The sequence below is a fragment of the Copadichromis virginalis genome, linkage group LG20 (assembly GCF_057382275.1).
Source record: "Copadichromis virginalis isolate Kocher_CV1m ecotype Utaka linkage group LG20, C_Virginalis_male_GT1.1, whole genome shotgun sequence".
Taxonomy (NCBI): Eukaryota; Metazoa; Chordata; class Actinopteri; order Cichliformes; family Cichlidae; genus Copadichromis; species Copadichromis virginalis.
Genome location: NC_140637.1, coordinates 12,292,033 through 12,352,980, shown reverse-complemented (window position 1 = coordinate 12,352,980; position 60,948 = coordinate 12,292,033). Strand labels below are relative to the sequence as shown.

The 60,948-nt window shown below is 40.2% G+C and overlaps 1 protein-coding gene across 2 annotated transcripts; it reads left to right on the top strand.

Moving 5' to 3' along the window:
• Positions 1 to 267: 267 nt before the first annotated feature.
• Positions 268 to 47,532, top strand: LOC146684432 (V-set and transmembrane domain-containing protein 2-like protein). Of its 2 annotated transcripts, none has more exons than XM_085443872.1 (4): positions 268 to 611; positions 40,620 to 40,789; positions 41,591 to 41,635; positions 44,951 to 47,532. In XM_085443872.1, exons 1-4 carry the CDS (start codon positions 494 to 496, stop codon positions 45,419 to 45,421), a joined length of 804 nt encoding a protein of 267 aa, XP_085299998.1. In that variant the 5' UTR covers positions 268 to 493; the 3' UTR covers positions 45,422 to 47,532. The 2 variants fall into 2 exon arrangements, with proteins under 2 accessions (XP_085299998.1, XP_085299999.1); XM_085443873.1 differs by lacking the exon at positions 268 to 611 and adding an exon at positions 7,714 to 7,824.
• Positions 47,533 to 60,948: the final 13,416 nt, after the last annotated feature.

The window sequence follows — 60,948 nt, the reverse complement described above, 5'->3', positions numbered from 1 at the left end:
TGAAAAAACACGTCCGCGACGACATTAACTCGTAAACATTATAATACTAAAATACTAATTAGTTTGAATACTAGCTTAATAAGGGTTTTCAGCTTTTAGTGGCCTCGCGCCGCTTCATAAAAGCGGATTCGTTAATGACAAATTCAGCGTCATTAAGTTTGCTGAGTGCTTGTAATATCACTCCTCTCATAATTGATATTCCCCACTGCAAGCCGCGGCACTTTCTAATGGGGGAAAAGTCTCCCTCCGCCGCATGTAGGACCGAGTGAGCGGAAGCAGAGCCACATTCACTCAGTCAGTCAGTCAGTCAGCTGGCACAGGAGGAGGCTGCGGCGACTTCCTCGTTATTTCTCGCAGGTATCCCACTCCCTTCGTCGCCAGAACAAGCCTTCCGGATTAAACAACAACAAAAGAAAAAAAAAAAAGAAAAATTTTGTTTTCGACGTGCACTCCACTCGATGTGAAAAAGAGCGCGAGACAAAACATAAGCGAAATGGGAGCGTTCAGGGTGCTGTTGGGGAGTTTACATTACATGGGACTCTACATGCAACTTAGTGTCTCCACGAGGCAAGCTGGACACGGCGAGATAGAGAACCACATCTCTGGGAACGGTAGGTGTGAGCTCCGCTTCGGACTTCTTTTCTTTCATGGAAAAGGAGGCTGTGGAGAGGGTGGCACAGGTGATGCCATCTGCTCATATGCAGAGGTGGAATTAAACAAAAGAGCATCGCATGGGCTTGAGGCTGGTGCCGATGATGATGCCAACTAGTGCAAATGTGTGTTTTCTTTGTGTGTGTGTTTAGGTCACTAAAAGTGCTTCTGTTTGTTGTTGTTGTTTTTGTTTTGCGTTCATGCATAAAATTGGAAATACAAAAAGTGTTCATCAACCAGTCAGAGAGCAAGCTTTATCATTTAAATTTAGACCATTTCCAGTGAAATCTGATTCATGTGATCACCATTTTAATGAGTTGTGATCTTGTGATGCATGGCGAGCCAGCCAGCCCTCATGACTGGCATGATTTTGTTTTCTCTGAGTGCTGCGGCTTTCCACCAGTTCTGCTCATCCTCCTGCCTCCTGATCAGTGCGTGATTCATCCCGCCAGAGGAGAGGTGATGCCAGCTGACAGGTGGATGTTAATATTCTCTTGTCATATCCGAGTAAAATCTTTACTGAGGAACCTTTGATCTGGCTTGGATCAGCCCCCCTTCTTTCTCAGCAGGAGCTTTCCTAAATGGCCTCCAGGGTTTACGCTCGGCTATGTCATAAAGTCAAACACACAGTGAATGCCACAGCTCCCCAGTTTGTCCTGGCAACTTTGGCTGAGCCTGCCAATCTCCACAGGTGTCATGCTGCCAGCTTGGCAGATGTGCTTGGCAGGGTTGTGTTTGTCTGGGTCGAAAAAAGAAGAAGTACACTTTTCTTTCAGTGGTAAATGTGCACTCAGACTCTAAGGCACGCCATTTGTAATGTAAAAATGCACCTTAAAACATGATTACATCAAAAATGAGATGCAAGGTCTCTCAAACAAAGGCATAAATATAAAATAATGGAGAAGTGGCTGAAACCAGAGCTGTGAAAATGTTGATATTTTTGACAAAACAAAAAAACAAAAACAGAAAATAATCCTAAATATCTATAATACTCCTACAAATTTCACATTTGAAAGGTGTAATATGTAGGATTATTAGTTTAAAATGTTAAAAAGGAAGTGCCAGTTTCAACTAAATGTAAAAATACCCAAAACAATCAAAGACTTATTGTGAAAAGGATTTTATACTTCCTGTGTCTAGGGTCCAATTGGGTCCCTGTGGCATAAACATCACCAAACAGTAAGTGCGAGGAACTAGTCTGCAGAGAATTCACATCACGGTGCACCAAATACGCATTTGCTCAGGCAGTGGACTTCAAAGAAGTATAACAGGAATGACTATTCAGCCTTCAGGTCTCTAGCTGTCCGTGCGCGCAACCAATCCAGGCTTCAGTCTGTAAGCACACTAACTAGCTAGTGCTGGTCCATTTTATAATGCTGCTGTGAACCTAGCATAATCTAATTCTTCTGTCCAACATGAGAAGAAATAAGCAGCAGAGATCACATTCTTTTCCTTTACAGAGTCAATAATTCTGGCTACTTGTCAATCATATTGGAGGGCAGATCAATGATGAATGAAGTAGAAAAGCAGCAGATGCTGTATCTTCTGGTGAGGAGCCACTGGAGAGATTTTTTTTAACCTAGCACTAATGGCTGCAGGTATGTCTCCTTACACTCTGCTTACAGCACTTGCCACCCCTCACTGACACCCCGGCCATCAGCATCAGTCCGTGCAGAGGTCTGGAGGCTTACTTCCAGTAGCAAAAATAATTTGTGTAGCTCCACCAGCAGATCACCATGCAGGTTTACTGTTGGATGATTTGTTGCTAGACATAAACATTGGTTGCAGATGTCCACGTCCAGTGGAGATGAAACTAAGTTGGGCTAAGACATAAAAGTTGCACTTCTTTGGGTCTGGAACAGCCACTGCATGCTTTTTTTTTTGCTTTTTTTTTTTTTTTTTTTTTTGAAGCAACAGCACCCCCTTCTAGATTAACGTGTTCAACATACTGTACCTTTAAAAGTCATCAAATTCAAAATTTTTTAAATTGAATTTGATGAATGTGGTTCTGTAACAAGCTGAGCTGAACTCCTTAATGTGGTTTTATATATAGATCGTAGTCACATGTTAACAGGTGCTCATTTATGGAGGAAAAACCTTTGACCCCTCAACAGTTAACCATGTCACATGTTTTTGTTTAACGTTTACAGATGGATGAGGCTGTCCGTATCCACATATCATTAAGACGTTTGTCTGGGATCATCACTATCTCACTATATATTTGTTAAGGGGCTGCCTTAAGGTTGTGCCTGCAGGGATCCAAATATATTGGATGCTCTGTGGTCACCACAGGGACTCCCTCTGGCAACATGATTTAGCAGCATCCAACCTGGTGTAAAGTCTGAGCTGGATTCTCATTATATACACCATTCATTAGATCCTTCACCCCCTTTGTAGTCACATCCTAGCGAAACACTAGCATTTCAGCTTAAAATATTTATCATTTTGTTCCATATGGACCAACATGAAAAATATTTCATGACAGGTCACGGTGCATCTGTAAAATAAGGACTCTGACTCCTTACTTCAAGCTGAATAACGTGCTTGTGGGAAGACATATTTTAGGACAGTGGATGTGCAGGATTTTTATGGAAATGAGTGTGTGCAGATACACTTGTTTTTGTTTTATCCTGGGGGTAAAAATGAGAGAAAAGAGGAGGGCAACAAGAGATTTAAAACTCCTGCAGAACCAAGTGTATTACCAGATTCATGTAGTCTAGTTCCTAATTGAAATACTAAATGGCCTTGCAATGTAATAATTAGTAAAGCACGGTGCATAATACTGTGGTATGGAGTTAAGTCTAATAGGATTTTCAAATGGATTGTTTTTCATAATGAGTGAGGAGGGTAGGAGCGATGAAGGTTCAGCGATTTTGATGGGGATAAACCCACCTTTACTCAGTTAACACCTTTGTATTTGCAGAAGACAATTTTGCCATGACATCCATAGTTATGAGGTGTATTCACAGCATGAGCTGCACCACCGTGAGTCATGTTCAACAAATGGCACGACAGGGTCAACTGAGGGAAATCAAGAGACCTTCATTTTCTTTCCCATTTGGATCGTATTTGTGGTTTCTGAGCCTCTGGGGGTCATAATTCATCCTCGCTTTTCCTTTCCTGCATGAGCTGTATACAAAAGAGTGGGAACGAAGAGAAGCAAATAAAAGTGTCGAAAGAAAAACAGCCTTGAACTTTATGAAAATCGAGCAAGGATTTCCTGTCTGCATCTGCCCAGACGCTGTTTTAGTCTTTGATACTTTTCAATTAACTCCTAATTAGGAGGATGTGAAGCCATTATTCCAACCAATCAATTGGCTTCCAATCAGTGAGGGTAAATGAGCCATTGGGGGAAAATAACAATGTCAAACAAAAAAAAAAGAAAAGAAAGAAAGTAATAAGAAAACAGCTCAAGTTTGAATAACATTACCAGAGCTGTCTATGTCTCATCTTTAACCCCTTTTATTCAGCATGAAACCATTTTCCGAGGTAAAACAGATCATGTTAAAGAATAGATGTTTGTGAGCCTTCACTTAACACCATTCATTTATCTTCACAAAAGTTGACCTTTGCCACCAGAGAAACCAGCACCACATTCCCATTAATAGATTGGATTAACTATTTTTCTCTGTTCAACAAGTGAATCACGCTCCATCATGTTTTGTGGCTGCTGCACTGTCTTAAAAGGCTTCAGACATGGCTGCCCCTCCACAAAGTGACAGTTATTTGAGAAGAATATAGTAAATGGGTGCACGAGCATATCCCCCCACCCCAAACAATCTGGCACACATGCAGCCACAGACTGTGATGGTTACACCTCCTTTACAACTGTTCTTACCGACTGAAACGCCCTTTTTGAGGATTTGTTGCATTATAAATATAGGAGGTGCAGATGGGACTTTCACTGAAGGCAAACTGGAGCACCAATTAATGACATCACAATACTGTTAGAATATTAAAAATTTAACAGCAGCCAACACAGTATCACTGGCAAACACTGCGCAGCAGCTTGCAGGGTTTACTCCTGTCTTCTATGGAATCGCACACCAAATGTCGATGTCTGCTCATCGCCGCACTCGCGGTTCACATGTGATGGTGGTGACTCAGTACATGATACTGGGGCTCCATACATCATCACTGCAGTGACTACAAAGAAGAATGGCTGTCGTAAAAAAAAAAAAAAAAAAAAAAAGCCAGTCAGGTGCACTGAATTACTGTTACTTATATAGAAGACTGAACTGGGTCAGCTAATATGGGCACCTATCCCAGTAGCACTGAGTAAACAATGCATCGTCTTTGCTTTTTCGGGAATAATTACCAAAACAGCTGCTTCATCTCAGTGAGATTTTGTAACAATATTCAGTTAAATAAAAGGTAATGAAGAAAATGAGCGCAGTGTTTCAGTTTTCACATCTGCTCCTCAGTCTGTTAGTGAGTCATACTTCAACTTTGGCCTCGTGACCGTGGACCATGCATTTACTAGCCTTTCCAAGAGAACACAGGATAAATTCTTTAGACGCAAAATAAATGCACTGCACGTGTTACTGTTTAGTGCTAAATTTTACGGCTTATTAAGCCAGCCCCATGATTATAATAACGTACTTTAATGGGAAAGCATTGATAAAGCATTTGGAAACTTAATGTGATTCTCGACATCATCCCCTGAATTAGTAGCCATATCCTTCCTTTGAGTGGGTGGAGAATAGATCAGTAGCTGAGCGCATTGAATCCTGTTTCCAGTCAATCAGCCAGAGCTTTGTAGCTGGGATTAGGAACATCGGTAAAATGTAGCCACCATAACTAACTGCCATGAGGAAATGGCAACATTGGGGATGAGTTGTACACAGCTGCACGTCATCTTACAGAAATAACCACTCTTAACAGAGCAACAAACTTGAGGTGATTGCATCAATGTTGGGTTTTTTTTTTTATGTCTCAGGCTGCTTTGTTAACACCGGGGAAAAGATGGTTTCCTGGGTTAATACATAGAAGGTGAATATTGGCTTCAAGAGCAAGGCATATCTTCATTTTTACAATATTCAACAAAAACTGTGATCTACAGTTTAAAGATCTGTTAAAGTTTTGTGTTATGAGTTAAAGAGGATAATAAATAGGATTCAGGACACAGGGTGTAGTGCGCTGTACACCCAACCCAACACTGCATATGGGGGTTTACAACATTGTTGATCAATGTGATTGATTTGGCAATTAACAGATGAATTGAGTGCAGGTTTGATAAACATTTGTTTGAATTATTTATTTAAAAAATGCTAAGTATTTGAGGTTGCTGGATTTTTCTCTTTGGTGCCATCATAAATAAGATATGGTTGTTTTTTGTTAGTGTTGATGGGGAAAAACAATAGCTTTTGAAAAACTGTGAAAATTTCAGTTTTCTCATAGACAACAATTAATCACTAAAAATCTAATTATTTGGAAATGAAACTATCAGCATTCCTTTGATGCACCACCATATACAAGCCTCTGTTTATTCTGCCTCTCAAATGATTAGACTGTCAATAAGATGGCTAATTTGACAATATGTGTTGGGTTGTTGTTTTTCTTCCTTATAGGTTTTGTAGCCTGAATTTCCTTCAGGCGTATACTCTCTCTGTCTCTCTGCTACTGTCAGTGAATGTGCTGCACAGAAAGTGATTCAAAAATAGAAAAAGAAGGCCTGTGTCAGAACAAACAGGAAGGACGGGTGAGGGAGAGGGACAGGCTGACAGTTTTAAAGCTTGTTGGTACTCAGCAGTAGGTAGAGCCAATGCATTTAGGTCCTGACCTTAGTATATACTCCTCACTGAGGAGACAAGTGCCGGAGGGCAGCCTAGGATAAACTACACAAAGAAGAGAACTTACCACTGTAGCTGCACCTTCCCTCTGCAAAATACACAGCTTAGTTTTCTCAGGAGTTAAAAATCAATCTTTTTCATGTCTTCCCGACTTTGCCTGCACATCTTTTCGTGAGCAAAGTGTACTCAGAATGGTAATTTGTGATATTTTCACATTAAGAGGCGCTGGTTCTTCCTGCTCTTCGCAATTCGCGGATAGCTACGTCTTCATGATAGCTGTTTCATTTCAAGCACTGCCACAAAGTAGTGGAAACTCTAGATTATTATTTATTATTTTGAAGTAATAAAATAAAATGTGAAATCTCTTAGTTGTAGTCATAGACGTAATCAGTTTGATGGGTCATGCTTCTTCCTAGGGGTGGCATAATTAACCCAAAGGCTCCTTCAGTTACCAAAAGCAAATAAACACCTAGGCACTGCTGAGAGTGAACATATTTAGCATTTCTGAAAACAAACTCTCAAAACCTTGAGAGCTGCTTTAATTAACACAATTAAAGACTAGCTGAAAGTGGTGTTTTGGAGGGTCTGGGTTGGTAATGATCAGCAACTTGGTGGGTAGCTACTTTGGTATTGTTAGTCTCAGCACAGCACGACTGCTCAAGTTTTTGATTTGTTTCACAGTCAGATTTAAATTGCTTTCCTTAAAGTATCCTGAGCTTAAACCAAGCCAGCAAAGAATCTTAGATGGGACCATCCATAATAACGTTACTTCAATATAGTTTTGGACACTAATGCGATTTTTGTTACTTTAGCTGTTTATCTAAGCATAGTCAAGTTATAGCTACATGATGACTGTGTGGTGATTTAGATTTTATTTATGCTCAATTCAGTTCAGAAGTGAAGAAGCTTCTCAGATGAGAGGTGAAACGTCTTCAAGAGACGCTTTTCTTTTCAAGCTCCTTAGACTACGATGACCTGGATGACTGAGAACCATCACAGACAACAGAACAGATCCATACGCTTCTGCCTCTCAGATATCTGCAGCTGGTAAAAGTAGTCCCTGTTCTTTGTAGCCTTGGTGTGCATAGTGACCAGTGTTGGGACTAACGCGTTATTAAGTAACGCGTTACAGTAACTACGTTATTATTGTGGTAACGAGCACGGTAACTAGTTATTATGCCAAAACCGGGAACGCGTTACTCGTTACTGGGATTTAGGTAGGCTTATTCGTTACTTCGTGTGGTGGCTATCGCGGAGCTTCCACAAATTCAATAACATTAGCAAGTGGTGGAAGCCAGCAGGTGGATGAAGGAAAAGGGAGGCAAGAGGAGAGACCCGAAGCGGCCGCCGGTCCGAGAGTGTCAGGTGAACTGAACTTCAGGTAAGAAGTTATAACCTGCAGTCCATCTGGGTCAGATATGAACCAAGTTTAGGTGGAGTTTATTTTCGTTATGCTGACTTTTTCGTACTGCGTGCTAGCTAGCATGACGGAGTTTCTATACAGCTGGGTGGGTGCTATGTTACTGATGTTGAACTTTATTTTGTTCATAAGGTTAATTATTAGAGTTGCCAACCGTCCAGTAAAAAACGGAATCGTCTCGTATTCAAAGAAAATATCACGCGTTTCGTATTGAGGTGAAAAGGAACACAGTTTATGTTTCAGCTACAATGAAAAAGACACAAAGCTGGAGTTACTCTGTGTCTTTGCTGCACAGTTGCCTCTTCTTCTCTCATCCTCTCACCATCTCTCTCCTGTTTCTACTTCAATCATGAAACTGATCAATGATCAGCTGATCGGCTTTTCTCTCTTGTTTGTTTATCGCCCACTTTGCGCCAGAAAGAGGAAACCAGCGGATGTCGCGCTAAACAACAGCAGCACCTTTAAGCTTGATCAGCTGTTGTTAGAAGTTATTTAATATTAGTTTCTAGTATCAGCTGATGTTGGCTGGAGCCACAGCTGTAAAGCTGCTGGTCATGATATGGTTTGGTTTTGTGATGAGAGGGAAACATGAAGATGAAACCAGGAGATGTCCTTACTGGATCATCAGAGCTGAACAGGTGATGGAGAAACAGGTTTACCTTTTAGATGACATGAATGAGTTGAAGGGAAGTTATGAACTGTTTCTGAGAGACAAATAACACCAGGATCCTTTTCTAAGTAGCTGACAGCTGGTAACTGTGCAGGGGCGGGTCTAGCAAAGTGTTGCCAGGGGGGCATGTAGGGCATTAAAAGGGAAAGGGGGGCACAAAGAAATACTTTCTTATTCTCATTTAAAATGTCACTTTTAAAAAAATAATTATCTGAGTCTTGCAACAAACAATTGATAGATTGATACATATATACCATCAAAACAGTGAACATCACTGTCACAACAGTGCTTATTTTCATTCAAAGGCTTTATGATTTTTCCTATAATGGTGGGCCGGTCTCTAGTCAAAATGCCCGGGACGAATTTTTTGTCCCAGTCCAGCCCTGTATGCAGCTCATCTGCAGTCTGGTGTTGCCTACATCTTCCTATTCAGAAGGCAGAATTTCCGAGTTCTGAGTACAATCGAAAGCACCACGACTGCAGTTTTTGTGTTGGATGTAAAAAGCAGGCTAGGATAGAATCAGGCGTGGGATTTCTCTCGTGGAAATGTGCACATTATTTTTTCCTTTCTATTGGTAGGTGGCACAGTGCACTTGTGGCACGTAAGCAAGCTAGAAGAATGGCAATCTTGCTGGATATCCAGTTACGGAAGCAACACATTAACAAGAGAATTCTGAGTAAAACAAAAGTTACTTTCCCTAGTAACTAGTTACTCTGAAAGTAACGAGTAACTTGAAGTAACTGAGTTACTTTTGATAGAAGTAACTAGTAATGTAACTAAGTTACTAATTTAAAGTAACTTACCCAACACTGATAGTGACACATGAACCAGTTCTCCACCTACTACAGGTTGCTTGCTAAGAGAAACAGAGCCAAACAAAAGTTACAGCCACCAGCGGCAGTGCAAGTCAATGGGGTAAAGAGTGCTTTTATGCTCACCGATTACTCCCTGTCGCACAGTGGCATGCGCCAAAAATGATGTCACATCCGGTGGCATTCACTGTCGTTTCACAGCAACGCTGATAGCGACACAGATATACAGAGGGATGTGTTGGAGCAGTCTGAAAACTAGAACCTCTTTGGAAAAAACACTGCAATGTCATTGCTTCCAGTTTTGACCCTTCCTTTATCAGAGTTGATGTGAGTGTATTGTCTTAGTGGTGACGCCTGTTCTTCAGGAGAATACTGCAGTGGCCTTAACAGCAAGCATAAATGGAAATGATTCTGTGAGGATATTGCGGTGGCGTGTGAAGCGACCAGGATGACTGGCCAGAGCACTCTCTTAACCTGAGTAGCCAGCCACAATTTATCTGGGTAGCCTTTTAAAACAGAGCCAATGTATGGCGAACAGAGGTGGGCTGTGATAGTATTGTAATTATTTAACAGTGTCTTAGAAACTCATATGATTAGTCACAGACATTGTCACTTATTTCCTGACAGTAACAGGTGCATGAGCACCGCAGGCGGTCTTTGTGTGGTGAAAATTAAATGCTCATAGTGTTTTTGAATACATTTTTCAGTGAGTTGCTCTTTAAGGATTTTATCAGTTTAGTCAATTAACTCTAACAAAATTGCAGTTAATGAAATTATAACACAATGACTGACTATAGGGACAGTCTGGCTTATGCAGTCTTGCCACTGTAATAGGCCATTACTGTACTTGGACTGATGTGAATAAGCACAAGGTTAACCCTGCAGGTTTTGAAGTGAAGCTGCTGTTCTGTGGCTCCACCCAGTTTGTTTTATATTCATGTAGAAAGTGAATTAAATAAATAATGGATTTTAAGAAAAAATGACCAGTTAAAAAAAAAAAAAAAAAGAAAATGGCCAGAACATTTAAATGTCACTCCTGCTATTTTATAGTTGTTCTGCGACCAGAAAAGATATTATTTGACAAAACAACACGGAGTCACTGAAGACGATAAACGTGGCTAACCTGTATGGAAGCATGGCACCGGTTCAGGTGTTTTGCTCGTTGCTAGACAATGTGGTCTTAGACCTTCTGTGTCCTCCATCACCTCTTCCTCCCTTTCCTCGGCTGTCACTGCTCGCCGTGTTGTGTGTACTACACTACGAGACCTCTCCTCTCCCTCGATCGGAACTCTCTTCAAAATCGGCACAAACAAGCTGCGGGGGTCACCCGGCAGTCAAGGACTCTCACTCTGTCTTTCTGTGCAAGTACCTTCTGCCGCGCTCACTTACAAAGACTTTATGGTTTTGTGTGTGCGTGGGTGGAGGTGGGGGTGGACACTTTGGGAGGGGAAATGATTGCAGACAGCTACCAAAACTACACTTTCTCTGAGGTGTCCCTCTATAACAGAAACTCATCTCTGGGAACTCATCATCTGACCCGTGGATGTGTGCTGCGCGTGCAGGCGTGCGAAGCCCTGTGGACACTGTGTGAGAAATGATAAAGCCAGCTTTGACAGAGATGATCCAAACCCTCTGTGTTCTGTGTCTCAGTGTGTGCGCTTTGCATGGATGTACACTACTGAATTGTGTGTGTGTGTGTATACGTGCCAAGTGATGGAGAGGGGGGGATAGAGTATTCCCTCTATTCCCTCTCAGCATGATGATGTTGAGCGAAGTGCTAGGCTGTGAAGTCTTGTCTGAGAGAGTGTTGCTTATCTTCCATTAGACACATTACTGCCAACGTTGCCATCAAAGTAGAGACATACACACATAAACAAAGACTCTCAGACTCAGAGAGAGTGACACACAAACACACACACACACTTCTCCTGGGGAGGCACTTGGCAGGATTCATCTGTTGGCAGTCTCACTGAAGCAGGAAGAGGAGGAGGAGGAAGGAGGCAGGCGAAGAGGGGAACGTTATGTATCCATGGTCCAGGATCAGTCATTTGCAGCCTGAAAGAGCTCCTCAGCCTTCAGCGGGGTGCCACATAATTTAGTGAAGTACCATTGTTCTCTGAAGAGTCCCTCTGATTTCTGCTGCTTTTTTTCCCAGAGTAGGCAGCTGTATTACAAGTTAGCTCAATGTTGATTCCTTATGACTCATTTACGGAAAACTGAACTGATTTTAGTCTTTTAGGCCAAGCTGTACATTATGCACCGAAAAAGAAAGAATGAAATCCTGGTGCTGTATGGCACTGTGGCATCACACAAAGCTTTATGTGCAAAGAAGAAAAGAAAATAATTGTGAAGGAATAAATAAAATGAAAAGCTGGGTTTTCATTTTTGTTGAGCTTGGAATGAATCAACCACACCACCTTTGGGTGTGGTTGCAAGGCTGTCGCGTCACTCATTTGCAGTGAACTCATCATTTAGCGCTACGGTTTAGACTTATGAAAACAATCATCCAAGTCCATTGAGCTACCATGTAATATTCATTACATGAGCTGCTCTGCTGAAGGCCAGAAAAGGCTGCTCGTGATGTCCTCAGTTGCAGCAGGTATGTGCGGTAGATACATATTCTAACTCTGTAGTTTTGGCTGCTACAACAAGAAGCACAATGTCAGTCACATTGACAACCTGTCTGACTTCTGCAATAACAAAACTACTTCATGTAAATAATCTTTTGATGAATAATTCAACTAAGATGCATCAATATGCTGTGTCATGGGATTTATTATCCTACAGTCCTGAGGAGCTCACATAAAAGTCCAGTCTTTGTGAATTTTACAGACCTTTCAGTCACATGCCACAGATCTTTGTAAGGGGAAGTATCACATCCATATTAAATTCCTATTTAAGTTGGCTTTTTTGGAGGAGTCTCTTTTAGAAAACCAATCAGCTGGATATGTAAAAACACCTGGTGTAGCTGATAAAACCTGTCAGCAGCAGTCAGCTTTGGTCTCCTTGCTTATGCAGGCTGCAGTTATCCTTCAGCATGTGAGCTTCATTAGCTCCTACTTCTCAAATGCAAGTTACTTTGATTGTTTCACACACCCATTCCTCACCATGGCAACTGCCTCTTAAGGACTTGAGGCTCTCAAGAAAGTACAGTGACTCCTGCTGTTCTATATGCTGTGATGTTATGGGGCCCCGTGTCAGTCCTTTGAAATCAACCCATGACATAATCAGCAGGCAGCTTCCCATGACTTCAATCATATGGGGGGAGCTGACTTTGAAGATTGCTTTAATGTGTTTGCTTCTTTCATGTGGCTGATATCAAACCAAGCATTTACAGTACATTCTGATGATTTTCTGAATCACTGTTTCAATAGCGGCATGGAAAGGTTACATTATTCAGTCAGCATTGCCTTTAATATGAAACCCTTTCAGGCCCAACAATGAGCTTTGCCCTGCCCTGCTGAGGTGTCAGAGGTAATTTGGGAAATTGGAAAATTGCACGATGAAGAAGTCACCAAATGCTTCTGCTTGATAAAATTAAAATCATTGCTGGATTTAAATACTGTATGTTGCTCTTGATATAAGCGTCCTGTAGCTTCTGTGAAAGTAACTACTACCCAAAAGTTGCTAGTGAAAGTTTGTCCATTGGCTAATAATCAGAAATTAGTTGGTTTTCACAGGAATCTTTGCAGTTCTGCGATTCCAGGTCTTACTACTCAGCAGCTTCCTAGTCATCTCAGACTCTACAGACCAAAGTTAGCAAGTTCAAATTCAATTAAAGAACTGAACTAAAGACTGAAACAGACTAAAGACTGTGGCTGTTTTGGAAGGGTTGCCAGGAGAAACCCTCTTCTCAGTGAAAAGAACATGAAAGCATAGATTAGGTTTGCACAGTTGCATCTGAACAAACCGCAAGACTTCTGGAACAATGTCCCAACAGACGAGACCAAAGTGTAGATGTTTGGCTATAAAGCACAGAGCCATGTTTGGCAAAATCCAAAGTATTCTAGAATCAAATGCCAGACCATCTGTCCGACAGCTAAAGCTTGGCAAAAATTGGGTCATGCAACATGACAAAAATCCCAGTCACACTGGAAAATTTACGACAGAATGGCTGGGAATAAAAAGAAAAAAAGTCAAGAATCAAGGTGCTGCAATGGCCCAGTCAAAGTCCAGATCTCAACTTGAGTGAAATGTTGTAGCAGGAACTTAATAGAGCTGTGCACTAACAAATGCCCAAAAATAATGAACTGAAGCAGCGCTGTAAATAAGAGTGTACCAAAATTCCTCAACAGTGATATAAGAAACTGATGAAGTCATAACTGTTACTGTTTCTTCTAGTTATTGCTGGTAAAGGTGGTTCTGGAAGCTACCAAATGATGGGATGCAATTTTCACGGAGTCCCGTAAAAAACGTCCTTATAGACTGTAGCTGTGTAAACCAGACAGCTCAATGACATCAACTAAAGTTCCTCAAGTCTTGCTACTCAGCGCACTTCCTGGTTACACCTCTGAATGAGTTTTTAGGTAGCCACAAATAAACAAATGAAAAGGAAGAGAGCATACCTTTAATTTCAGAGGTCAACTCCCGCATATCAAATCTAGTAACACTCGCCCCGACCTCCTACCCCCACTCAGTTGAGAGAAAAAACAATGAAAGCATCACTGGCTTCCCCCACCAGATCTCTTCTCAGATCCTTGAGTATCTGTGTGATCGCAAAGACACAGTGCTTTGAAATCCACATTCATTAGGTGCTACTGCACACATAATCAAGAAAGCTGAAACAAAACAAAGCAAGCAGCAAGAATTGCCCTTTTTGTAGCCCTCCCTTTGTGAATTACACACACACACACACAAGCCAGCACATATACACACCATGCTCAATTACGTGTGCTGCCCCTGGCCATTCTCAAGCAGGGTTATCCATTAAAATGTTTCTGCAGATACCAGGCCTAATTACACTGCTGTAGAGAGCCTCTCCCTTACACAGCAGGTGTGAATGTATACGGACACAGACAAAGTGTGGACATTTGTGTGGGACTGCTGCCTGTGAATGAATCTACTGCCAGTGGTTGGGTTTGCAATTACCAAAACTCGAGCTAAATTAACCAGAGCACGTGCGTAGTTGTTTAAAATATTGTTCTGGGTTTACACACACACACACACACACACTGACAGGGACACTCTTGTTGAATCCAATCATGCTCTTTCCCTCCTTTAGCCGACTGCCAGTGATTCACAAATTCTGTCTTTCATGTCCAACTAATAAGCTCTTGGCCATGTCCAAGGCCCTGCATGGTATTTACAAAGGGCTGCTGAGTTGGACAGCTTGATACCTGTGGGCAGTGTAGAATGAGATGTGAAAAAGCACATGTACACAAACACACTAATAGCATTTCACTCAGCTTGGTGTGGAAGAAGTGCATAAGAGAAAATGTATTTTCTCAGTGTGGTTTGTAATGGCTGGTTGCATGGCAAATAACAGCTCTGGACCAGCCTGTTAGAGTTACAGTTAAAATGTTTCTGTTTAATTAATTAACAAGTAATCAGTTCATGCTATTTAATATAATACCTATTATCCTAGCCTTAAATTAAGTCTTTTGTCTGACCGTTTCTCCAAATCCAAATGAATTTAATTTATGATTTTAAGTGATATGAAAGAGTAATGCAATAAATTTAGTATTTGTCACTGAACGTTAGTGCTTTGTAAAGAAATTAGCTGAACTGAGTTGAACTGCTAATTATTTCAGCATTAAGCATCACTAGTCTTTGCTAAGAAGAATAAAGGAGAAGTTGTTATTTGGTCACTGAAGTGTGAATTGTTAACTTTCCTGGCAAACTCTAATGCATGTTCGTGTTTTTATCTTTAATATATGTGTATATACCAAAGCACTTTATGTATTGAAACTCTGTATAGAACGATTCAGCCTTCTTGATGAGAGTAAGATGAACAGAACTATAATTAGTGGAAGCAGATTATGGTTAGTCCAGGTCACCTAACAAGAGAAATGGGCTCTCTCCAACTAGCAAAAATCAAGAAAAAAAAATTATTAGCTTATGAGGAGCTTGTTTAAACCTTTGTTTGTTTATTTAATAGCCAAGCTGTTTTCTCCTGCTCCTAATGTTTTTGCTAAATTAAGCAAACTCCTATTCTCCTAAGAGTCTCAGCAAGAAAGCCAGCACTATATGAAAATAAAGTCAACAGGCATCTACTAGAACAAGGGGCAAAGCACCTCAACAGTGAAAGAATTTTGAGTGTTTTCCAGCCGAGACATGCTGAGAATATTCTGCCACAACACAAAGGCTGTGGATGAGGCCACTCAGAGCTGTGCTTAACCGTCCCCTGGGTGGATTTCTGTCAGCATCTGGCTGTGCAGCTTAGAAATGAACAGTTTGGCTAGAGAGGATGCTGCTCAATACTGGAGCTACATTGCCCTAAACATGACACGCTAGCATGATGAGAGCATGCTGCATATCCAGCTGAATTGCTACTAGAGGGATGCTTTAGGCATGAAACTGCTCGCTGCTGAAGCTCAAACTGCAGACAAGGGATTAGTGATGAGACTATGTTGCATATCAGATCACCTTTTGACTGGAGGGATGCTTTGGCTAGAGATGATGGTTCTTAGCAGTACATTTGGAAATGTCCCTGTTTCCTCTGTTAGAATTCTTTCAGTGCAGTTCTGTGGCCATTTTATTCTTTGTTCCAGTACATTTCTGGGTAAATGTCTTCAGGATTTAAAAATGGTGTGGGTGTGCATGCTTTAAAGTAAATGGCACCAACATCACAGTGGCCAGAAAACCTGATTTGGCCTCTAGCAGACAGAAATGTCGTATATTATTTTACAACGCTTTGGTTTATAATATCTAAATGTAATATCAAAGTTTATAATATAAAATAAATGCAATAATATATAAATTAATTTATATTATATAAATGTATCCTTTATTTCCCAATGTGTAGACAATCTGTTTGTGCCAGAACATTTAGTAAATCACAAGTGCAATGTGTAATATATAATTGATTTAACAAGCTTTAATTAGCACAGTTTCTATAAACAATGGACCTTTTTTCTGTGTTGCACTGATAGTTCAGCTTATGTGACTCATAAAATAGCCTAAATGTGTTCAAGAAGGTGTGAACGTGCTAAACGCTGATTTCTCCGTTTGTGGCAATCGTTTGGATTGTTGGATCGTTTAGACTTTTGACCCACAAACTAAACACTCAGAAACAGGGTTGTTCTTTAAATATGAGAGGGGAGACCACGCAGAGTGTACAAAATTACAACGGAAGTTACAATGTACCCAATTCTTGTATTTTGTGCTTTGTGAAAATTCAACTTTGAGGTGTAAACAATAGTTTTTGTATTTTATAATGTGGGTCTTCATACTTTTGACCATTATCACAGCCTCTACAGTGGCAGAGATGCTGTGCTGTTATCAGTTGTAATTGTTGTCGTTTTTATTGATGATTTATTTGGCATTTTCAGGGACGTGTCTATTCAGTGTTATTGCCTACGTAGACTAATGTTTTGCCTTCATATAAAAGTAGAAAAAAACCCAGTTTAGCCATGTGTTAAAATAGCTTTAGCATAGCATGTTTTAGCGGTTTTGTAATTGGTAATAAAGAAATGCACTGTAATCATTTCATACCTTGTAGGCCACATACATCCCACTGGCTGTTAAGAGGACTGTACCAATAAAACTACTGCCTAATGACCTGTTAATGTATCTATTATCTGATATTAAACACTCTGAGATATCATGGGGAAACTGAACCTTTATTATATAGAAATGCTCCTGTAGTAAATTGAGAAAACCTGTGAAGAAATAAAATTAAAGAAAAAGCAACTTATTCTAAATTGTACTCTCCGCCTCTCCCATATTTCCAAGGAGTTGCCATGCATTTGGACCTACATATTTGATTTCATTTTACACCATATACCCTTTCTGACATAACCCTCCCATTCATTCAGGCTTCAAGTGGCACAAGGAATACAGTAGCCTGTGATCACCTGAGACTGGATTCGTCCCCTTCCAGTCTCAAACTGGGGGTCTTTTGCATGCAAGCAGCGACTTCTGTTATCATTGTCAGTTTCAAGTCCACTTTCAGTCTTTCTGCCATGTTGCCTTAAAAAGACATGTGCATCTAGAACATCTTGTTCACAAATATTGAATATTTAGCAGTTTTCTTATGAGGATGGGGAAATAGAACTCAAAGAATCAAAACAAGTGACTAAAGTGGACACTGAGTTGAGTCTTTTGTTCAAGTTGAAACTGGATCCATTGCTTTTATAAGTTAGAGTGAAACTGCTTCCTAGTATAAATCAATTTGCTGATGTAGAATGAAGAGAAAGACTGAACCAGGAAGTGTATGTGAGAATAGCTTTTGTTCATTATGAAAGATGTGATATGATATTAATAAGAGAATTAACAGTCAGCGGAGATATCATTTCTGCCTATTATGACTAATTCTTGAGTTCCAAAGATCCTAAATGGACAGAACGGAAACATATTTTTTATTGGAAGTTCTACGGCCAAATTACTATAACGTCTTCCCGTATTTCAAACATGGATAAAGAGCTGATCAAATAACTAATTCACAACTTTTTGGATTAAACGTTATTGTGCCTGTAACAGTGAGCCCCTGATAAGCTGTGATGTCTTGCTTTTGTCCTGAGATGTGCGATACATCAAACTCATTAGCTCAACCAAATTGTAGTTTCAGGAAGACAAACACTGCAAATGAAATCTGCTCCAAATGAAGCTCAGTGTCGCTGCTGCAAATAGATTACAACTGAGGAGTTGTATTCCCAACGTCGCCTCTGATTAGCACCGCAACGCCGCCGCTCGTTCTGTTTTTAGAGAGAGTTGTTCCTGTGTGACAGCTCGGCGTCTCGGAGGAGGCCTGATGTGTCGTGTCCCTATTAGATGTGACACTTTTCACGCCTGTTATTCTTTTTTAATCTGCTGTGTCAAAGTCATGCTCTCTCTTTTGGGTTTTTTTTTGTCTTTCTTTCAATCTTTTTTGGCTGTGTCTCACACTCGTCTCACCCCCACTTTTTCTCTCTTCCTTTTCTCCCTTTCTGCACGTTAATGTGGCGGAGGTGTCACTGATGTGGCAGCTGCAGAGAAGATGAAAAGATCCGGTCCTGATGCAGGCAGGGCAGGCACTCGCCTATCACAGGCGGTGTGTTTTTTCACCTCTGATTAATCAAATGTGATTTTCTTTAAAATTCTAGGGAACTTTCAAAAAGTAGGCCAAGTACCTATTTCCTACCCTCAGCTTCTTGAGCTGCTGTCTTGAATCCTGAGGCACTCTTTTATGTTTTTTTTTAATGTAATGAGCAACATTGAAGTGAGACTGCACATCCTTCCGTCCATATGCTCAGACCTCCTTCTCCACAGTCACCTCCTCCAGCTCATCCAGGGGGACAGCAATGTATTCCCCAAGTCATCTGACAGACAAGATCTCTTCATGTCCTGGGTCTTCCCGAAGCCAGGAGCAACAAAATACTGCACAGGTTCAGATCAGGCAGCGAATTCCTCCCAGTCACACCCCCCCAGGTCACACTGTCATTGCCAGCATGTGTATAGATGTTCCCGAGCAGGACAATGTGGTCCCTAACAGGGCCACCCTCAAGCACCAAGGAACTCTTGGGTACACTGACCTGTCGTTTTGCACATAAGAACAGTCAGGACACATTCCCTGACGTAAAGCTGCAGGAAAGCAAACCTCTCATCCACAGGAAAACCCCATCATACAGACACCCCCATGGGCACAAGTATACCCACCCCTGTCCGTTTTCTCTCACTAGGGGCAACTTCACATTGGTTCCAGAGCCCAAGCTGTGTCTTGAGGCAACCCCAGCTATATCTAGCCATTTCTTCTTGCCCTCAGGGTCTTTTACCACCAGAGAGACTGCAAAGTTATTAGAAAATTTCTGGTTCGTGCAACTTGTTTGTCTCAAAAATGTGGTTTTAACAAAAGATTGTTAAACAAACTGTATTGCTTGGTATTTATAGTTAATCAGAGACCCAACAGTTCAGCTGTTTCACATAGGAGTGAAGTGGAGTATTATTTATGTTCAGCTTTGCTATCAGGACACTGCAATAAATTGAAGGCCTGCCAGGCTCTAACAATCCTCATATTGCATTCACACAGCCGCTGTCTGTCCTCTGTCCAACCTCTTCAGTATATCACCTTGATTTTTTTGTGAGACTGCCTAACATTGGGAGCTAGCAGCTTCCTTAGCTTTTGCTAAAATGTCTTGCTGAAGAACAAATACACATACAGCGTAATCCCAAATGATGTGTAAATATGATATTTTCCAAGTGTAATAAACCAGAGTACAGACAGGCAAAAGCACTATGGTAAATAAAACTGCAGCTGATCCATCCATTTGAATAAGCTCACAATTTTTCTGCAAAGTAGAACAGTAAATAGGGTTTTCTCCTGTTTACCTGGCAGTTTTGGTAGCAGTCAAATAATTGTTGCAGTGCCATTTTTCTAGATTTGTAAAGTGCCTCACAACGTTTCCTTTTAAGTTTTTACAATGTGAAATGTTTGGGCATTCAATAAGCCCATAAACTTAGAAATCTATGACTGAATGATAGACATCACATTATGGAAGTGGTGTGAAATGGTTTTGAGGGTCACCAGAAAACACTGAGAAACAACAGTGTTGATGTCATGTCACTCGCTGTTAGGTTTTAGCCTGGGCTCTTTATAAAATATGAGCATAGTCACCGTGATGTCAGCCGCTGGTTTCAGGCGTCCACATTTTTGAATGTTGTTGAATTTATCCCATAGAATTTATTTATTTGTTTGTTTTTTTGTTTTGGGGGGTGTTTTTGGATACAAAAATAACCATATTTAGATGAGACTGTGGGGCGGTAAATTATCATCTCATGCTTGTGAGACTGGATCCATGAACTGTACAGATGCAAAACACATGAAACTACTTGTTAATCAACTGAGTGTTAACTTTTGAGCCTCTGAAAATGTCTATATAAAAATGGGTGTAATTCCCAAGCAGTTAATGCAATACTTTTGTTAAACACATTTGATTTAAACATCTTAACTGGCTGATATTGGGTTTTTAACATATTAATAACCAAACTCACATGGGAAAAAAACCCATATAAAACATTTTCTTCAAATAAAAAAAAAAATTTTTTTCTTCTGCATCTCTTTAGAACACATATGGCATTTCTTGTTTCTTGTTTACTGGATGCTATAGTGTGGAGAAAGAGAGCAAAGACGGGACAGAAGGATGAGGATGGCATTTAGCAAAATGCTGATTTGCAGCCAGCGTATAATGAGCACATGATGCAGGACTGTATAACTCAGTATGAGTCCAAATTAGTCTTAGCTTCTGTTTGGACAACCATAATGAGCTTAAGTTAAAGAACCACAGACTCTTTGCAGACTTGTGGTCTCATTATGTCTATGGTGTTTCTTCCACAGAACAAAAATGGTCAGTGTTATCGCTACATTCCAGAGGGTCTAAATATAGCTTAGTGGCGATACAGAGGAAAAGAAAAATCTGTTAGAGGGATGATTCAGTTTTATGTGTACATAAGATTGTTGGGAGGTTTTATTTTAAGTGAAAAATAAGTTCCTATGACATTAAAATACCAAAAAAGGGTAAAAGCTGCAGTGCAAGTAAATTAATCTCAGCACTATCAGAATTTGTTTGAGCAAGATAAGTCTGAAATGCAGTATCTCCCTCCAGCCTTTTATCTTAAAGTTGACAGCTTCAGACTGCAGCCTTTTTTTTATATTGTTCCATTCTATCGAAACAATAAAACCTTATCCACTGCTGTAGTTTCTTTTGTCAGATTCAACAATGCATGAAGTATTTTTACACAGCGTAGGTCAGTAATCTTAGTGAACTTTCTGACATTGCAGATTTTTTTTTTTAGCTGAGACATCCATTTAAATGAAGTCCGAAAACAGCAGTTTCATGTCATTGTGTTGATCCAGACAAATCCCACCCAATTTGTTGTCTTCCCTTGATGTCATTTCGGAGTTGTTTGGAAATCATTCATTCTAATCTCTGTTTATTGGAATAGTCAACATGCTAATCCGCGCATTATGTTTTACCTCAGTTGTTAAAGCCTCTTTTGTTTATAGACAAACAAAAGTATCACTGCGTGGTTCCTCTGCTATCGTTGGATAGCGGTGTGGAGAGACAGAAGTGATGTTGTAATTATGAGCATTGAATATTCTTAATAATGCAGTTTGACACCATGAGGGGTGGAAAAAAATCATATATATATATATATATATATATATCATATATATATATATATATATATATATATATATATATATATATATATGTGTATGTATATATATATATATATATATATATCTCATATATATATATATCTCATATATATATATATATCATATATATATATATATATATATATATATATATATATATATGATATATATATATATATATATATATATATATATATATATATATCATATATATATATATAGTCAAGGTGTCAGTGAGTACAGTTTCCTTCACCATCAAAATTCACTCAGGCAAGGGAAGAGGTCTCTCAAAGCCACAACTGAATCAGAGGACAGGTTTCTGAGAGTAAACAGCTTGCGTGATAGGCAGCTCACAGGACAACAGCTTCAAGCACAGCTTAATAGTGGTCGTAGTAAGCAAGTCTCAGTTTGAACTGTGAAGAGAAGACTTCGAGCTGCAGACATCAGAATAAGACAAAGAGTCTTGCCTGGGCCATGAAACACCGCCATTGGAATACTGAAAATTGGAAGAAGTTATTACTGACTGATGAATCAAAATTTGAAATCTTTCGTTCATCACGCATGATCCTTGTAAGTCGTCGTGTAAGCAGAAGGATGGTTCCACAGTGTGTGGCATTAACTGTCAAACATGGAGGAGCAAGTGTGATGATCTGGGGCTGTTTTTACTGGATCCAGGGTCGGTGACTTGTAGAGCGTGAGAGGCACCCTGAACCAAAACAGCATCTATCTGTCTATCTATCCGTCTGTCTGTCCTTCGGTCGCTTGATTTTCATCGACTTCACACTGAGTGTGGGAGTAGCTAATCAGCACATTATTCAAGGCAGTGTAAGAGCAATCACATTTGATTCATTGTTATCAAAACTGCTGGTTGTGACAGAAAACTCTCTGTTGAAGAGAAGCAGTTGTCAAGCAGCGCAGACTCATGAAAGCTTCAGTTTCTCATTTCGGGATAGACTTTACCTTATTTTAGTTGTGAATTCCAAAATCACGTTGCCCTGATGTAATAAAACACGTAAAATCTGGAACAACTTTGTGCCACTCTTTAAACTTCCAGTCCAGTTAGGTGATGAACATGCATCTTTGAATGAACGTTGTTTTTTAAAAATATAACAAAGTAAACCCCTTCTTCCTCGAGCACATTCACAATTGTCTGTTTTGTTACCTCTCCCGCCTCCATCTTGCAGGGTGTAAAGTTCCCCCGATACTCTCTGTGTTTGATTACATTCATTCTCTGATGAAGCTACGCTGCAGTCTGTCCTGTAATCTCTGTCATTCATCAATGTCAGCCTTAATAGAGGCAAAGAGGAAAAGGAAGGGAGCCCTGGCTGTTGGTAAACCTCCTGTGACTGGCTATACATCTGCTGATGTGTGTTTGTGTGTGTCTGAGAGAGAGAGAGAGAAACTGTGTGTGTTTGTTAAATCAAACCTCCTTTGACTATTTGCGTCCTTTCACAAAGCTCATTTTATGTTATATGTCCGCAGGATTATCTGCTTTCACTTAATGAGTGTTGGAAAGCTAGTGTAAGAGTGTACCTCTCAGTTTGGAAAGGTGTGTGTGTGCACATCCAATAAGCCTGTTCACTTATTTATCCGTGCTGTCAGCTTGCCCCATGAGAGCCTTACTCGCACAACAGTAACCTGCAGAGAGGAGAGGGTGAGTGAGGAGGAAAAGCACAAGGAAGCAGGGAAGGAGGGGAAGAAGGAGGTGTGAATTGAGTGGAAGGGAATTTCACCACTCCCTGCCAGACACTGAGGCTCAGTTCCAGCTGTCCTGTCTACCAACACCCCACCTCCAACCTCCCCCCTTCTCCCTGTTGGTGCCTGTATGCTTCGAGCAGTGGACTCAAAGGCTTTCTCAGCTCTGGCTTTTAGCAGAGTGGAGATAATGGGAGGCACTTTTGGCTCTTTGCAGCAGCTCCATATAACCAATAGTGCGCTTTCAGTCCAATTAAAGAAAGCTTCTTCGTGTGTGAGGAAGACATAGAGGTCCATCTGTGACACACCATCCACTTCATACTCAACAAATGCAGTTTACTGAATATAGATTCAAACTGTAAGTCTATTTATGAAATGCTATTTTAACTGCAGCTAAACATTTCATACAGTTCCACCTGTGGCAAAACACAAAGGTATTATAGAGATATTATCACAGGGACTTCTTTATGTTACATTATGCTGAAATGCTCTCCTTGCCTTAGGCTTTGCTTATATGTGAAGGAGAGTCCTACTATGACTAAATTGGTCTCCCAGTGAAGTAAAGTTGACTTCGATGACACGTGGAAGGAAGTTATTCTGGTGTACACTGGTTTTATTGCCACTGCATATTGGCTTTCCAGCAGCTACAACACATTACAGAACTGTTCAGTAATGCCATTAAGCCTCTGTCGTATTTTGTGTCCAGTGAACAAATGTTGCTGTGCTACATTGCTAATTTCAAATGGTAAACATGATAAAAGTAGCAGCTAATAATGTACATATTGTCCTTGGGATCCTTTTAATATACAGTGGGGAAATAATTATTTGCTAAATTTATACATTTGCTAACTTACAAAGAAATGAACACTGGTGGTTTAATTTTAATTAACAGAATATCAACAAAAAATCTAGAAAAACACATTACATAAAAGTTATATATTGATTTACATGTAATTGAGTGAAGTACATATTTGATCTCCTAGACCCAGCCAGAATTTTGGCAACTAATGATGTCCATCAGGTGTCCAAGTAACACACAGATTACAATTAGTCAATCAATTACTGAATCATTTTCGTCCATTTCACCGTAGGTAACACCAAAGAGCTGTCAAAGGACAACTGCAACAAGACTGTAGACATGCTTATGGCTAGAATAGGGTATAAGACAGTCAGCAAGATGCTTGGTAAAAAGGTGATGGCTTATTTGGAAACTGAAGAAATATTAAAGAACCATCAATTGCCCACAGTCTGGAGCTCCATGCAAGTTTGTTAAAGATCTGAAGGCATTTAGGGCCATGGTCACCAAGAACACCATTAGGGGCACACTACACCGTATTGGGTTAAAATCTTGCAGCACCCACGAAGTTCCTCTGCTCAATAAGGCACATGTACAGGCCCATCTTAAGTTTGTCAGGGAACATGTTGCACTCATCTCCAAGAAACTAAATGGGAAGACTTGGGTGCTATGGTCAAATAAAGCCAAAATCTGGCTCTTTTGGCATCAACTCGACCAAGTGTACCATCCCCACAGTCAAGCATGGAGGTGGAAGTGTTATGGTTTGGGGCCATTTTCTGCTAATTCACAGCACCATGGGATGGGTTTTACAGCTTGACAGTGGCCCAGAACATACTGCAGAGCAATAAAGAAGTGGCTAAAGGTCATGAAGTGGCCGAGTCAGTCTCCAGACTTCAGTCCTATAGAAAATCTGTGAAGAAAGCTGAAGCTTCGGGCTGTAAAGCTCTAGCCAAGAAACCTAAACAATTAGGAGGGTTTCTATAAAAATGAGTGGGCCAAAATGCGAGCTGTGAGATGTGACCAAACCTGGTGTCTTACTGCTGTGCTTGCTAACAAGAGTGTCTCCAGGAAGTAGTAAGTCATATTTTGCTTTTGGATCAAATATGTATTGCAGTCAATGAAGTCCAAATCAGTGCATAAAATTTATGTAAAATGTTTTTTTTTCCTGATTTTTATTGATATTCTGTGTAGATGTACATCCTCACAGAGCCACTACCATGGCTAATGAAACACTTATTTGCTCTAAATGCCAAGAAAATGCATTTGCAATGCTTCTTTCATAGCTCTTCTTCCTATTAACTTTGTTTTTTTGTTGGAATATTAAGTTTTATTATCATCATTGGCTTAACTTTTGGAGAAATGAGTCCAATCATATCAATCGAATATTTCATCAAGTGACAGAGAGCTAAATGTAGTAGCAGTTCTGCATTTCTTCCAGGTTTGGTTACATGCTATAATTTAGAAAATGTCTCATCTGCCACTGTCCCTCCTACACACTTGTCACTGTAGGTGTTTGCTTGTTTTCACAGAGGCAGTAGAGGCCAATAAAGGCTGATACCACTGTGCACTGTTGGTACTGCTGTAATTGTGGTTTTCAAAATGATTTTTTCAAAACGCATTTATTTTCAAATGTAGGAATCAACCTGTGGGAGATGGGCAAAATCTCACTTTTAGCTTTGGGAAATAATTCTTCAGTGGGACTTGCAATGCAAATCGACATGGTTTTAAAAAAAACACTGCTGCAAGCAAAAACAAGCATTATGTGTTTACTAGTGACACGTTCCTTCAGAGATTTCTGAAAGATTTGCAAACTAAACTGTAAGCAAAAATGTCTTAATTTCATCCTGCTGGCAGAATCCTGCTGTCGTTTTGAAGAAAAACAGTATGAAGTGTTTATTTGTGTAAATGTCTTGTTGATGTGGACTATTTTTGTTACAGAAATAGAAGCCCTTAGGATTGAAATGATTGATAAGCCTTTTTGGGGTCTTTTTGAGAATCCTTCCTCCACACACGCCCCCCCCCCCCCCCCATATCTCTCCGAGTCAGGCCCAACACGGATAGCGTACGTTTTGCTGTAAACCTTGGGTGCCGCATTTTAGCTCGTGCAGCTGTCGACTTCTATCTTTTTGCCCATATTGGTGCTGGAGAGGATACTCGAGGGTGCATTAGAGAGGGTAGGGAGATTAGATATAGAGTGCTGATATCTCTCCTGTTTCTCTCCCGCTATGTCTCCTCTTCGCTGCCACTGCCTGGCCCAGGAGAATAGACTGGTAGAAGCAGCTTTTGTAGAAGCAGAGAAAGAAGGATGCGCCCTGTTGTGATTTCTGCAGGCCTGTTTCTTTCATTTCGCCTTTTCTCCTCCCTCTGACTTCATCAGTTGTTTTTCTGCCTTCTTCTTTGAAACTTAGTCTTTCCATACCTACAATGCTGCAGAAAGCACTATGCATAACAAAATAAAAGACACAGCTATCCTTTACGTTATGGGAGAGAAAAAAAGGGTGTTTCTTGGCTGCTTGTTAGTCTGAGCACTGAGTGTTTTGTTGGATTGTTGAAATCGTGGCTTTATCTTCACACCTCGTGCACACAGTTTTCTATTGGGAACTGTTATAGATTCACCTTGGAGATGACTTTATTTATTGTTCTGTCTTTCAGGCTGAGAAACACATACATCAGATTCAATGACTGATTGATTGGGGAGGCACGTTTAATTGCTGTGTTTTTATACACTGTAATGGAAACAGGGGGACTGAGGCTTTCAGCAAAAGCATGCATGCTTTTGGACTGGGCGGGGAAACGGTACCCACTCGAACACAGAGAGAACATGTAAACTCCACAACAAAAGGTCTTTGATTTGAACCCAAGTCCTTCTTCCTGTGAGGCAACAGTGCTAATCACCACGCCATACTGCTCGCTTGAGTTTATTTGTATTGATTTTTGATTTGTTGATCCAAATATTTCAGTGCAGCTGCAGAATAGCATCGTATGAATAGTGTAGAGTCATTCACGCCCCCCAGGGCATAAATTGCAACTGAATATGATACATTCAAAGTTTTCATGTCGGTGATATCTTTGTGGATTTTCATGAATGCTATGAAATCTGGTGCAAATATTCCCGGTACAGCATGAATCATATCAGGGTGCATCTGACCCAGTGGTGGTTCCTGTGTTGTAGCTAATCTTGCGCGTCCATCTGTTGTGTTTGGTGAATAAATAAAGCTGTGCAGTGAATGGCTGGATAGTGTTGTAGCTTGAAAATGTGTATTTTTAAAATATTTTTTGGGGGGGATCTCTAATGCAAACAAGATACGTTAAACACTTGTGTTGCACACACAGCTTTTAATGTTTAACATGGTAATCTATGGTAATTTATTATCAAATGAATTATTTTAAGTTGAATCTTAGATGACATCCTGCACTTGTTGCGAGATGACTGGTGTGAAATTCAAGACTGGGATGCCAAATCCATCCCGTTAGAAATAGGTTTAACACCACGAGAAGCTGTTCAGAATTATACTTTATTCAAACTGCATTTTAAACGTCATTGTTCTAAATGATTGCAGATCACACTATAACAAAGCAAAAGCTTGCAACATGTATAGATATAAAGTATGCACATACCCCAGTATACCCAAAACATACATATACATTTCTATACCTCAAGTTTCTGTAGCATTAGACTCTGTATGGAGCCCGTTGTAAACACCAAGCGACGGCTCATAAACACAGTGGCATTTACTCATCGCTGCTTAAACCTTCTTATCATCCATCACTGTTTTATGGCTAGTTAGCTCAGCTCCTGCTGCAACTGACCACACACAAGCCACGAGGCATTGTCATCGAGGCTTGTAAAAATCATTACACACCTGACTGTGATGTGTCCTTTGAAATAACTCACATAAGCCGAAATAGTGATGCTACTTGGTGTGAACACTTACGTTTTATGTTTATACAGCTGTATTCTCTTTTTTTTCAGTGTGAACAGGAAGTGATATGTGCTAATTGATGATAGCTGATTAGTATTGCAGGTTGCAGACTTGACAAATAGCACGATGGGTAGGACTGAGTGCCTTTCCATGAGTATTCAAAACGCTGGAAAAGTTTGCTTCTTTTCAAAAATAGTCTGTTTTTAATAAAACTTCACCTCTCAATTCCCCTAGCCCCAAACTATTCCACATTCATTATGCTGAGGAAACACTTTATTTCATTCTCTTGTTTGGACTGCTGATGAAAGTTGTGAAGCATTGTAGACTTATGAATAGGCAATAGGCACAGCAAATTTAAAATGTGCCTTTCTGCAGTGAATTCATTTGTGGTTTCTCATTAGTGAATCTTCAAAAAAAAGAGACACAGAGAGAGGGGGGAAAAAAACTCTAACATCTTCCAAGGAGACAAAACAATCTCGTGGATTCTGCTTGCTCAGGCTGGCTGGTTTGTCTTCGGCTATGCTCAGGCTTAAAGCTTCCGGCAGGTTCTCTGTGTAACTGATGGCAGCTGTTTACCACCGAACTGTTTAGAAGCTCATTATTAGAGCGTGAAGCTTGTTATGAGGCCATGTGAGAGACTCGTTACTCGCTAATTATTTCTGAGGAGCTGCCTGGCAAGCTGTGATGGAAGTAAAAAGAGAGAGAAGCAGAGAGACATAGTGTTGCAGAGGGGTCAAATGAGTGAGGCTTTCTTACTGTTTGTTTTAATCCACTGGGAATTTCAGTTCACTAGAGTGTACATGAATTTAAGCTTAATCTGTATGTTTGCCATGTGCTTGTTTTACGTGGTAGATTTAATTTTAAAAGGGTGAATGGGATCATTTTGAGGGGTCAAAAGATGTAGAAAGGAATAAAAAACAAAGATAATTTGGGCTCTTTTCATTTTTAGCTTCTCAGAATTTCACTTTTCGTCAAATTTTCAACACTTCTGACTTTGCAGTACCCTTGTGTAAGTTGCACGATCTGATATCGTCGTGTTGGTGTTGTTCCCAGATCAGCATAGTAAATGTTGTTCCAGGATCAACATTGGAAGTGACCAATCAGAATGTTGTGACGTCATACTTTTGCGACTTCGGGAAAAACCGCCGTAAAACAAAAAACTGTACTTAAGCTGCGAGAAACCGCCTCTGTCCGCCGATCAACGGACCCTAACCCTAACCCTTTAATAAACGCTAAGCAGAATTGATATTGTCCTTGCAACATTGGAATTTCATAAATGCACGAATGGCTTGGTGCGCCAAAGAATAACGTCACAACAATGTGATTGGTCACTTGCAATGTTGATCCTGGAACAACATTTACTATGTTGTTCCAGGAACAACATAGTAAATGTTGTTCCAGGATCAACACCAACACGACGATATCAGATCATCCATGTAAGTTGGGGTGAGTCAGTCTAACATACTCTTGATTGAACCATTTATAGCAGGAGTGTCCAACTCCAGGCCTTGAGAACCGGTGTCCTACAGGTTTTAGATGTGTCCTTGATCCAACACAGCTGATTCAAATGACTAAATGACCTTTTCAACATGTCTTGAAGTTCTCCAGAGGCCTGGTAATGAACTAATCATTTGATTAGTTCTAAAACCTGCAGAACACCGGCTCTTGAGGCCTGGAGTTCCCTACCCCTGATTTATAGTAATGTGATGATGATATTCCCGTAGACAAAGTTTTAAAGTTACATGTGCAATTTTGGGCATCATCTGGCCCATCAAAACAAATGTTTCCCTCCTCCTTTGTGCATTTTAAAGGGTTTTAGAAGTTTTTTTTCTTGCATGTCCCCTTCTCTCAGACTATCTATCTACATCCCTGTTGTCAACCTCACATTCATTTGTGCATATTCCTACTGTATACACACCAGTGTTGGTCAAGTTACTTGAAAAAAGTAATTAGTAACTAATTACTGATTACTTTTTCCCAAAACGTAATCCCATTACTTTGCTGATTACTTATTTTCAAAAATAATTAGTTACTTAGTTACTTTTTAAAAACATGATACACAACCTAAGTAGACCTTTCAGCCCAGTTCTACTTTTTCATATAAAATGTAATCAAATGAAAAAAAAAGTCCCTTTTTAAAACTTGTTTTATTAGTTTTAATGTTTTAACTTCATGCACATCGCATTAAGCAAATATTAAATTATATGCAACAGTCTTTGATTTGAAGAAATTTGTTTAGCGTTTAAAGCTATTTTCTGCATATTCCAGCATATAAAATAAAGTATTTTTTTTCTTTGGACACTCCCTCTTTCAAATAGATGCAAGTAAAACACGGCAGAAAATAAATGAAATCAAAGACTCAGCAGCACTGAGTCCTGTCGCTCTTAAATCTATTTTTACCTGTTTAGCAGAAGCGGAGCAGTCGGTGGTTTGCCCGGTGCTGCAGCGGTCATGTCAGTGGGGGGATACGGGAGTTTCTCTGTGAATTTCACATTCCCGTGGCAGTGTGCTAGGTACTTGCTCAGAAGTTTAGATTGTTTTTTTGCTGTAAAAATACATTTTCTTCCCACTTAGAGTACAGCGGACTCTAATGTTTTTGTCATTTTTTACGGAATCAAACTCAAAGTAAGGTCAGTACTTCCACGTTTTAAACGCTGCATGGTAGTACTCTTTCCCACACTCTATATATTATCCATTGTTGATCTGCACACGTTTGTTACCACGAACGTCGCTCGCGCTTACGTCATTGTCATGAGACGCTCTCACAAAGACAATCGCGGTTTAGTAACGCAGTAACACAGCGTGGTTAGTAACAGTAATCTTTTCTGCAATAGTAATCCCTTACATTACTCATTACTTAAAAAAGTCTTAATGATTTTTGTATTTTTTTTTTTTAAATAACAAACAAATAAAGATGTGACTGAAGTGTTGCATTACCTGGGATTAAAACAGATTAACGCCATTTTTGCATTGTTCTGTGAATCCCAGTTTTGCAGGGGTGGTTGAATCAGAGTATAGACCTGCAGAATTCATCCTGCTACTTCTATGAGCACATTATCAATAAACACAAGTGATCTGATTCCACTGGCAGAACTGCTGAACTGACCACTCCTAAAAATGTTTGTTGTTTCTCTGATTGGTTTAACTTTTCAACCTATTGCTGCTGGCCTCTTTCATTTGCAGTCAAAATGTGCATTTGAAGTATTTTCTATTTCTTAAATGTGCTTAATTTGTTATGGAATAACAAGGGAACAGGCCTCACCTGCCCATAAAGCTTCATGAATAAAATGATTGTAATACTTAATAAGTTCATGATTTAAATTAAAGCTGAAAGTCTGCCATTCAAACACATATTGATTCATGTCAAATCCACTGTGATGGTATATGCAAGCAGAATTGTGAAAATTGTGCTTAAGTACTTAGGGACCTAACTGTTAAGTAACACTTCTCTATTATACACTTTACTGGAATACTGTAAGAAATGTATTAGATCAGCGATCCCCAACCCCCGGGCCTCAGACCGCTACCGGTCCGTGAGTCGTTTGGTACCAGGCCGCGAGAGTTGAGGCTCAGGTGTGAAATGTATGGTTTTCAGGGTTTTTATCGGTTTTCAGCGTTATTTTGTTATCGTTTTTATCGTTTACTTGGTTTTCCTTGGTCTTTTCACGTGTGTTATGAATAAATTTTCTTGTTTTTCGGTACCGGTACTAGTTTTATTTTGTTGTATTTATCCGCGACACCTTAAAGGCCAGTCCGTGAAAATATTGTCGGGCATAAACCGGTCCGTGGCGCAAAAAAGGTTGGGGACCGCTGTATTAGATGACGTCCCACAAATTGTTGTTTGTAGGATTTTCCTGTAGATTACAGTTGGTAAACTGTAAAATAACAGTTTCATAGAAAATACTCTGCTTACAGTGCAAGCAGTGGATAGATTGTTTTTCAAGAATGGATATAAATAAACCCAGTGGGGATTTAAGTTGTCACAGCGGCAGAAAATATAGTGCAGATAAAAAATACAACAAATAGACATACAGATAAAGATACAGATAAAGAGGTAAATAGGCCAACTTTATCTTTATGGGATGTGTATTTTTACCTCATTAGTCTCCATCTTCACTGAGTCCATGAGACAATCATTTATAACTGACTTGAAGCTGGTTGTGCCTCTCAGGGTTCCCAATGAAGAGAAGAGAAATCATACAGCACCTTACAGGCTGCATGTTTTTATGGATAGCAGAGAAGACAGAAATAGCTCCAGCTCAAGTCCTGAATTTCTCATTGTTCCAAACGGAGGCGCTGAGCAAGACAAGCGATGCAGTCCAGAGCAAAATAAGCCATCTTCGGGATGAGGAACCTGATTCCTGTGGCTGTTTTATTGTCGTTATTATTAATGGAGATAAAACAAGGAAGCTGGAGAGTTGATTTTTCTATAAATTCTGCAGAAAGAAAGGTTGCTTCTAAATCTGGTGTATCTGGTACATGTTATGTGAAAAGAAGATTGAGGTGATATCCGAATGACTGGATTAAATCAAACCGTTCTAGATAGTAAATGCCACAGCTAGCTGATCCCGTTACCAATGACAATACAGGGCATTTCAGTATATTGTTATTCATGTTTCTCGTACTACATCGAAGTGAGCCTCTTCACTCGCCTGCTGTTGCTCTCAGACATGCGGTGAAACAAGAGATGCTTTAAGCGCATTCGTCTCACACTGCTTTGTAATACAAGGGCTTAGTTGTTATTCTGAACTCTCTGCTCTCATTGTGTTTTTGTGAAGAAATAATCGCTCAGTGATGATGTGGTAATAATTTCTTGTGCCGACGTGCCACCTTTTGTTGTGTTGAATTACAGGAAAAAGATGACTTGTCCTTGGTGTTCTGGCTGAACCCTCTGGCTCAGGAAGCCATGTTCTCCTTTTAACCTTTTTCATTTGATTAAGAGGGAAAACAGTGTTTGACCTGCGCTGTGGGGAGGCAGGCCGGCAGCTGGGATTTAGGCCAAAACAGCAGGAAACTGATCTCAAATGGAGGAGCTGGCAAAGCCAAGGGTGGTGAAGGTCCACACACACAGAGACAATACACATGTGTGCATTGTGTGCCACTGCGGTTGTGCAGTGTTGCTGTACATAGAATACAGACACAATAGATTTTGGACATAAGAGCATGCAACACAAAATTCCATATGCACGCACATCCCAGGACTGGTGTGTATTACAGATCGTTTCATTTTCACCTCTTTTACCTCATTGTTTTGGTTTATGTTGACACAGTTCTCAGTGTAAACAAATGACAGAAAGACAACATCAACAAGAAAGTCAAATACTTTCTGCTAATATGGGCTGTTGGAAACCAAGCTAGAGCCAAAAGCAGAATGTATATAACTGTATATTTATCAGTTCTTCCACCTTGTCTAGCCTCTGGTCATTTAATTTTTTACCTTGCTACAGTAATGTGTAAGGTGTGTACAGGTAAAGGGTAAACTTCCAAACAAAAAGGAAACACATAGATTGGAACCCATAGAACAGCGATTTAATCATTTTTAATCATTTTTGTTTAATGGAAATTTTGACTTACTGGAGGCACCTTGTAACAGGTATTACAACCTTATCCTTCACATCAAAAGAAAAACATATGCAAAATATAAAGCCTGTTTTACTGTACTATTTGCTAAAGTATCTTTCAGTCTACAGCTAAGCATAAAGCATCCACTGCGCAAAAATGAATAGCACTGTGATGTTTAATTTCATCCATTTAACCAGCAGATTAAAGCACCACTAAAACTAGCAACTACAAATAGATTCACATTTGGATGTGTATGCATCCATTGGGGATTATTAACTAAGTTACTGTTGTAATGAAAATGTAATTCTATATTTGCAGAAATGTAGCTGGGCAACACAGCAATGTAACCCTTCTTTTTCTGTGTGTAACGGAAGATGCACATACATCAGTTTAATTACCATTTTAATAGGCTGTGAGCCACATTACATTGTAACCACTTGCTTAACTGTTATGAAGCCATTTCAAGATGCTGAAAAGCTCTTGAGAGCACTGTACGCGGCACGATGCACCACCAGCCATCTCGCACACTGAGCAGCATTGACATTCAGAGGCTGATGCTGCCAGCTGCCCGATCATGATGGATTCAGATCGTGAGCAGAAAAGGCACAGAGAGGCTCAGTGTTGCCAAAGCCCTTATGTATTAAAAAAAAAACTCGACTGTTGCACCAATGCGTTGTGGAAGCTATGAGGAGTGAGAGAGGGTTACACAAGGCTGCGGGCGAAATGCACAGAAGCAAATGCATGACGGGTCTCTCAATATCCTTGTTAGGCAGCTGTGAAATAACATATGAGCCCTTGGAAAGTGATTTTTTTTTTCTTTTTTCTTTTTGAGGCGTGGAGAAGAGGAGAAGTGAACAGCAAAAAGTTTTACCCGTGTACTCTGCTTGGATTTAAATATGACTGCTCTTGAATTCACAGTCACTCCAGGTGTAGTCCTTAGAGCTTGTCAGAGTTGTGGTTTGGTCTCTGTTTTGAGACAAAGATCATGAATAAATAAATTTAAGAATGATTAAAATTTAGGTCTTCACTTCACTTGTATCTCTTTAAAGTGCGTTACTGTGCTGTAAATTGTGAATTTCTTTGCTGTGGTTATTAGATTTATGCCTGCTGTGGTATGTTTACCCTCCAAATCTCCGACGATAATTGGAGCAAAGAATATGTGCAGCTACACGGTTCCCCATTCGCAAGCCTTAGACACAGAGCTTTTAAAAAGGTTAGGAATTTATGTATACAAACAGTAACAAATGATAAAAAATAACCATTTTCTAGAGCTAATATCCACTGCTAGATTCAGGAGTCACTTTTTAAACTGTGCACTGTAGGTCAGGATCTGAGTCTGTGCAGTTGTGGAGCCTATACCTGCTGCTGGTTGGTTGTTAAAGCCTCCCAAATTTATGCGCTGTCGGCTTATCTCGTTTTCTATTTCTGTAGGTTTACTAGAAAAGATGTGAATGCATTAATGAGTTTTGTAGAGTACCAGTAACAGAGCTAAACTTAGTATCAAAAGTCAAGTAGCAAATTATACAACTGACTGGATCTGACTTTTTTGCCCACAAAAGTTCCTTAATTCTTCATGGCATAAATTTAACATTCCTTAGAGATTTTAATCCATATTGATACAGCTGCTGCAAATTTGTCAGCTGTACATCTATGAAGCAAATCATCCCAAAGGTGCTCTGCTGGATTGAAATCTGTGTACATTAAACTCATTGTCATCTTCAAAAAATTTTGAGGATGACTTGAGTTGTGTGACATAGGGCACATTATTCTGATGGAGGCATCAGTTGGTACTGAGAGACCCAAAGTATGCCAAGAAAGTATGTTCCACGCCATTGCACCACTGATGCAAAGGCATAATAGATCCATGTTGTTGGTTACGTCAAGATCATGTTAGACCCTAACGTGTCAATGTCGCAGCAGAAATCAAGACTAATCGGGCCCTCCAACATTCTTTCAGACTTTTGTTGATTCGTTTTGGTGAACTGGTGGGAATGGTAGTCTTAGTTTTCTGTTCTTAGCTGACAGGAGTGGCACTTGGTTTGGTCTTTGCTGCTGTAGCCCATCTGCTCCAACGTGCTGTGCGTTCTGAGCAGTCTGGCCATTCTCCCGTGACATCTGGCACCAACAAGGCCATTTTCTTCCAGAGAACTGCCACATTGGACATTTTATCTAACATTATCTGCCTCCTGTTTGGTGCTGGGCAGGTAGTATTGGTGAACATATTGGAGCTGAAAACAGCTAGCTGGCACCAATCACTGAGAAAATCAGCATTTCCAAAGCAAAAACCATCATCTTCCAACGCAGTCCCAGTGTCTTTGCTCTTGACTGATTTTCTTCCTTCTTCATTTCCACATTAAAAACATAAGAAGATACTGTGAACTCTTATAATGACTTTATTGACATTGCGCATTGGTATCATTGGTATGATTATATCTCTTCTGAATGCTATACATAAGACAAGCCATAAACCAAATTTACTAAAAGAATTCTGTCCAGAGAGGAAGTAAATAATCAGAAAATGGAATTTGTTTTGCAATAACTCATCTTAGAACCTGCTGTATCTCTTCTCCTTGAATTTACATCCTTCTTGTGGAAAGCAACAGAGCACAAGAGAGGTGAAGAAGTATGTGCAGGCAGGGTGGAGATGAGTGTGATCTATAACAGAAGGGTAGCAGCAAGTGTGAAAGGTAGTTTTTTGACTTAAGAAATTTTATATTTATGGTTCTTTCAACAAAACAGAAAACAATTTCCTTCCTTTCTCTCGAAAATTTCGCTATTCTGAAAAGTGTCACCTAGGCGGATCTCATCCGTGTAAACAAGCTTATAAGGAGTGTAAGATAGACGTTAGGTTGGCCGGAGTAAGTACGCTACAAAGGAACATTTCCTGTTCCCCTCTTATCACCACTGTAATTACCACATTCCACTTCTCAAAGAAATAAACAATAGCAGGCGCCTCTGCAGCTTTCTCCACTCCAAGCTATCTGCTGCCTCACACGCTGTCCTCCACCTTCCTCCTCCTCCTCTCCTGTCCCTCTCCCTCTGTCTCACACACAGCGCATCTCATATTAATTCTTCCCATATACAAACACACAGAGCCACACTCTCACAAACATCAGTCGTTAATTTGATCTCTGCTGATGATTTATTTTCTCGATGACTGCGCAAACACACGCAGCCTTTTCTTCTCAGCCCCCGTTAATTTGTCTGTCCATCTCTCCGTCCTCCTGTGGTAACAGGGCTGACACGGAGTGTGACTTGGCAGCCGTACTGTAGCTTTTAAGCACCGACTTGCAGCAGTCGCCCGAGAGCCTTCCGTCGTTTATCTCGCGGATAATAATAATGCTTAGGGGTGAGCAGACCTAACTCATCACTGCCTTTTATGGCTTCAACAATGCAGTGATTATAAATGGCTATTAATAAGAGATACAGCATTAGAGAGCCACAAGTTTGAATCATCATTACAGGAGAATTGTTCAGATTTGCAGAGTAGCAGAAGATAATTTAATTCTGCGCGACAATATGTGAGATTTTCCTCAGATTTGTTACATTTTAAAAGCTGCTTTTAAAGTCTTAAACAGGTGCAGGAAATATTGCAATTAAGAAAAGAGACATTTTACTGGATGAGGCAGACTGAGAAACAGCACATTGTGCTATCAAATTAGCATCTGCTGTGTGGGTTTTGTAAATTACTGGGTGAGAATTATCTCTCTTACATTATAATAAACTGCTGATGACTATCACATTTTCATGTGGTTTTATAATTTGGGAAGCATTAAAGCCCCCTCCCCCAAAAAATGCCCAAGGATTTTGCATTGTGGGCTTCACAGCTAAGTGGGAAAAGATAGATGATCATTGCTAAAAGCAAATTCAAAGGCTCTATCTTCCACCGTTCTTTATGTCCCAGCTTTGAATATTATCTACAAGAGAAGGGCCACGGGCATTGTTGCTGACTCCGGCTGTGTAATGTCAAATCGATACCTGGTGTGTTTCGGGTTTCACAAATGAAAAATACAAGCAGATTTGATCAATGTACAAGAGGGATATATGACTCGAGGCTTGTACCGCTCTCGTAATACAAGACGGATCCATAGCGCAGCCTCACTGGTTGAACGGGCGAGATTAATCTATGAACCGAGATGAAAATCGGCACTTAGTTGGCACTGATTTCACTCGGTCTTATTGAGTGAATAAGCTGGACAAATCTTGGTAGGGGCAATTTCAAAGGTGGAGATTTTTTAAAGTTTATTGAAGTTTACAGTTTGAAGGAAAACTCCTAATTCCTGCATGATAAATGAAAAGTTTTGTAGACAATGCTGAAAATACGGCAGTGATGTAGACGCAAGCAGCGAATTCAGTGTTGCGTTTCTTTCATAGTAGTAGACATCTCTGGTGTGATTGATCGCTGCCTGTTGAGTTTTGTCTTGATTTTTTTGGTGGGTGTATGTGAAAGGAAAGGGATGAAGAATAAAAATGATGTAAGATTCTTGTTTTCTTGTGTTCATGTGTGAATGTTTTCCCTTGTTTTAATGTTTAAACGCTGTGAAATATATTTTTAATGACTCCCGAGCTTTCAGCCGGGCTTTGAATTGGCCATTTCCATAACCCTCTTTTTTTGAGCCATTCCTTGGCAAATTTACTATGCTTAGTATCATTTTCATGGTGATCAATTCAATTCCAGTTTAGCTTGAACTTTTGGACAGACGGCCTCATATTGTCTTCAACGACTCTTTCATATGATGCATGGCACATTAATTAAAACAATGGGCTGTCTTTGCTTCTGTTTATTGGCAGAATGAATTTTTTCTCTATGGTTACTCTTGGATAGCAAAGACTTTTTCCTGGCACAGCTCTTGCACATTTAAAATTAGGGCCATGGCGTGATTGTAGATACATGCACTTTAACACCTGCAGAAGGTGAATTTGGGTGGCTATTGAAAATTTATTTTTGGAGAAAATTCTCTTGCATTTGGCGGTTTTCCCATTCATGGGAAAACTAGCAGTAGTGACTTTTGTTATTTCTAAATTACCTTTCTTAAATAATTCAAAGATTAAAATCTGTTGACAGACTGACAGGCATACACATACAACACACTTTGATTTTTATACCAAAGAAACGCACTTTTTCATCAGTCTAAGGAAGTTTAACTGTGAATTAATCTTTTATATTCAGTCATCCATCTGTGGATCATGCTAGCCTAGTTTAATAACTCCTGGAGATTGGAGCCTATATGGTGCTGGGGGCGGAGTCTGTGAATTTACTCTATTGGTGTCATAGGCCCTCTAGGAGTTCGGAGTTAAGAGGTCAAGAGTTAAAGTTTCCATTGTAACACCTCCAGATTTGACATAGAAACACTCGTTTTTAACACTCGATTTTAACTACTATCATTTTACACCTCAGAGTTACATTAAAAGAATGTGACTCTACTTAGAGTAAAATTAACTCTACTTTTGCAAGAAGACTACTAACACCAAAACATTTAACACTTTTGAATTTGCTGTGTAGGGAAATGGATGGGTGGGCATACATTTTCTCCTGTTTATTCTTATAATGTGTTGGAAACCCTTACATATTCAGTTCAGGTCATTTGTGTTTTATTTGCACCCTTTTTGTTGGATTGAAAACCCCAATAATAAGATTATGAGCTTGGCGATGGTGGGAAGTAAAAACTCAGTTTTAACAGGAAGAAACCTTCGGTTCAGTGAGGCGTAGCCATTTGCTGTAACCGGTTGGGGGTCCTGAGCCTCTCCCTGAGCCTGGTTCTGCAGGAGATTCTGGGACCCTAACGAGATGTTTGAAGCCTAATCCTAAAGTTATCGAGGATGATTTTTTCGAAATTTTAGGAACCACACTGTCTTCAGTCTTTACTGAGATATTCCTCTCACTGGCTTGGGAATTCCTAAAAAATAAACAAATTCTTCTTAAAATCAGCTTGCAAAACAAGTCTTTGACCTTAAATTTTCAAGAACAACATCTATTTCTGACTTGGCTCTAAACCTACCTCATCCTTCACATGTACCACGATACTTTCTTCCAGTTAAACACCATATTTGATCATATGATGATACTGCTGTAAAGTGGCTCACTGGATCACTATTACGGGTTGGACCACAGCCATCGTCAGACTCACCCTTTCATGTAATCTCAGCTACAAAGCTATAAAGTTTCATGACTGCTTCATATACTGTTGTGATTTTAAAGGTTTAAGCAATCACAGCTACACTGTTTTAAGTTTTAAAAAAGCCTTTTTTTCTTAATAGGTTTCATAAACGCCAAAACATTGAACATTTTTTATGTGTAGTTTTCAAATATAACTTACACTTCCTTCTCACCCTTGGGGTCTTTCTTCAGTACACACCCACTCATTCTGCCTGTTCGCGTTCATCAGTCTCACCTTCACACACACACTTATCATTTAGCTGTAGCAGCTTGAAAATGGAACAAAGAAAGCACTCACCTCGTTTCCGCCATGATTTATGCTAGGACTGCTATATTATTGGTTCAGTTAATATGCAGACTCATTACACTCATCCCAGTCTCAGATTTATCAACTGTTTTGCTGAAGCAATTTAAGGGTTTTCCTGAAAATTGATTTAAGCGTTTCAGAATATATTTCTGAGTACTTATCACTAACAACTTCCTCCTTCAATTTCACTCTACCTCAATTTTAATTTGACAGAAAAGGGTCTCAAGCTCTAACTTTCTCTCTTCTCTGAAAGATTGTTGGATTTGTGATGTATAAATCAAACCTCACTCTGTGTCTGAATGTTGGATCAGAACATTTTCTACCCTTACAAGAGTAAAACCGGGCAGAAAAAAATGAGTAGATAGTGACTAAGTGCCCTTTTACCAGGCTCAAGTCAAGAAAATTGTCATCCACTTGTAAAAAGCTCATTACGGTTTTGGTGCAAGCTCCAAAGGGCATCCACTTCAGGCTTGCTGGTCTGTCTGAACTGAAAGCTTGCTACTAGAACCATTTGTTAACCGTGTCTGTGTCTGTCCAGCCATGTTCACAGAGGTGCCTCACGATATGACTGCCCAAAGAGGTCAGGATGTGGAGATGGCCTGCTCATTCAGAGGAGCGGGAACCCCTTCCTATGCACTGGAAATCCAGTGGTGGTACATCAGGAACCATCTTGACTGGACCCACAGGCAGCCCTGGACAACTAATGAAGTAAGTTCACAACAGAAATTCTGGCTCCTTTTTTTGGTTTTATTTAAAGGATATGTTCACCCTTAGTGATCTTGTTTACAGGTGGTCATCCTTCCTGGGATAGTTAACACAGCCACCTGGAAAATCTAAATGCTCAGTTGAATCACTACTGCCTGACTGCTTGTTTCTACAATGTTACCAAAATGATCGAAAAGATGAAAAATTAAAATAAAAGATCAACTCCAGATGAATTCTAGATGATCTTGCAATGGGATCCCACCAGCCCAGTGATGCTGATGCACACACTAGAGTTGGCACTGTAGTAAATGTGTTTGTAACATGTAAATGAACAGATTAGAAATCAAAGAAGGGGCTATAAGTATGCAAAGGAAAACAGACTAATGTGGGTGCAGGTTTGTAAGGTGCGAACAGGTTTTGAGCCCCTTGCCGCGATTTCTTCCAGTGTCCTTTACCCAGTACTGATCTTGGAACTCAGCCTTCATTTTGACCTCAGCTACACACTTGTCAGGTTTCACGTCTGTGTTTCACATTGCTGAAATATGCCCACAGAGACACATTTCAACACCTGCCAAAGTGCTCAAAACAACCTTTATGGCAGTTGCCACAGCAGGTGATTTTAAGCCCACGGACTCATAAGGTGAAATAAGTATTTACGCTCTCTGTCTCTGAGTTGTCTTCAGAAATTGTCTTTTGAGTATATGGGAGAGTAAGGTAATATGAGCCCTTTTTCTTTTTTAACTTGAAGTTTTAGAAAGCCAATCAAACTGAGATCCTTCTGCTAATGTTTGTCACTTTTCCTAGGTGGCTCCTGAGGAGGAGATGGCAAAGGATGCTACAAAGATAAGTGTGAGTTGCGAACAATATCTGCAGTTATTTTCACCAGAAAGCCGTTATGTTTGCCTTGGTGTTAGAAGACTCAAAATGCTTATGATTACATTTAAATTTCTTGTTCTGCATGATCCACAGAGGTTGTGCTTATGCTGTATTGCACACAGCGATGTGATTTTCAGTCGTTGCAGCTCGCATGGTGGGTGAACGCTCCAGACGGTGCATTAACACGTTCACGAAAAACCTCGATGGCTCTGCAGAAGCACAGCGTCAGGCAAAGAGCAGGCAGCGCTGCTGCTCGTGGGTGGTTAAGTGTCCTCCCCATGGGGGAGTGGCCCCTGAGGGCATCATCTGCAAATTTTAATAAACACTACTGAAACTTTGTGGCTGCAGCACCAGATCTCAGTAAAACAGAGTAGAAAAGGAAGGGTGGGAAGTCAGCAGATCTTTTTATATCTCCTCTGGTATTCCCCCTGGCAAATGGAAAAATAGGTGAGCCTTTTATTGAAAGAAGCAGGACAGTATAGAGTAACTCAACATTTTGACTTTTTTCTAATTACCTGCAGAAGTGAGCAGACTGCAGGACCGACTGCATGTTATCTCTACATAAACTTATTCCCCTAGCCTTATCTCTTTCCACTGACTTTATAATTACAAAAATGAACCAAAAAATGTTCTACTTTCTGGGGTTTTAAAGCTGTGTGTGTGTGTGTGTGTGTGTGTGTGTGTGTGTGTGTGTGTGTGTGTGTGTGTGTGTGTGTGTGTGTGTGTGCAGAAGTTGAAGATGCATAAAGCTGCATTAAACATGCAGAAACATGTACACACAAAAACCTTTCGGCTTTCTCCCAAAAGGCTAGCTGCTGCTGAATCACTGATGCTGTGTTTTTGTGACTGTGTGTGTGTCTGTGTGCTTTTGTGTGTCTGTGTGCATGTTTGTGTGGGTGGAGCAAAACACTGCAGGCTACACAGCTGCAAAATCATTATGAGCTCTCTCTATATAATGGATCCTGGCTCACATCCATACAGTCAAACCAAAAACACCATGAGATGCTCACATATGCAGACGCAAACTCGCAAACGGCACGCATTAAGCTCACGCTTACAGCCAAACGCGCAAATGTCACTGCCACACACGACGCACACATCCCAACACCTACTGGCGTCACGAGGAGGAAGGTGGGTGATAAATGAAGTTGTATTTATATCTTGGTGCGTCACATCTCAAGATGTCCCCAGACTCTCATCGTCTTAACTCCTGCTCTGCAAACTTGCAAAGCATTTGACGTCTTCTCTTCGTACTTTCACAGATTTTATTGTTTGTCTGAGTGATTGGCTTGGAGGAGACGTGGCCTTAGAGTGCATCCAGGCCACACCACACATTTATTCTATTCTTCTCATGATCTTTCTTTTGTACCTCCAGTACTTCACGCATCTTAACTATCTTCAAAATACACCCAGCTCATTTTCTCAACACAGACGAGTGTATGATAGGCAGCCGCAAGCCTTAAGTGGCTTGACTGAATTTGCATGCAAGAAGGATGCTTATACAATCAAAGTAATAATTTGGCATTTTGAAACGATCCACTGATTTGCATTCTCGCTGATTGTTAGATGAGAAGATAAATGCCACGTCTGTGATGTCGTTTTGTCTTGATTTTCTATGTGTTGTGTTCTTCTGAGGAAAACCGGCTCAGGACTGCAAAGGGAAAAAAAAACTTTTTGTGAAATCTGATACATTTGGATGAGCCATCCATCTATCATCATCTTAACCACTTCACCGATTCAGAGAGAAAAAAGAAAAGATTACGGGTGTTTCCGGAAATTGCACAGGTTTACAAGAAAATGATGAATTTCATAACATTTTGAAAGTTTGCAGTGAACAAATGAGATTAAAGTTACAAATTTATGAGAAATGTTGCAGAAACTGTCTTTTTGTAAAATGAGCCGCAACACTTCATTTTGCAAGTGGGATCACCATCACGCGACAGAGGCTACGAGTAAACAAGGAGCACTGCCAATTTCATTCAGACCAGTGTGTTATTTTCTTCTAAACAGGCAGAATTCAGGGTCATGTCCAGATGCTTATGATAATATGATGATTCACTAAAATACTGAGTTTATCCTTACTGGCGAGTCAGATTTTGAAGTGTAATTTGCGTGGCCAGGCATAAAAATGGCAAGTGGGCCACATGTGTGATGTAATGAGGTTGTTCCCACTTTACAAAGGGTAGCCATGAGGTTCATTAAAAATGATGACTTTAATCTCACAGACCATGCAGTACTCTGCAAGTCTTGAGCTGCCTCTTATTTCTTCACTCATTTCTTTGTATGCTGCTACAAAGACAACGAGAAATAGGTGCAGCGATTTATTGAAATGTGCAAACATATTCAGAAATTAAGTTGCCTGGCAAAAAAACACAAAAAACTCTTTGAACAGGGTCAGCTACAAGGACTGGAAATAACTAAAAAGAACAGCTAAAGAGAAACTCTAAAAGACCTGCAGAAAGCCTGTGAACTCAAAACTATCTTAAATATGACAACAAGTTTGACTACTTTGGAGGTAAATGTATAAAAATGAAGGACTTTTGCACAGCTCTGTATATGTTGACCCAGCTCAAACTTCTATTTTACCTACAATGGCATTAATACGCTGCTGTAGCTGCCCCGTGTGAATAGTAAAACTTCATAGCTGAAGCCAAGAAACAGCCCACCATACTTAGTTGAAGTGAGAAGGTGAGTGCACATTTTGTAAGATGTGCACTCACTCATCTCGGGGTCTGTGAGATAGCAAAAGTCCTTTTTGGGGGGTTTTGTGCACTTTTCCTGTGTTTTTTTTATTTTATTTTATTTTGAAGGCTCATCTTCAGCTATATATAGAGAACAAGAACAAAGCCAAACAAAGCTGATCTGACAGCACAGATAGCTACAGTATTGGAGCTGCTTTTTGCTGAAATATTAGTTGAATCATTTTTAGGGTTTTCAAATTGCTCTTTTTCATTTTTTGAAAGAGTAAATGACATTTTCCTTCTATTCCAGTTAAAGGGACTCGTAAAAATTGCAACATTAATTAATTCAGTACTCTCAATAGATGGCAGGTTTTTCTTGGTCTGATATGAACAGGAGCTATAGTGACTGTTAGTTCATTCATTCATTAAACTAATAGCTTTTACTTTACTACATTTATTGTTGGGTTGCCATTATCTTGAAATGGCCACTCATTGGTAAACTCTCTTCTGATTGGAAGTTATATTGGATATATTTGTTACAGTCCAACCACATTATATATGTTTTTTTATTTGTTTGTTTGTTTTTTTGTCCGTCTACCTTCATCAGGTTGTGAAGGTTGTAGGAAGCAACATCTCCCACAAACTCCGCCTCTCCCGAGTCAAGCCGTCTGACGAGGGCACGTACGAGTGCCGAGTCATTGACTTCAGCGACATCGAGGGCGCGCGTCACCACCGCGTCAGAGCCTACCTGCAGGTGGTGCTGGAGAGCGACGTAATCAGCCGTAACCCCAGCAACAACTTTGAGGCCATGGACGACACCAAGAGAGGAGTGGGATTCTCTGACGGGGACGACGGGGAGTCTCTCGGTGGCACCAAAGAGCACGCTCACAGCCATCACCAGAATCACGGGCACCACCAGGAGCACGGCAAGCGTTCTTCTTCACCTGCCCACCACAGCCACGGCAGCAGCAGCAGCAGTCAGCAACACAAGGCGGGCAGAGAGCTGAGGAAGAGGGACGTGGACAGTAACCACAGTAGCCACAATGACTGCACCAACGAACCGAGCTGTGCGCTGTAGATGGCATTACACAAGGATTGCATAATATGATGTGTGTCACAGCATAAAAAAGCTATTCTTCCCACACAGTGCAGGCCTGTGCACAAATCCAGAATCTCTAGAAAATGTCCAGTATGGCTTATTCTAAGCACAGGGCTGCAAACTGTGCAGGGAATGTAGCTTTTTCTCGCTGTGCATGGGTCTGGGTTGGACTGCTCACCTGTCTGTAAAGCCTGGCTTCACAGCATTCAGCAAAAGGGTGGGAAGGGGGAGGGGGGTGCTGATGTGTAGATCTAGGCAGCTCCACAGGTTCTGGTCTCAGCACCAATTATAAAAAAAGAAAAGAAAAAAGAGACCTCTGTCTTACTATTAACCCGTGCTCTGTTCCACTCTTGTACTTTACATACTGTAAAAGACACACTCTGCTTTCATGCTCATACTTCTTCCACTGCCTTACTCTGTCATTTGATACACCCTCAGAAAAGAAAGGCTGATATTGTACATTTTATAACTGGGTCTGTCCCCAGTAGAAAAAAATCCTCCCTTTTATTCTGAGAGTATTCTGAATGAAACTCAGCCTACTTCTTTCCCTGAAAATCTTTTTCAGCTTCATTACATCTTTTTTTCTCTCTTCTGTGTGCATTCAATAAGTATACAGCCACACATCGACAAGTGTTCTCCCTGTGTTCCCAGAGCAGCAGTGCTTATCCAGCACAGACACAAGTCTTAAATCACAGATACATCGATAGTTTGAAAAGGGAGAGATTTTAAATCAAACCAACAACAACACGGGCTCCATCCTACCCGCAGAGCTCTTTTGAGTTTATGACGCCTCTCTGAAAATTTGCCTTCCCTCGCTCGTGCTGCAGGTTTGATCCACTCGTGGCTGTTCACGCTGAGAGAAATCAATCAATCAAATCGCTCCATGCGGACCCCATCCTATTGGAAAGCCATGAAACGGTCAAATCCCAATGCCTCTAAATTAAACAGATTTGGTGTGCCTCTGAATCCTGACTATAAATACATAGAAGGAACAGATCGTGATCTTCGTGAAACAAACTTCCCCCGTTTATGGAGGAGCTGGACTGTATTCCTCTCCCAGCTTAGTTCTTTTATTCCAGTGCTCTGGCCCAGTTCTTATCAGTCATTTTAAAAGAAAAAAGCCTCAATCCTCTCCACTACAAGCCTCTAAACCCACCCTGTGTACATGACTGTAAAATATGAATTAAAGCTAGTGCATGTTTAGTGATTTTCTTAAAAAAAGAAAGACTTTTGCAGCCAACCAATAAAAACAGTGTTACCTGAGTTTACTTATATTGTAAAAAAAAAAAAAAAACATCATTCTGTTCCAAATCCATATTTTACTTTTAAAGTCCTTTCAATTAGATCTTTTAGTTTTTAAGCAGTTTTCTGTTGCTTTCCTGCTTTCCAAAAGTGCTGTACAGACAGATGAATGACACATTCTCTCCATAGCTGCTCAGAAAGGGGGGCTCCCCTAATGTATCTTAGTACTTCAGCAGTGTTTCTTAAACTACTGTATTTGCAGGGCAGCAAACATGAGTGTAATCACATAATAATGAGCCTGAACATGTGTGTCTGAAAACGTCTGAGGGGCCGTTTTACTTCTGCCATTTTCAAGAATAATCTCTTTGCTTAGATGCTTGTATGAAACCTCATCTGTAAAGGTGAAGGGGAGGCTTTCTGGGCTGTAGGTTACTCTGAAGGGATCAATTGGGACAATGTGGACATGGGTAACACTTTGGATAAAGCCTTCAGCGGTGAGGGGGTAAAGTAAGAGGAAATGTTAGTGAAACACTGAAATCCTCTGCCTCAAAATATATTCTTGGGTTTCAAAGGCCATGAATGGTTCCACGTCTTTGGTGTATTACTCTCCAGAGGGACAACAGTGCTGCTGTTACTATGAGCAGCCTTCAGGAGGCTTGTTTAATGGTTTAAAGCGGTGATCAGCAGAATTATTTTTCAACTAGTAATTTGATTTGATGTTTTGTAAAGAAGAGATTACTGTTGGGGTGGGAAAAAAAGAGGGAAATGTACATTTCTTCTAGAATGTTTGGTCTCTCACTAAGTGTATGCCTTTATCAAATGAAATAAATTGTATATGAAACAATGGAGTTTGAGTACTCACTACACATTTCTACCTAAGTGGGTGTTTTTTGCTGTTCTTCGCCAGTTGCAGTTTACCTTTACGGCCCCTTGCTCTGTGTGTGCCTGTCCATGTGCATCAAGGAGCAGCGATGTTCGGCAGTTGCCTGCGTGTAATAGGTGCTGCCAGATTCCCCTCATCCTATTGCTGCTGATGACTAATGGTGCTATTGTCAGTACTGGCAGCAGGATAAATAGCAACAGCACCGGATGAGATAAAGAGGCGCTGTGCCGTGCTCGCTAACATTAAGCCAGGCCAGCTAAATACAAAACGTGGTGATCTTGTTTCCCCACACTAAACGCGTCATACATCCATTATGGAGCGGTGAGGTGGGGAGGTCCCGGGCTCTCCCATCAGTGAGGAGATAATGGAAGAGACATTCTGCTTCCTTCATTTACACATCTCTTGAACCCTGCAGGGCTCTGACTGATAACAATGATAGATCGGCCAGCATCCTTGTCACTATGTCAAGCAACCTCTGCCTTAATAGGACACAGTCTGTTCTAACCAGAGCTAGATTTGCCATAGAGTTTCCAAAGGATCTTGAAGCACTTCCTTTACTAATTGCTGAAAATCTCATTTAAAAAAAACAAAAAATAAAAACTCTGTCCGTGTTGTCTTACTACAACCATCAAAAAGTAGGACACAAATGTAGAGCTTAAAAAGAAAAGAAAAATCAATCAAACAGCTGTAACCGTATTCATATATATATTTTAATGTTTTGTATTTTTTTAGTGGCTCCTTGGTGGAGGAGACACCCACCCTCAGGGCTTCCAAAGCTAGTACACTCGTACTGCTGGTCCCAAGCCTGGATAAATGAGACGATTACATCAAGAAGGTCATATGGTGTAAAAAATGTGTTTGGATCCATCTGCTGAGACTCCCTCCTCGGGAAAATACAGTGGGGCAAAAAAGTATTTAGTCAGCCACCGATTGTGCAAGTTCCCCCACCTAAAATGATGACAGAGGTCAGTAATTTGCACCAGAGGTACACTTCAACTGTGAGAGACAGAATGTGAAAAACAAATCCATGAATTCACATGGTAGGATTTGTAAAGAATTTATTCGTAAATCAGGGTGGAAAATAAGTATTTGGTAGAGCTGGGCGATATGAGATTTTTTCATATCACGATATGTTTTTTTCATTTCAGGCGATAACGATATCTATCACGATATAAGCCAAATAACTATATTTGTAAGATTTAAATGTGCCGTTGCTCACAAGTAAAATGTGAAATAATCAGCAGCTTGTTTTTAAATATTTATTTCCCATAATAAGTTCAACAGGGTAGATGTACTTAAGATGAGACTTTTTCAGATGAGACTTTTTCAGATAAATAAAGGCAAATATTGCAAACTACACAAAAGGCAGCCGCTAAAGCGTTTAAGTTTCAAAATAGAACAAATGAAACAGACTAAATTGTCAATTCCACTTAGAAACAAAATATTAATTCTAAAAATAAATCTTAGTTTGTTTTACAGAAGAACAGACAAAACTGACTAACTTTTGTCAATATCAAATAAACTGAGAACTAAAATTAAATTCTCAATCTCTCCTTGTTGTATAGCTTAGCTTTTCAAACAGTTTTAACAGTTACTTTAGTCTGACAAAAGCCGAATGACGAATTAGCGCTTCCAGTCAGAGACTGAGGCTACGTCCACACGTACACGGGTATTTTTGAAAACTGAGATTTTCTGTTTTCGTTTTAAAAAATAATCCCGTCCACACATAAAGGCAGAAATGAAGGAAAACGCTGCTATGAACATGCCAAAGCAGCAGGTGGCGCTAGATTCCTAACCGTGCAGAAATGTTGGCCAATCAGAAGTCTAGAAGCCTCGGTGGGAAAAAGTAAACAAAGCTGCGGCATAGAAGCAGAACCGAGTCGTATGTGTGGACGGACAGTAACTGTGTGTATATGTAAGCATTAAAACACTGCAGAGAGTAGAATTAACAGTATTGTAGAAATTCATTTCACCGAAACAATAACGCGGCGCACAGTGTGACGCATGCACCAGTTTATTGTATTTCCAGACTTGCTTTCAGCACAATTTACAGTGCACGCTACTCTGTTTTTTGTCAGACTTGAAATAGCCGAAATACCTTCACACTACGGAACTTCTTTGGCTCTTCCGTTCGACAATCTCTCCGGCGTTGGAACCATCATCTGTTTTCTCTTCGGTCACGCTCGGTTGATTTTTCTAGTCGGCACACTCATTTCCTCCATTATGCGCTGGCTCCATTACCCGCTGGCTGCTTCCCAAACAAACACACGTGCGGCTTGGCACTTGTGCTGTGCGTAGCAAGTCACGCGACGTGACGCTGCGGCTGTGATTGGTTCAGCTCTGCGCTACTGAATTTGGATCGGCTGACCTTTTTTTTTTTTTTTTTTTTTTTTAAGAGGACAAGAGCGGCGAGGTCTATCGCGATAGCTTAATTTCTCTATCGAGTAAAAGTTATATCGCGATACATATCGTTATCGTTCTATCGCCCAGCTCTAGTATTTGGTCAATAACAAAAATACAACTCAATACTTTGTAACATAACCTTTGTTGGCAATAACAGAGGTCAAACGTTTACTATAGGTCTTTACCAGGTTTGCACACACAGTAGCTGGTATTTTGGCCCATTCCTCCATGCAGATCTCGAGAGCAGTGATGTTTTGGGGCTGTCGCCGAGCAACACGGACTTTCAACTCCCGCCACAGATTTTCTAAATACTTTTTTGTCCCACTGTAAGGGAAGAGCCAAAAACTGTCCAATACTGTAGTTTTTTTTTCTCTTTTTGATCAAACATAACTCATTTTCACCTAATGTTAATGTACAGTAAGTACTAATTGTGGACTAGCAGAAGCCAGGAGGTTAGATAATCAAGGTAATGACTAAGGGACATTTTCTAAATGACAGAGTAGCTCTTAATTACACAGAGCTGGGTGATTAGAAAGAAGAGAATCTGGGAAATAAAACTGCTATCATAATGAAATTGGCTGACAAATATTTAAATATTTTCTTTGCTTTAAAAACAGAAAGTTTTATGACATAGCTGCTGTCATATCAGGACTTTTTTAAGGTCAATGTTAAAATTATATTTGTAACATACTATACGATGTGTTTCCTGTGACGTGCATAGTAATGAATAGTTTACCTGATGGGCAGTATTTTAGATGTGCTGCTATGTATTGTGATATTCAGCATGTGTAAGACTGATGATAAATAAAGTACTTCACTGTTATGAATATATCAGTGAAGTAGCCACACTGACCCAGTGCCTGACATCACAGATACATCCAGCACTGTGAGTGTGTCTCACTGATGAGCTGGACTTTAAAGCTTTTAGGTTTTGGTTGAAAAAAGAATATTTATGAAGATGATGCGCTCACCTGCACTCGTGATTTATTTGAAGCTTTTTGGGTAGAAACCTTTAAAAAAATGCGGCCAATTTAAATATTATAGACTAACATTTAATAGAAGATATAAGCTGTAGAATTTAAATTATTATTTTTAGCAGGTAATTTGGTTAAAAAGAGACTTTTTCATCTGCATACACTTTTTTTGGGGTGGGGGTAAAATATATCATCAAGGATACTGTTTCCTATCTGGACAAACACTTGAAGCCAGCCTTTCAACCCTCTGAGCTACAGACACATTTTAATAGGTGCACACAGCACTATGTGGGACATTCACAATCCCTCTTCTCAAGTGCAGCTTTCACATCAGCAGAATGAAATCTTTTTGAGTTGGGTGATCTTTGGTGATTACCTTTGAAGTTCACGGAAAATTTTTTTTTTTAAATTAGGGTCGGCAAAAGCAAAATTGCTTCAAAATGCTCAAACTTGTCGAGTGAAAAGAAATAGAAATTCTAACATTTGTATTTCCTTAACATGCCTGTGAAACATAAAAACTGATCAAACAGAATCAGCAGCTCTTTTCCTAATGTAGAAGACGTGTCAGGTGTGGTCCTGGTTTCTTTAATACCTTGCTGTTTATCAGAGCTGTGCACACCATGAAGTTTATCACAAACATATCTGACGGCTGCTTTTTTTGGCACAGCTGATAGACTTTCTTTCAGCTAAATGACCTGTTGGAGTCGTGGTTCAATAAGTCGTCTGTTTGTGAGAAGAGTCAATTTCATCAAGCAGCAGCTCATTAGCTGACTGGCTGGTTAACTGTCTCAGTAACGGAGCCAAACTCCTCCTTGAGCAGTTTGAACACGTTGTCCGAGAACTCGTCTCTCGGCCTGCCCGTGCCGTTCAGCTGCACCGGCAGGAGGTCGGGGTGGTGTGGGATGTAAGAGGACGGGCAGTGCAGCTCATTTAGAGTAAACCAGAAGGTGTCTGGATCCACCTGGATTAAGTGTCGGAACACACTGTGCAGGAAAGGGAAAAAACATGGGAACAGGATTAGTTCTGAGCTGTGTTTTGCTTTGTACGTAATATCTATTGTATGGAAAACACCTTCCTATAATCCAAAGTGACAGACTGAACGAGTTTTGCTGGCTTTAACATGCAAACCAACAGTTTAACTATAAGCTCATTAACTCAACACTGCTTTTCTCTTCAGGTTTGTTTTTTAAATCACCTCCAAGCAGGAAAACACTTAAGTATATTAAAGCGTGTGTTTTTACTTGTGGCTGCTATGTTGCTACCCAAACACTTAGATCAATAATTCAGAATGATGTGAGTTATTAAAGGTTGCTTGCATACTGCGTTTTTGCCAGTGTGATGGTGAAACGAGTTCCCTTTCAGATTCGTACACACAGTATTGGGAGATCACGGCCCTACATGTCCTGAAGACACTTCTATTCACACCTGTAAGGCAACTGACCTGTGATGATATGCCACATATAAACTTGTCATCACAGTCATTCCTCACTGTTTATGCTCTTTACCTGGCTAGGAACACTTTTGCCAAGTTTGCTAGCTATTGTAAGTTAGCTCTGTTGTGTGCCAACCTGACGTTAGCTTAACTGCTCCTGTTGGTTTTAGCCACCACCGCTGAACTACATCTGCGTATTTCTGGGAGTTACCTTCTCAAGGGACAAAATTAGTGAGGGTGATATTTAAATAAAGCCCAAAAACTGATTTACTAAAGATTGCAGCAAAGGGTTAAAAGTCTTATATTACAGGTAATATACTTTAAAGTCATGAATACTGGTGTCTGCAATATTTATAAACTCGGCAGCCACTTGGTTCGACATTAAATACAATTATCTAATCATCCAATTAGTATTTCAGTATGTATGTTCAAACTAAGCATCAGAATGGGGAAGAAATGTGGTTTTAGTGACTTGAATGTCGTATGATTGTATTTCATAAAATGCTGATCTACAGGGATTCTTCCAACAGAACCATCCTTAAGGTTTATATAGATGGTCTAATAAAGAGAAAATACCCTGTGTGCTGCAGTTCTCTTGATGCAAATGTCTTGTTGATGCCAGAAGTTAGACGTCTTTACGGACCTTCTCCACTGTATAGTGACTGATTCTGCAGAAAGTTGGCAACCTGCACACTATGTGCCCAGCATCCATTCACCCCACGCTGTGATTTTACATGGCTTACCACTTCGTGGCTGAGATGCTGTTGTCTGCATGTTTAATTCTTGATTTTATAAGCCTGTGGCCATTGAAGTGATTGGAACTCCTGAATTCTGCTGAGATATTTGAATATTACAGCCAGAATTTGGAATTCAATGTGTACTGGTCAAGTCAAGTTGGCTTTATTGTCACTTCAACCATATACAGTTAGTACACAGTGAAGCGAAACAACGTTCCTCCAGGACCAAGGTGCTACATGCAACATAAATTTACAACATCAAAGTACCTAAGTTTGATGTACCGCTGCAATATAAAGTCAGATGGCGTTAACTTATTGCCTTCCTAAAAAAAACAACAATAGTTTGATTTGCTGGCCCTACAATGTATGGCCTTTATATTAAACATTTGCTATTAGCAGTAATACAGTTGTTGTCAAATCAACTAAGACTGAAAACTCTGAGATCTGCACTTTAACTATTCATAGGATTAACTAGCATTCAAAGTATCAGGAACAAAACACTATTAGTTATTACTGATTAATAGTTAAACACTCCAAATGTGCTTCATCAGAGCTGTGTGTTGTGGTTTGATTAGAAACAGACTGAAGATTCATTTGCAGGGCCATGTGAGCGCAGATTTGAAAAAAACAAAACAAGAAAAAAAACAACAACTTGTCTTTTATAAAAATATCAGACCATACTAAATTATTATCAGGCAGGACATGCTAGAATTTCAATACCCAAAGAAAAGTACCGCCTTGCACATAGTACAAATTCAGGCTTCACAAACATCGAGGTCTGCTTCAGCTGAGAAAACCAAACACAGGACATTTTTACTATATTTTATTCATATAAAAATCGGATTTTTTTTTTACTTTTATCCAGAAATTACAACAGAAATCGACTTGTAAAAGAAAATAAAAAAGAATAAAATTCAACAAAGCCAAGTTAATTTCACGGATTAATCACAGCAGCAGAATACAGTTTGAGCTCGGTGCCTGGTCTTCGGGTGGATCACTCCCTGTAAATATGTTACTCATGAACCTCCAGGAGCACACAGGTGGATGCTGGGGTGGTGGATGGGCTGAAACAGCACGCAGTGGTGCAGTAGGTTGTGAGGAAAGTGGGGCACATTACATACTATCACCTTTGAAGATATGATACTGGTTCCAAAAATATGGGGTAAAGATAAGGAGGAGGGAAAGAAGAGGAACTAGGAAAAAGATGAAAGAGTATAAAAAGTAGACCAAGCCTGGACTTTACCTCTGCTAACTCCTAATGAGCTCAGTAAAAGTGCTGAGGTGGTTCAGGTGGAGAATTTCACAGCAGGCTGTTTGCACATCCCTGGATTTCCAGGAGATCCACTCTTCCTCGCATTAAGGAGTGGATGTATGTGGGAAAAGGGGGCGCCTCTTTTTCCTCTACACTTCCCTCCACCTTTATGTCTTGAGTCTATTGGTGGCCCAGCTCCCTGTGTTCTCCTTTCCTCCCATTCACCTGGTGCGCCTTTCGTAACCTTGCCAGCTCCTGCTCCCTCCATCCACTCTTTCATCTTCCTCCTCCTATCTCACTCACACTCTGTATCTCTCTCTTTCACCATCCTTCCCAGCAGACATTTAGCAACTCCCTGAGCTGCAAACTGGGCTGCCTTTCAAGCCTCATTTCAAAACATGTCTCTCTCCCTCTCTGCTTACTCTATTTGCCAATTCAACCCACACTCGGCTTCAACCAGGCCTGCTCGCTGTGTGTCAAGAATAAAAGCAGCAGTGCACATTTCAGAGTTAAATGGGATTATTTAGCAGCTGCTTTTATCCCCTTTCTTCCTCCCTTTCTGGGGCTACACTCTTGGCCTGTAGTCTTTTGTGGAATCAAGGTGTTCGGATAGAAGGAGAGGAATGACAAATACTAAAGAGGAAAGGGCCTGGTGCTGGTAAATTTTGCAGTAAATGAGTAACAGGGTGGAATTGGAGCTGAAGCTGGAGCTGAAACATATTATTTGTTTCAGTCAATGTGTGTTTCTGTCTTTCTCTCTCTGTGACTAAGGCTTGGTAATTGGCTTGCTGCAGGCGTCCCAGAGGTAAGCTGTAGCCAAATCGGTATTCACATGAGTGAGGCTGCAGCCGCTGACTGTTTCTCTGTTGCTCCTTCATATTCCTTCCATCTCCCAACACCAAATCTCTCCCCTGTCAGATAGAAAGGAGGACAGCGTCAAGTGCCAGCAACGAAAATCAAGCACAGGATTGATAAAGGAAAAAAATTGTCTCCTTCTTTGATGGGAAAAATAAGACCTTTGCTTTTTAGCATGGGTACATCTTAATAATAAAGCAACATGGGCATCATGGCTTAGCGGTCAGCACTGTTGCCTCGCAGCAAGATGCCCTGGGTATAAAACAAGAACAGGTCCTGATTTTGTGGTGTTTATGTGCTCTCCGTGTGATTCTGTGTGTCCAGGAGTTCTGGTTTGTCCAGCCATCAAGTAGTGTGCTAGGCTAATGTTGTCCATTTTGGCAAAAATTCAAAAGGAAAACTCAAATTTCTAAATCTCAAGAGATTAATTTCCTCATAAAAAACAAGGTTTAAAAAGACAGGAGAGGTTACGCTTCCACTGCTTTACCCCTCTGAGAGGTTGCCTGAGATAGTACTAACCAGCAATGGAGTACAAGATAAGCAGAAAATCCTTCAGTGACCTTTAAAGCTGTTGTTTTTTTAAGGCCATACAATGTATTGACACAGACAGGAAGCATGTAAATATAGATAGAGATTGTATTTATTAATCCTACTGGGAATTTTTAAACAATCTATAACAGCTTGTGCCCAGTGTTCTGTTAGTGGTTGTGTGTAGAAACTCTAGAACTAAAGACCTTGAATCTAACCGAGGCTAGAAGTCTGCCCGTGGCTGAGAGTCAAGAAAAAGAGCCTGACTTCAGCTATGACATGTGAGAGCTGAGCCCGGCGTCATGCTTCTTCACAGCAGACAGAGCCTTGCTTTGGCAACCAAATGAGCTGAAATGCTCACCGCCCAATTTATTAGATAACGCCGCAACTGCTCATTAGTGCAAATATCTGCTCAACCAATCATGTGACAGCAACATTCGCAACGCAGCTAGAAACTGTCAACAGAAAAACAAGGCCACAGTAGCAAACTCCAAATATTAAATTGAAAATTGTGGGAAAACTATTCCAGCTAGCCTAACAGATCTCCATTCCTCCTTCTGCAATATACAGAAGGTAGGGTGAGGAAAACAGTGAATCCATGGATTAGTTGTGCCATCTAAGAGGCTAGCAGTGTTGCTGTGATGGTGGGGGATATTTTCCATGACTTTATGTCCCTTAAAACTAAATCACCATTCTTTAAAATCTATTGCTGGCCATGATCATTCACTTAACAGCACAACCAACACATCTTCTTTATGATTCTTTATGATGTTCCTTTGAACAAAAACATATTTGAAATAATCTCCAAGTCTTCTCGAGCTGGTTCCACTAAAAACATGTTAATGACCATTCACTGTACTCGAGCAGCCTTAACACTTATCAGATGTCAAGCCTGTAGATTAATAACATGAACGGTCATCTGACAATCTGCAGCTTTAGCGTGATGCCAACACAGACCAGCACCTTCTTAAACTTGCTCCTAGGAGTAACTGGGACACAATTACCCTCAGATCTCAGGCTGTGAGACATTTTCGGACCGTCTTGCACACACAGCATGCTTAAGATCTCACCAGAGATTTTCAATTATCAGGTCAAGAGACTATAAGAGCTAATCCAAAAGCTTCAGCTTGCATATCTTAAAGTAGTTCAAGGTATTTTTTATTTATTTATTTTTTTACCACAGAACACCCCAAGAAGTCCCATGTCCTGATATGTAAAAGCTGTTTTGGAGGCACTGACGAGCCCTGCAGCTAGCATGGCTAAAATCCAATCAGGCTCATTTTGTTTCCATCTCACACTTGGAATAATTTCAGCTAATAATACTGTCCAGTACAAATGACAACATGAATGATGTCCTGCAGTGTCTTTCAAAATTGTGTGCACTCTTCCAACTTTAAGAAAAATAAACATTATGAATTTACATCAATTGGATTAATTAAAATGCCACATGTGCATAAAGAAATTATTTTATTTAGTGTTGAACAAACAGTCTAACATGTCTAACCAAAACTTACACTATCTTGACTGTTGCCCAAATGCATTTTGGCTCCTTTGTTAGGTGTAGTCTTACTGTGTTTAAATACAGAAGCATCAGAGCCAGTATATGCAAACACTGCTCACAGTTTTTACACTAAAACCATCAGACAACTGTGAGCAGTAGTTATCATTTCATCGTAACAGTTTCCACTATCAAGCACAGGAACAGTGATTAAGTATGCCTGCACTTTTATGGGTTAATAATTCCATCAGTTTTGACAAGATCTCCAATGCTGAAACAGAGCACCAAGCCATGACAGAGCCTCCACCGTGTTTTACAGACAGCTTTAGACCCTCACAGCCATCACTACACTACATTCCAACCTGTGCCAAATTTTTGGCTAATAGCAGAATTTTGCATAGTACCGCATATAAGATCTGATGACGACGATATAATAAAGACCAAAAAGAAGGAATTACCCATAGGGCCCAGAACATAAAAGTACATATACTGACTTCTAAGCAAGTTAGTTCATGAGAAGCAAATTACCTTTGTGACAGAGGATAAAGTGAATGCTGCCAAAATTGGACCTTTTTTTCAAATTACGGTCTGCTGTTATATACATTTGGCAGCTCTGCCAGGGCAGAAAGAGACAGCAGGAGGTAATCACAGTAACGGAGCTTTGCCTTCTAACTGAGAGACCAATATAGTTTATTCTCTGCAAGTCAGTGTAAGAAACCCCCGCCTTTCAGGTAAAGCTAACAAATCCTCATCACACTGTATTTGAGTTCAGGTATGTATACTTTAATGACATTTTTAATCTGTGAAATTATTCACTTTACAGGTGTGTACACCAAAACCATTAAACCTACAGAAACTTGCAGTTATTCTTTTTCCTCTCAGAGAAACAGTTTAGATTTGCAGTCAGTACAGTCTGTACTCTGATTTTGTTTGAAATACAGAGTTAATGTCAAACCAAGAGGCCAGTGAGGCATTTTAAACCAAACTGTCAGCTATATGATTCCAGTGATAGTGGTGTAACTGTGGTTGTAAAACTCTATTTGTATGGATTTTATTTATTAAGAAATTAGCAATCAGATTTTTTTTCTCCTGATACCCGCTCCCTTGTTATTCCACGACAAAATAAGCAGATAAATGATCTGGAGTTTTTCATTATTTCATGACAATTTATAAGAGTTGAACTTCCATTTCAGAGAATACTCAAAATGCAGTCCGAAGAGTTAATGATCTAAGTGAGGGAGAGAGAGATAGCAGAGTGTTTATGGACTTAACAAATTAACAATTTAATGCATCCTTTAAATACTGTACACTTATGTAAAACACAGTGACAAGATGAGCAACACTAAAAGGACTGGGAAATCCTGGAGGGTGACTAAAGTGGATACTCACAGAAATCTTTTCTTGGTGAAGAAAAACCTTACAAAAAACGTACAAGTCAAGAAGTCACTAGAGGGGATAGACATATTGATGTGACAGCCGAATTGTTTTCCCTCTGTACTGTGAAGTACAGATGGCTGACTCAGTCACCCAAACTAAACCCAGCTAAGCAGGTTTGTCACCCTATGAAGACAAGACTGAAGGCTAAGTATCCACAGCGAGCAGCAGTAAATGATGTCAGAGCATCTATAGTGAGGAACCAAAGTTTGGTGATCCTTGATGGCTACAAGCTTCAGGTAACCACTGATTAAAAAGCATTAAAAGTATTAAAAATAATCTTACATGGTTTAAAATTATTTTATCTTGTACAGTTTGGAGCCTGTAGGGAGGCTTTGTAAGAAATATTTATGGGCCTGACTATGTGCAGCGCTTCAGCTGCTGAACTGCACAGTTTAATTGCAATTCTCTGTGAGGTTGTGTGTCACAAGAAAGACCCCGTTCTTATCAAATATTCCACATGATCAGTTTTTAATATTAACCGAGGATCACTCGCTGTGGCTTTAACAGCTTCACGTGTGGTATTTTAAAGACAATCTGAGAAAATATCTGTAGATCATGTTGCTAAGTTACAAGTTCTCAATATAGAATTAGAACAATGTTTTAACGTCTTTTAAGTTGCTAAAATAATATACCAGTGACATGCTAAGTGCTCTGACGTCCGCTGATCAAACAGTGCACTTTCACTGTTACTGCAGACGGGTACAGATGGCCTCTCTGCCGGTTTACTTAATGACTTTTCTCACCTTTTAATTGCAGCTCATTTAAAAGTAGAAAGAGTAAAAGCACAGACTCTGACTGAAGAGCCCTGCATGGTGAGAGGTTAGAATGTTAACGCTTACTAACAATAATTCTGCCTGTCCAGGCATTTATTCTCAAAATTGCCCACTCCCACTTAATACCACGTTGTCACAGTCTGGCTGAGGCAGACTGTATGTGTTTGCAAGAGAGGACTCAAACGCAGACCAAAAACTGAACGTGACGTGGATTTAACAAAAAACAAGCCGTTTAAGCATCTCAAACACACAACGTGTATTGTGCCTGTTTATCTGCACACTGCACTGTACGAGAGAGTTTGCTGTACAGAAAGTGCCGTAAGCTATTTTAAAGGAACAGTTTCTTACAAAATGAAACAATTGTCTTTACACTGCAGTCCTTGTCACTGTTAGATGTAACGCTGGCTCTGGAAAGGCTGCAGACAGCTCTGTCACCTTTGTGACATGTGGTGTCACCAGCTGCTAACTTTTCATCTGTCAGCGATGAACCTCACACACACACACACTGAACAGCTTTGGAAAATTAGAGCAATCCTCAGCCATTATGTTGTGACAGGGACATCAGCGCCTAATGAACTTAATGACTGATGAAAAATCACACAAGCAGCTCATAATTGCATAATTGGGAATGTAATGGCAGAAGCCCGCAGGCCACTTGAATATTTTCAACATGCTAATGGAAGTATGTTGAGCACAAAGTAAACAAAAACAACAACAACTTCTCTGATCTTATCAATTAAACGGCCTCCTTCGCTGTCACCTCATGATTCGCTGATTGAACAATCACGTTTCTCAGTTGGGTATAAGAAGAGCTGCTTGCAGTCGTAGCTGTGTGTGCAGTTTGGACCTGAGCAGCATCCTGCTGGCACAGCTGGCTGTGGTCCGTATCATCAAAGTCATGGTTAACATATGTTGAATGACAGAGCTGCCACAGTGAAGAGGCATTTTTAGTAACAACATCACCGTCATGCATTTAGGATGTCAAACTGTTTCACAGTTTAAGGTTTGTATAATAAAACAGAGATGCCCTGATTTATGCTGGGACACCAATGGTTGGTTTTCATTGTTATACGAGACTGCCACCTGGTGGTGAAGGAGCTTCAGCTTCAGTTAAATATTACAGCTGGAAAGAGGTAATCTATCTTCACTGTGGTTTTACATAAATGGGCTTCATGTTGCACCAATCTCCATAAAGTGAGGCGTCATACTAAGAATAGTTGTCTTGCTCTGATTTGTCCATGTTGTGGCTGCTTTGATCATTGCCAGAGCCCAGGTACAGTTCTACAGGATGATGCACTATGTTGTGTCTTGGTGAAACTGTGCTGTTTGTGAGCACTGTGTCTCTATTCTCTTACCCAGATCCAGTCTCTGGCACAGTGAGCCCAGCCCCTGCAATACAGCCAGCTGCAGTTTGTAGGCCAGGGTGTGTGTGTAGACAGGCCCAGCCTTGGCGCTGATCGGAGCCTGCCGTGCCAGAGAGGCGCTCAGCTTG

Bases quoted from the DNA above. Each gene is read 5' to 3' on its own strand.
- LOC146684432 (XM_085443872.1), top strand. From the start codon at position 494: ATGGGAGCGTTCAGGGTGCTGTTGGGGAGTTTACATTACATGGGACTC. The intron at 612-40,619 runs GTAGGTGTGAGC...GTGTCTGTCCAG, and splicing joins GAACCACATCTCTGGGAACG to CCATGTTCACAGAGGTGCCT. The intron at 41,636-44,950 runs GTGAGTTGCGAA...TACCTTCATCAG, and splicing joins AGGATGCTACAAAGATAAGT to GTTGTGAAGGTTGTAGGAAG.